Source organism: Nylanderia fulva, unplaced genomic scaffold (assembly GCF_048542155.1).
Source record: "Nylanderia fulva isolate GAGA-0341 unplaced genomic scaffold, ASM4854215v1 Scaffold261, whole genome shotgun sequence".
In the NCBI taxonomy this organism is placed as follows: Eukaryota; Metazoa; Arthropoda; class Insecta; order Hymenoptera; family Formicidae; genus Nylanderia; species Nylanderia fulva.
The window spans coordinates 24,653-96,741 of record NW_028190327.1 but is presented as its reverse complement, the minus strand read 5'-3'; the positions used below and the strand labels follow the sequence as shown (position 1 = coordinate 96,741).

The window sequence follows — 72,089 nt, the reverse complement described above, 5'->3', positions numbered from 1 at the left end:
TGCGTGCCAAATAAAAGATAAAATGGCGATGCGCCTGTGCTTCTCGAAGGTACGCTATTTAGATATCGCTGAGTTCTCATTACATATTTATGCCATTGAGCAGGATTCGGTGCTGACAATTTTGTCAACATTGGAATCAAAATACGGTTAATCCGCTTAACATGCCCTTTTCCTCGTGGGACTCCGGTAACGACAGTGATATGCTCAATATTTTCGTCTTTACAATAAGTTTCGAAGTCATGCGCAGTGAAAGCCGTTCCTCGATCAGAAATGATCCTTCTCGGATTTCCGAAAACAGCGCTCTGTTGCGTCAATCTGTCTAATACTTCGGCTGCGCTTGTGGATTTCGTGGGGTATAACCAGACAAATTTCGTAAAAGCATCGATTACTACGAATAAATGACGATACTTCTTTTGTGTAGACGGCAGGGGACCCAAATGATCCACGTGATACGTATCTAGCGGACTTTCACCTTTTGGGATAGGATGTAAGCAGCCTTCTTGTTTTCCAGACTTTCTCTCAGCCAGAATACAGCTAATACAATTTCGGACAATCTTTTCGATCCTACTACGCATTCCCTTGAACCAATAATTCATCTTTAGCAGCTTCTCCGTTTTGTCTGGACCGAAATGGCCACGCTCGTGAGCTTGTCGTATAATATTGTTTTGCATTAGCTTTAGAACTACAATTAGCGTATCTCCGTTCAACTTCTTGTGTAAAAGTCCATTTTTAATAACGTATCCCTCCGCTTGGTTACTTATTGCTTGGTCTCGAATGCCTACCAACTCCTCATCTTCTGCTTGATTTTTTTGCAGCCTTGCAATGATGCCCTCCTGACATTCCGTTATGAGCATTGCAGTTGGCAATGCATTTCGACTGAGCGCATCGACATGTCGCATACTCTTTCCGGGCCGATGTTCGACAACATATTGAAAATCCTGCAGGAACAAAGCCCATCGTGCAATCCGCGTGCAGACGTCCGTCTTCTTCATTGTTTGCGCGAACGCCTGACAATCTGTTACAATTTTAACCGGTATACCTATCAAATAAATTCTACATGTTCGCAACGCCTTAATAATTGCTAAAACCTCCAACTCGTAGCTATGAAATTTTGCTTCGCTATCGGTGGTCTTGCCACTCGCGTAGTACACCGGATGAAAAAGACGATCTTCGCTATCTATTTGTAGTAAAATAGCCCCGTAACCTTGTGACGAGGCGTCCGTGTGCAGCTCCGTTTCCGCGTTTGGGCAATAGATTCGTAAAATAGGTCTTCTCGCCAAAGCCTCCTTCAACTGATCGAACGCGCGCGTTTCTTTGTCACCAAAAAAAAATTTAACTCCCTTCTTTAACAATTCGGTCAGAGGATGTGCAACAGATGCATATTTCGGGATAAACCTTCGAAAATAGCCAGTCAACCCTAAAAAGCTTTGCACCGCTCTTCTATCGTTCGGTATGGGAAAATATTTTACCGCGTTAGTTTTTTCGTCGGAAGGTGTAACGTCTCCGTCCTCTATAATAAATCCTAGATAATTTACTCTAGTTTTCAAAAACTGGCATTTCTTCCAATTTATCCTCAACCCGTACGAACTTGCTACTTGTAATACTTCTTTTAAGTGTAATAACCCTTCTTGACAATTTTTTGATGGAATAATCAAGTCATCCATATATATTGACACGACATTTTTCGCCACTAAGTCAGCAAATACTGCGTTGACGTATTTTTGAAAATATGCTGGCGACGTACTTAAACCGAAAGGCATGCGCAAGAACTCGTAGTGACCGTTTGGAACTATAAATGCCGTATATTTGCGACTATCATCCGCCACGCGAACATGAAAAAAACCATTCTCGAGGTCTATTGTACTAAAAATTTTAGCTCCTCGCAAACGATCAATCTGGTCCTCTATAATTGGTAAAGGATACCGCGTTTTTATTATTTTCTCATTAAGTTTCCGATAATCAACGCATACTCTCGTAGCACCATTTTTTTTCTTAACCAGCACGACCGGGCTGGCATAATCAGAATACGATTGTTGAACAATGCCCTCGTCTAACCATCTGTGTATTTGTTCGTCAAGCGTCCTTTGTTCGGGTACAGCCAGCCTACGAGCACGCTGGTATACAGGAGTCTCGTCCTTTAGCACAATGTTTAGCTTGATACCTACGTCTCGAATTTTCTCGGGTTTATAACTCGATATTATTCCTCTTATTTCGTCTTTATACTCTCGATCTACAATGTGCTCTATGTTTACATTGTTTACTTCATCGCCAAGGTCAATCCTGTTTACAGCAGGCAATTCGGAAAATGCTTCAGCAGTTTTTGAAATTTTAACGACTCCTTCTTTTACTTGCAACTCGACATTATTTAAAAAATCTGTTCCGATAAGAATCGCGTGCTGCAACAGCGCATCAGGGACCACGTGAAACGTTACGCCGAAAAAACATCCGTCCACACAAACGCTAACATATACTTCACCTAATGTTACATTTTCATCTGAGCCAACACCGCGAAATTTCATTTGCCTCTTAATTAACGCCGGCGCTCCGATTTTAACATAAGAATCCGCGCGCATCAGACTGATGTCACTTCCGGTGTCGATTAAAGCCGATAACTCGACCGAGTTTATCGCAACGGTTTTACAACAATTTTTCGTCTCACCCTGCGTCGCGTTACAGTTTTTTTCTTTATTCGTCTGTTTGTTCTCTACCGTAGGACATTTAGCAGCAACATGTCCGTGTGTGCCGCATCGAAAACATTTAACGCCTTTTCTCTTCACCGGGCATTCCGCGATCAAATGATTTTTATCGCCGCAAATGTAGCACCGTTTATCAATTTGCTTACTATCGTTTTCCGCGCGTATAAATTTCCTTTTCCGATCCTCCGTCTTGGAATGCCTAGATTTAATTTTCATTATTTCGTATATATCTAATTTATGTTTCAAGTCCGAAATACTTCTCGCGCCGTACAAAACAATTTTATTTATCTCATCGTCCGCTATACCATCTATTATATATTGTATTACCGCGCTGATTTCTAATTTCGCCCTGGAGGCGATTTCCAACATCTGATAGCAGTATTCGTGATACGTCTCATCAGTTTTCTTCTTCCTCCTTTGTAATTGAAAATGTACATCGTGGCTATTGGTCTTCTGGGAAAACTCGCGCTTCAAGACAGTTCTGATGTCCTTCCACGTCTTCTCTCGTGCTTCATACTTTACGAATAGCTTCGCTGATCCACGCAAAAGTCTCCTTACATATATCGTTTTTTGCACGTCGTTCCACTGACACAGTCTTGCTGTTTCGTCAAAATCTCTGATCCACTGCTTAACGTTCTTGCCATCATCACCGCTAAATGTATCAATAGCATCTTCAACGTCTTTAAATGTCAACAAACACCTCTTACGTTTCCGTAACGGCTCCTGCGACGGCTCTTGCCTCCGGCCATCCTCCGACGCATCACTGAGCTCCGACTCATCACCAGACTCGCAATCCACCTGATCACGCACACCACCGTCGTCGCTACTCTCGTCTCCGTCCTCCTGACCCTCGAGAAACACCGCCGCCCGAAACCGCTCCACCAGATCAGCTTTGTTGCCTGTCGTCCTTAATTTTCGTCGTCTTAACTCGTCTCTAAGCTGGACAATCGTCATAGCGTCCGCCTGCGCAACGTCTCTCGCTCCATCGCTCCGTGCGGTTCCGCCGTCGCTCATCATTACACCACCTTCAAACCCGCCTCCTTCCATCCGATGCGTAATCCCGGACGAGCCCCCAAAAATTTACTTGTGGGATATGAATTGACTAGGTTCGATGGAAATCCAGAAATGGTTGTTTTTCCACAAATAAAATGTAATATAGATATTTTATTGGGATTTACGCGAATACAGAATTTTGAAGGAATGGGTATAAATATATATGAAAATCTCTCCTCCAATTTTAAAGTCGACCAGACTGGCAATAATTTATTTTAAATAATTAGTTTAATTTACAACGTTTCGGCTGTCATTGCAGCCCTTTTCAAGTAATCTATAAACAATTATATACATATAAATATAATCTTAATGCGCTTAATCATACAAATAATTATAAATTTACAAAAATATATATGTTTACATACCAGATTAATACAATAAATCATATTTACAGCAAACCCCCGACAAAATTAACGATTGTTTTGATGAACAATGTATAACTGACAGAAGTAAGCCCGAAATAAATAGATGTTGACTGTTAGTAGAAAACTTAGTCATTACGCGTTGAGGAAATATAAAACCAAAGTACTGTGTCTTTCGCAATTTTTAAACCGTCAATACAAAGTCAAATAAATAGATAAATAAATAAATAAATAAATAAATATGTAACATATGACAATATAATATATTAAATAGCTTCAAGAACGCGATCATAAATCCCACTGAAATTCTCCGTATCTTTTTGTAAATTAATGCTTTTTCTTTGGTTTTTTATATAGAACATTTCTGCTATTTCTCTTTTTCTCGTTTGTTTTTCTTGATGCAGAATCACAGGAGAATCCCAACGGAACTCATGATCGTTACAAGTCCGATGCAAACTAACAACTGAGTGTGATGTCGTGTCTTTTTTAATGTTATTTTTATGTTCCTTAATACGTGTTTCTAAATGTCGCTTTGTTTGTCCAATATATGTAGAGTCGCAATTCGCGCATTCGATCTTATAGACGACATCGGTTCTTTTTAAGTTATCAATACTATCTTTTCCTCTTTTTATCAAAGTGTCTAATTTTTTTGGAACGGTATATAATACACCGATTCCATTTTTGTTTATGCAACGAGTAATATTTTCGCTCAAATCTCTAATATACGGCAACACTATAACATTTCGTGTATCAAATTTATCTCGATTAGACGCACCAAAATTACCGCCAAATTTAATCGCCCTAAGTCTCCTGTTAACAATTTTGTTTATGACTGTTAACGGGTAACAATTGTTACGAAGAATTCGTTTGACTAAGATGATGTTTTTCTCGTGAAAACATAGGGTCAGCGAGTAAAATAGCCCTGTCCACGAGACTTGTGATCACACTAATTTTATAACGCATCGGATGGTTCGAAAGAAAATTTATATAACGGCCTGAAAACGTAGGCTTACGGAACCAGTCAGTCGTCAATTTGCCATTAACTCGCATAACGCTTGTGTCTAAAAAACTTAAGGAACAATTGTTCTCCAATTCAAACGTAAACTTTAGTCGAGTGTGAAAACTATTAAAAATCGTAAGCATATCCTCCACTTTACATTTCGGAATAATTGAAAAAATGTCATCAACATATCTGAAATAACAAAAGGGCTCAAAATCCAATTGACGCAAACAATATGATTCCAAATCGTCCATCACCATATCAGACAAAATTGGAGACAAAGGAGAAGACCCCATAGGCGAACCGAAAACCTGCTCGTAAAATTTTCCATCGAAAACAAAACTAGTCGAGCGTATGACCGTGTCAATAGCATGTAAAAAATGCATGTGCAATGTTAAATGAAGTAAATTGTGAGATATCATCCCAACGGTTTTCTATTGCTGCCTTTATTAATTCCCACGGTGTGTTGGTAAAAAGCGAAGTCACGTCCAACGAAATCATGACATGATCGTCATCAATGTTTTTATCTTTAATAATTTCAACAAAGGACCAACTATCCTTAATGTGAGATCGAGGTTTCTTGACTGCATTTTGTAAAATCTCACCTAAATAAGATGCAATGTAATAAACCGGACTTCCCAACGTTGAAATTATGATACGAAGAGGGTAACCTACTTTATGGATCTTAGGTAAACCAAAGAAAAAGCATTAATTTACAAAAAGATACGGAGAATTTCAGTGGGATTTATGATCGCGTTCTTGAAGCTATTTAATATATTATATTGTCATATGTTACATATTTATTTATTTATTTATTTATTTATCTATTTATTTGACTTTGTATTGACGATTTAAAAATTGCGAAAGACACAGTACTTTGGTTTTATATTTCCTCAACGCGTAATGACTAAGTTTTCTACTAACAGTCAACATCTATTTATTTCGGGCTTACTTCTGTCAGTTATACATTGTTCATCAAAACAATCGTTAATTTTGTCGGGGGTTTGCTGTAAATATGATTTATTATATTAATCTGGTATGTAAACATATATATTTTTGTAAATTTATAATTATTTGTATGATTAAGCGCATTAAGATTATATTTATATGTATATAATTGTTTATAGATTACTTGAAAAGGGCTGCAATGACAGCCGAAACGTTGTAAATTAAACTAATTATTTAAAATAAATTATTGCCAGTCTGGTCGACTTTAAAATTGGAGGAGAGATTTTCATTATTTATTACTGGCGACTCTTAAGGATTATTATTTATAAATATATATATATATATATATATGTGGCCTCGACGGCAGTCGTCACGATCTTTTACATGTGTTCGCTCGCACGGTCTTTTTCCGACTAACTCGTCGCTCGCGATCGCGTCAACACGCCCGAGTTTTCACGGGCATCGCCAAGGTCCATCGAAAACCCTCGCAAAACAATATAACGGGTGGAGCGGACAGAAAGCCGTGCTCCATCCCACAATATATAAACAGAAGTCGAGTAATACATTAAAAATAATAAAATAATATAATGCAATAATAACATAAATTAATATAATACATTAAAAAGGATAAAAATAAATTAAGAATATTGTCATAAATAGAATTTAAATTTTCCGTGTTTCTTTGCAAATTTATCGAATTCTTTCGTTTTTTGTTAAAAATCATTTCACTTATTTCTCTCTTTTTTACATTAGCTTCATTATGTAAGATGAAAACATGCGATCAATTGAAGTCATGATTAAGTAAGGCTCTGTGTGTACTAATGACCGAGTAATTGAGTTATTAAATTTATGTTTCTTAATGTTAGAATTATGTTCTTTTATGCATGTCTGAAGGTTTGGTTTGCCCGTTATAACATAAAGTGCAATTCTTACAAGAAATTCTGTATACGACATTAGTTCTTTTATATGGAGGCAATTGGTCTTTCCCTTTTTTAATCAATTTATCAAGTCTATTAGGAACCGTATAAACGACTTCGACCCTTATGGATGATTTAGAGTCTTACTGTCTGGATGCTTTATCTTTTTTACTATATGTCTACTGCAGATATATAGACGATATATTTGCTATTGTTCCGAGGAATCAGATTGACAATATTTTGTTGCAATTTAATGACTATCATCCGAGATTACAGTTCACTTGTGAAATTGAATCGAATAGTTGCATTAATTTTTTAGATACCACCGTAATACGGAAAAATCAAAATTTGATAACTAATTGGTACCGGCCTACTTTTTCAGGGAGATACATTAATTTTTATTCGAACCACCCGCACAAAAATATAAAATCAATACTATTCTTAGTCTTATCGATAGAGCTATTTTACTGTCGGACAATAGTTTTCATGCACAGAATATTTTAATGGTTAAACAGATTCTTCTTAATAACTGCTATCCAAGTTCATTAATTGAATCTGTCATTAATAGAAGGATGAAGATTTTACAGTTTAGGTCACAGGATAATTATCCATCAGGTGGAAAAAAAGCTTTTGACACTTCTAATATAATTGTTTTTCCATTTGTCAAAGGATTAAGTGATTATATTCAACAAGTGTTAAAAGACTGTGGCCTTGAAGTCGTTTATACGGTTCCTAATAACTTGATAAATTAAAAAAGGGAAAGACCAACTGCCTCCATATAAGAGAACGTCGTATACAGAATTTCTTGTAAGAATTGCACTTCATGTTATATCGGGCAAACCGAACGTTACCTTCAGACATGCATAAAAGAACATAATTCTAACATTAAGAAACATGAATCTAATAACTCAATTACTTGGTCATTAGTAAACACAGAGCCTTACTTAATCATGACTTCGATTGGTCGCATGTTTTCATCTTACATAATGAAGCTAATGTAAAAAAGAGAAAAATAAGTGAAATGATTTTTAACAAAAAACGAAAGTATTCGATAAATTTGCAAAGAGACACGGAAAATTTAAATTTTATTTATGACGATATTCTTAATTTATTTTAATTCTTTTTAATGTATTATAATATTTATGTTATTATTTTATTATTTTTAATGTATAATTCGACTTCTGTTTATCTATTTATTTTATTATTTTTACTTTACCTTTAACTATTCAGTGTTAACATATTATTATCACTTTCGTTTCATATATGTTTTTGTTTTTTGTGTCGAAGGAGTTTTTTATTTGTATTTATTTTTCTCATTTTATCTAGTTGACTTTTATTTCTCTTTTAATAACGTTTTAACTCCTTGTTAGCTAATTTATTGTGTCAGTCCCTCTTTATATTTGTCAAAATGAACATCACATATCAATTTGATAGAATATTTGATACGATATTCTGTTAAGTTTTTAAATCTTCGACTCATACTCTAATTTGACATCACTCATGCATAGCGTTTATACTTCCACATTAAATTAAAGGTATTATTAATTACTAAATTATTATCATAAATCAAAATTGTTTTTTGGTTGCGTTATTAACTTTATCTGTTACGTACATTGTATTTTAATTAATTTTTGTAGTTTGAAGAGGACCCAATTCAGGATCGAAACGTCGCTTTTTTAATAAAAAAAGTATCATCCAGCCAGTGTTGATCAATAGATTCTTTTCAACCTTGTATAATATAAATATTTAGCATTATTTATTGCACATATATTTATTGAAAACTATTATTAAAAATTAAGTAATGAGAAAATCACGCGCTGCGTGCTAGTTTCTTTTCCGTTTCTAAAAAAGGCATGTTATTGATATTGTTATCGCTTTTACGCAATGCTGATTGACTGTCTGGATTTGCGTTGTGCGTTATATTCGTAACATTGAGAAATTGTTATCGCAAGGGTTAGCAATTTAACAGTTTGTTCAAAATAAAATTTTGTACCATGGTGCGGCTGTTATTACGAGGATTAGCAGCTTAATAGTTTGTTAAAAATAAAATAATAATAAACTATATATTATAATACTTTAAACTTGATTAATAGTTTTAATAGATAAAAACTGATTCAGTCAAAAAATATTAATAAAGGGATAAGATTATCAGATATTCTTTTTTACTCTTACTTATTATATACAGGGTGTTCTAAAAGATACGGCTAAAAGAGATATTCCTCACACCTAAAGATAAAAAAATGTGATATGAACACAGGTGAGGAAACGCTCTTTTCAGTTAAAGCTTTTCTGAGTATGCGACGTTACGGTAAATGAGAGTGATCTTGTTTGCCAGGCTAAAATTAGAAAAATATTGACTTTTAAGAACATGCCGGACTGACGGCCGAACTCCGATAGATTAGCACCATACAATCACACATATGCACGTATATACACATACACATGCATATACACACACACATATGCGTGAAAATTTATTAATATATAACTTTTTTATTAGATTTGTAATCTCACTTCTAATTGTTCATTAATATTTTTTCATGTTACCCCTATAATTACACTATTACGCGAGCTATATCTTATGCACAGACAAACTGCAGAACTTTTTTTATTAAATAATTATTGTAATGAACTGACACAAAAGAAACCGATAACAAAACTGTAATTTTTCATTTTTTATGATTTATGGAATTACAGCTAGCGCGGTCCGTTTTTATAAGTACTTTAATCGTGGAAAAGGATTTATTGATCTGTATAATCAATAAAAAGATATCCCAAAATAATCAATATTTGCATTCGGTCGGTAAAAACATACCTCCGGCATCCCCTTAATGTTATGGTTACTTGTTTACACCTAGTAGTGTGACTGAATAATAACAATATGAAAAACTAACTCCTAAAAAAAGCGTTACTCCACCCATGTTCATATAAAATTGTTGCATTCTTTAAATGTACATCTTCCTAAATTTTGACTGTACCTTTTTAGAACATTTTGTGTATACACACACAAGCACGCACGCGCGCTCACATTACACACACACGAACACGCACGCGCGCGCAGACACACACACACACACACAACGGCAAGATATCTAACAAATATAGATTTATTGTCAAATGTTTCAAACAAAAAATATGGCTTATGTAAGCATTTTTATATATTTTAACTTTATTGTCGTATGTATAAGGGAAAGGAAAGCGAGAGAGATATTAATCTATTTATTTATATTTTCGTTTACTTGTCCTTAGACGGTTTAGTTTTATTATGCGTTATATTTTATTTATTTGTGCGACCGTCAACCTAATCTCTCTCGTTCGTAAGAATTATTGTTTTCGCGAGCACCGAACGATTTTATGTAAAATTACTCCGATTGGTCCGGTACTTTGGGGTGGGAATATTTTAGAAAAGCGAGTATAAAAGTGAGGATATTTGAGCGCGAGACACAGTTACACAGTTTGACAGTTTTTGACACAGTCTGATAATCAGAGAAAGTAATTATTCTGGCGGCGTTACCAGCAGCTCCGGCGTCTGTATCGAATCTACAATATATATATATACACATCGGATCGCAAATAAATACATTTATTGGAACATAATATACATATATATCCTCACACACATCCTGACTAATTATAATAAATTGAACGAGATCCATCCATCTGGCATAGATCTGAGAACCGCGAATCCAGTCAGCGACGAGGTAAAAAAGGTTAGTGCCAATAATTATCGCGCGCTAACACTTAAAAAAATATATTTAGCTTATGATATCTATTTGACTTTGGGATAACCTTAAAAAGCCTGATCAAGGTCAACATAAAAATATTAAATAGGATCACCTATTTTTTATTACGTATTCTTATACTAAAATCGAGATTTTGTCAAAATATTATATATAATAAAGCATTTTTCTATTAAGCACTTTTCGAGATATAAGATTTGAAAATTATGGTACTGCCATTAACATCACCCAATTTTTACATATTGTTATATACATCCACACACATTCACACATACAGCAGAGAGGGTTTGAAGTAAAAAAATGTTATAGAAATGACGACTCGTGGAATTCTTATTTTTATTGTGACACACACACCTTCACGCACTTGCACACATATCCTGCCCCTCCCCCCCCTCCATACAGGTGCAAAATATGTAAATTCTACTGGTCAACCTTTACGTTGTACACCTTGAGTAATGCTAATGTTGGCGTTACAATTATTTTCAAGTTTTATAATTCAAAAAGTACTTAATGGAAAAATATTTTATTATAGTGTTTTGAAAACGTCTTGACTTCAGCTAGAGGGACAAAAGTTTTGGAACAGCAAAATATCTCAAAAAATATCGATTTATTGGGAAAATATTTAAAAAAAAGTAAAGTTTGAAAGAAACTATTAGATAATATGATATCTATATCTATTTGACCTTGCAATGACCTTGAAAAGCCCGGGCAAGGTTAATATAAAAATCTTACATAGAAACCTACCTACACACATTTATACACAGCAGAAAAGGTTTGGAGTTCAAAAGTATTACGGAAGTGACAAACCGTTAAATCCTTATTTCTGCTGTGACATACAACCACACATACCTGCACATACACATATCTACACACACACGCACATACGTCTCGACTTCAACTATAAGAATATATAATAAAATATAGGTGTTTCTATTTAAGATTGTTACGTTGACCTTGACCGGGCTTTTCATAGTCATCTTAAGGTCAAATGGTTGTAGCATCATCTAAAAGTTTTTTAAACCCTACTCTTTTTGTTTGAAACATTTTTCCAATAAATCATTACTTTCTGAGATATTTTGCCGATCCGGAAATTTTGCACGTACGCACGCAAACATAATTTAATCTTTAAAAAAATTCTTTTTGTAAAAATATTTTTACGTAACATTTTTTTTAGTATATAATTAATTTTAGTAAATAAAGATTAAATATTAAAAATAATCAAAAATTTAAATAAAAAAACTAATTTAACTAATATTTAACGTAATTATTATTTTTTAAAATATTAATTATTTTAGATACTGATTTCTAAATTATTAATACTTTTATTTTGCAGATCAACATGTGTCTTACAACTTCATTGCTACGCTTCATACCGGTGAGTTTTATAGCGTCTTCTATTGGGAAAAACTCGCTGGCACTCAGTATTCTTTAATTTTTGAATTTTTGTCGGCGTTACACGAAACGCCACCAGTTCTAGCTAGTTTTGCACATTCAATGAAATATATCATTTGAACACAGTTTTGAGTATTAAACAAAAGAATAATGTTTAACAGAAAAGTGAAGTTACAACTTTCATATAACCTCGTACAATTTTTTCATTTTTCCTCTATATATATTTTTGATAGAACAATGACAAGTGAACAAATTAATCTCAAAACAGTGTTTTTTAAAATAAATTCATTAAAACCAATACGTTATAAAATGAACAAAAATACGTGATATCGATTAAAACATAAATAAATTATCTTTTCTAGATTAATGAAAATATTTGTTGATTAAACCCAATAAAATTTATAGATTTAAAACTTATTAAATAAATTCAAAAATATATGTTTTATAGATATTAATAACTATGCGGTGGATTTTGCTCTTCAATTAGTAGAAAAACAAATATTAAAATTAGAAGAAAGCATATTCACTAGCTCAATCTTTTGATGGCACAACATTGTAAGTATTTCAAGATTAGTCATGATTCTTTAATCTTCTTTTTTTCTTCTGTATTTGATATAATCCTCTTTGTTTGATTATTTTTGTATACTTCTTAAAATTTCTAGTTCGATATTGTCTGATGTTGAAATTTTTTAAATTTATTATTTATTTATTTATTGAAATAAAATGAAATAAAGTGAACGGCTTGAAAGATTATACTACATTAAATTGTTTATTTTTTTATTACAGTATTCCAGTAGTTCTCGAAACAGCTTATCAAATAATTCTGAACTTTGATTAACATGTTCATCAATAACAGAAATAGATTCTCAAGAGGATATTTTGACTCCCTAAATGAAAATAATATGAATTAAAAAAATAGAAGATTGCAATTATGATAGTGATATATACGTGTTTATTATTATGGTTCTAAAATTAAAAAAGTTGAGTGATATATAAGGCGTTACATAATTATAAATCTCATTTTTACAGACCGAAACAAAATTTTTATTAGACAAATATAATTCATATCTTTCATTAGTTGGTCCAATGAAAACATATGAAACAAAAAAAGTTATGTAGAACAGAATTGTTCAAGATTTAAAGGAAATCTTGAACGTTGAACGGACTAGTACTCAATGTGAAAATAGATACAAAACAGTAATAAAGAGGAAGAAAAAATCAATAAACAATAACAATAAATAAGGTGCGAGCAGAACGGAAGTAGAATACAAAGATGAATTTAAAAAAATTTCAGCAACAGACAACAGTATTAAACCAGATAGAGACGTTACAACAATAAAAAATAATCAAGCAATTAAATCGAGCTATACCAAACCCAGAAGTTAAAAAAAGTTTAAAGTTAAAAAAGTTAAAAGTTAAGTTAAAAAAGGTTTATAAATCCTACAAGATATTTTATATGATATTAATGAAAGAAAGGAAGCAGGGAAAGAACGTCGTCATAAAAAAAAAAGAAAAATTATTAAAAGATCTATGTAAGTTATAACAATAACAATAACAGCAGAAAGGACCAGCAGTCTATTCCGACCATTGAAAGGCCTTTTTTTAAGTGTGTGGGAAATCCATTCACGAATGTCCCCATCCTCTTGGGAAAGAGAGACGGGGATTATGTGAGACTCAGGCTCCATCACCCCGACGGCGTGTCGGAATGGCTTCATTGCCCCCTACCCACTAAAATCCACATGGTGGCCTTCTCAGTGTGTGTGTGTGTGTGTGTGTGTGTGTGTGCGCGCGCGTGTGCGTGTGCGTGTGGTCCGTGCTTCATAATGTTTATGACATATTATGTGTATGTGTGTTAATTATTACGTTCTTATTACATCTATTGATTAATAATCTCAACATTTATCTTAAAATTCTCCGTGGATCATCTTAAAATTCTCGATTTGCGGCATCCAATGTGATGACGTTTACAATTAAGCAATGACGTATCAGGATATTTGATGTCATCCCTATTATCTGGAGCTCGCACTTTAAGTACATGTGCACACGTTGCCAGCGCCTTGTGGTACCTAGGTTTTGCGGTGCACAAAGGTGCAGTGCAAACTAACAGTAAAATTGCATCTTTGAATCCTTGAATCATTGGAACTTTATTTCTTTCAATTTGCTTCTATCGAATAACTCTTCACTGTTATTGGAGAATGTAAAGTAGCCGATTTCGTTAATCGGCGTCAATAAATCTTCCAAATAGCGATATTTCGGCTGTTGCAGCGATTTAGAAAACACGTACACGTTCTCGAAACGCACACCGTGCGGACTTTCCAGCAGGCTTATCAACACGTTGGTTTTACCGCAGTTTGAGGGGCCGCAAACGATCGCGCGTATAGTTGTCGGTAGCATCGTACCGTGTTTGCGCACACCTTCGTTCACGCTGCAGCGTACTCTGTCGTCGTAATTCATCACTCGTATCGTCAGAGGTTGTTGCACGAATTTCATTTTCTCACTCCCGATTTGACCTCCAACGTCCGCCTATTTATAGCTGCGCGGACTCGCGCTTTGCTCAGTAATGTCTAGAGATTGCAACGGATGTCAACGAAAATAGGCACAGGTCTATTAAATCGTGCGATAAACGCACTTCCGGTCGAGCTTCATATTCCCGGCTATCAATTTTGCGGCCCGGGAACTCGTTTGGAAAAGCGATTGGCTAGAGGTGATCAAGGTGTCAACCTATTGGACGCGGCGTGCCGTGAACACGATATAGCGTACTCTCGGAGCAGCGAACTCACCGAGAGACACGCGGCGGATAAGGTACTCGCCGAGAAAGCGAAAACTCGCATTGTCGCGAAAGACTCGAGTCTCGGTGAGAGAGCCGCGGCCACAGTTGTCTGGACAGCGATGAAGGCCAAGACGAAGCTCGGCATGGGCTTGAAAACGAAAAAGAGGAAGACGAAGAGGAGGGTACTTTCGGCAGCGAAACGAGGCGGATTTTTGCCGATTTTACCAATGCTGGGCGCGCTCGGATCTCTGGTTGGCGGAGCGGCTGGCGTAGCAAAAGCGGTAAACGACCGAAAAGCCGCGCAACGTCAGTTGCAAGAGATACTACGCCACAATCGCGCCATGGAAGGCCGCGGACTGTATCTCGCCCCTTACAAATATGAACGAGGGGCGAGGAAAAAAAAAAAAACGTCAAAAAAACGTTAAAAATGCCGAAAGGTGTAACTACAAATGTGCAATTGCTACAACTTGCAAAACGTATGCACATTCCATACTTTAGAGGTGTATTTATGCGCAATAATTTACCGATAAATGGCGCGCGAGAAAATGAGAGTGGTATCGTTAATCTAGACAGTACAGACGGTCCTGGCACTCATTGGGTGGCGTATTCAAAAAGAGGAAATCGCGCAATCTATTTCGACAGTTTTGGCAATTTTCGACCACCCGAGGAATTGGTGCGATATTTAAATGTGCCGAAATTGGAATACAATTACACCTCTTATCAAACGTATGATCAGAGTATCTGCGGACAGTTGTGCTTGCAGTTTCTCCGAGAGGTTAAATTCTCGCCGCAAATTTAAAGACTGACATTGCGTTATTTAACTCAGTTTGTCAACATGTCGCTAACACTAACATTGACTGGGAAGAGTAGTGTCCTCGCGGCGACCTACTTTCCCCCCATAGATTTGAGCGATGCGGACTACGAGCTCGGTCTGGCAGACTTTGAAACTTATCACACTATATCGAATGTGAATTCCTCAAATAATAAATTTTACTATAGCAAAGACGACGCGGAAATTACGATTCCCGAGGGATCGTACGAGCTGCAAGCGATACATGAATTTTTGAAACGCGCACTTTCCCGAAAACATAATGCTGTTAGTGATAAAGGTGTCGACAATGAAGATTACCCAATCGTGCTCCGCGCTAATTATAATACGATGAAAAGCGAGATTAAATGTGCATACAGAATAAACTTTAGCATGCCCAACAACATTGGATTGATGCTGGGATTCTCGAATCGTATACTGCAACCGCGAAAATGGTACGAATCGGACATGCCGATTAATATTATCAACGTGAACATTATCCGCATAGAGTGTAACGTGACCGCGGGTGCATACAGCAACGGTAAACTCGTTTACACGGTACATGAATTTTCACCGAGAGTACCACTTGGATATAAGATATCGGAAACGCCGGCGCAGATCATTTACCTGCCGGTCTTTGTACGGAGCATTACTGATTTAGTGTTACGCGTTGTCGACCAGAAGGGACGATTGCTCGATTTTCGAGGCGAAGAGATAACAGTTAGATTGCACGTACGACGGCGGGCGACAGCAACACCTCGTGCGACGGGATGCTCGTGTTGAAAAAAGACACGAAGAACACAATCAGGCTAGCAGCAACATCATTTGCTAATATCAAATCAACCACGAAGAAGAGACTCACCTCGTCAAACGTTGCGTTTTTACAATCTTTGGGATTTGCGGTGCGTGCCATCTGAACAATGACTGAGATTCTCAACATCGAGGAAGAGCCAGTCTTTGACGATCGCATCGTCAAGATTGAGACTCACACATACAACCCGTTTGCCAACACAACATTTGGACACAACGATGAGATAAGAATACCCATACAACAACAGGATTTGTATACATTGCCGTACGAGAGTTTCTTATATATCGAGGGAGAACTAAAGATAAACCATTCAATTGAGGGATCCAATGTGACACTGGGAAATAATTGTGTCGCATTCATGTTTGACGAAATTCGCTATGAGCTCGATGGTGTGGAGATTGATCGCAACAGAAATGTAGGAATAACAAGTTTGCTCAAAAACTATGTAACGATATCATTCGATAAAAGCATGGTTATGAGTAACGCTGGCTGGAGTGATCCGATTTCTGCGAGTGGGCACTTCAATTTCTGCGTACCGCTCTACATGTTGCTGGGATTTTGTGATGACTACAAACGAGTAGTGATTAATGCGCGTCATGAGTTGATCTTAATACGATCGCGCAACGACAATAATTGCCTGTATGGAAATTCTGCACTGGAGCCTGTGATCAACATATTCAAGATACAATGGCGAATGCCACACGTGTTGTTGAGCAAGATTAAGAAGCTGTCGATGCTGCGCGCTCTGGAAAGCGGACGTAATCTCAGCATGGGTTTCTGCTCGTGAGATCTATACGAATTTCCGCTATTGCAGCGTACGACCAAGCATTTGTGGGCCATTAAGACCGCAACTTAACTGGAGAAGCCGCGATATGTAATTTTTATTCTGCAGACAGGGCGTAAAAATGTCATGTCCGAGGATATCGACATTGCTGTGTCCAAATGTTGTGTTGGCAAACGGGTTGTATGTGTGAGTCGATTCGACGACTGTAAATTAACCAACGTAAAACTCTTTCTGAACTCGGAAAGTTATCCATACGACGACATGAATCTGGATTTTGATAAAAACAGATGGTCAATTCTGTACGACACCTACACACGTTTCTGCAAGAACTATTACGGATACGAATACCTCGAGCCCAATCTCACCATCACACGGTTTTTACAAAACGGTCCATTTGTGATTATCGATTGTTCTCGACAAAACGAATCGATCAAGAGCGCAACGGTAGATGTGAGATTGAAATTTGAGTGTAAGGAAAACGTGCCTAATAATACCACTGCGTACTGCCTTATTATACACGATCGTATGATCCAGTACAACCCGTTGACCAACGTTGTGCGCAAAATCACCTAAAAAATGTTCACACAAATACGCGTGTGAAAGAGGGGGAGGAGGATACATAATCAAGATGATGTGAGATGTCTGAAGAGTATCGTAATACCTCTCGACTGACTCACATCGAAGAGATCATGTCTGCACCAACGTTTGTCGATCTGCAAGGATTTATCCTAAATATACGATTTATTGTGAAAGGAAGCGGCAATCCTGAGAAGAGGATATATCCTGTCACACTATTTCTTCGCATGCCCTGTGCCATGGAGCGTGCTCATAAAATCGGAAAGGCGTCAGGCCTCGTGGTTAACTCAACATCATCACAGCTTACAATGGGAGGATGGAAATGTTCCATACAGCATGGCTCAGCGTTTGATTACAGCAGTTATCGTTGGCATAAATGAACAAGAAGACGATAAAGAAGAGTCCTCTCTCGTGTATGTAAAAGGACTCGAAAAGCGAGAATGGCTGGCCGAAATAATGGACGAGGATTGTGTAAGCAGCGGTTTCACCATTGAGACCTCGGATGCCATATATGAAGATGTACCTGCATTTAATAAGTTAGATCCCACATATACTCTACGGTGTAAAAAACATGTAAAAAATTGCGCGTTACAAAATGTATTTAAATTATTTAATTGGTGGTCGGCCGCAAAATCCAGGCTTGGATCCGACGATCATCCGTTTTTTGAATAAACATATTGTTTACATACTATTTTCTTTGTTATTTCTCTCCCTCACCAGATATATATTTCTAAGAATTTATTTTACCCCTTCTCCTAATATTTTAAATATTTCTCTTTGTTCCCCTCCAGATATATATTTCTAAGAATTCCTTTCTCCTAATATTTAATTTTTTATCCCCACTACTTTTAAATATTTCTCTTTATTCCCCCTCCAGATATATATTTCTAAGAATCCCCTAAGATTCTCCTAATATTTTAAAAATGATCGTTACTCGATTATTAGTACTTTTATACGATCAGTCTTCCGTCGACTGTTTTAACTGGTGGTTCACTTTTTAATACCCTCGAGAAAAAATATTCTGCACCAAAAAAAAGCAGCAGCATGAATTACTACATGCCGAGACGTGATGAAACGTGCGAGAAGAAATGCGACGAGTAAGTATAACTTTTTCTATTTTATATATTTTATATTTTATATTTTTCTATTTTCTATTTTTATATTTTTTTTATGAGTTATAATTTCTTCTTTTCCAAATTTAGTTATAATTTCTTTTTCCTAATTTTACAGCGTTTCGCTGGAGTCTCGTGCGGTTCGTATACTTGGAAGACGATACGCATTGACGGCCACGGAATTCAAATTCCTCGAAATCGGCATCAGAGTGGATCCGCCGAGTTAGTGGAGATCGTCATAGGAGATCATCGGGGAAAACAGCTAATACTATCTCTCGAAACGTGGAAAGGACTCTACGAGCAACGTCACGCTATTCACAATTATCTGAACAATGACTCTCCCAACAACGATGTATATAATTTCATAAGTGTCGGGGCGCTAACAGTACGTTTTCACAAGATTAACGACACCAAGCTCATAAGTCTCGAATCGGCGGACGTGCGCATGATGATGGTCGAATCGACGTTACGTCGTATGTTCAAGCTCGATTCATGCATCGAAATAATGTTCGATCGATTGACGAGGCTCATCGCAACGGTCGATATCAAACATACGCAATTCTCCAATATTGCAACCACTGTAACGAATGCGAGAGAATTGCCGAATGCGATACGCGCTAGCAACGCCTTCGACATGCACCAATTTGTCGATTGCGAGCTGGTGGCTTTAGTTTTTAATATGTAATAAAACTTTATATATAATTATGTATTAAATATAAGACAAATAAATACTTATATGTATATCATGGTGTACTTTATTTGCGCGCCACCCGTTACATACTTTGCGAGAGAGCAACCACTAGAAAAGAAAGAGACAGCGCGCGAGAGAGAAATCGGATGTGGCGGCTCGCGGCGAGAGAGAGAGATTCGACGGCTCGCGGCGAGAGAGATTCGGCTCGGGCCTGCGGCGAAAGAGAGACGGTGAATTAAGACGCGAGAGAGAGAAAGAAGACGGGCTGCAGCAAGAGACGTACGCGAGAGAGAGAAAAAGAGACATACGAGTTTTGAGAGAGACGGCGAATTAAGACGCGAGAGAGAGAGAAAGAAGACGGGCTGCAGCGAGAGACGTACGCAGAGAGAGAGAAAAGAGACATACGAGTTTTGAGAGAGACGGCGAAATAAGATGCGAGCGCCAGAGAGAAGATGTGAAGGAGAGAGAGAGAAAAAGAGAGAGCTTTTAAAATAATTTTTAATAATTTCTTTATATTTTCCTAATATTTAAAAGGAAACAAGAGGTAAGGAGGACATTTTAATCTAAAATAAATACACTCATTTGATAATAATATTTTTTTTTAATCTATAAAATATGTGTAAATTTACATTTGTGTGTGTGTGTGTGTGTGTGTGTGTGTGTAAAATTAAAAATTAAAAAATATAAAAATAAAAAATTAAAAAATAGAAAAATAGAAAATAGAAAAATATAAAATATAAAATATATAAAAATAAGGATATAAATGAAAAATAAAAAATAAAATAATTTACATCATGGACGATTGGGGTGGCGACGGTGATTGCGACGGTGATTGCGGCGGTGACGGCGGCGGCGTGGCGGCGGTGTAGGCTGAGGCCTAACATCGTACGGGTCTGGTAGAAGTGAAAAGCTGCACCAGACCCCAATCGAGCAGGTCGGCTTCGTCGTCGCCTCTTAAAAATGCGTCCCAATCGAACATCTCTGGAACCATTATTGGAACGTATGGTTCATCTGTAAACATAACAATTATTAATTTAAAAATATAACAATTATTAATTTAAATATATAATACTGTTACGTCCCGACTCAATAAAACGGAAGAGTCGAAGGAAGAACGTAACTATACTAATGTCGAACGACACTAGACGGTGCGGCTGTTCGACCCGAGCGAACGTACGAAGGGCCCCGCAATAGGTCAGCGACCGCAAGGGTGACTCTTACTCTATTTAAAGGGCAGTTTGCTCGGTGGTCCCTTTTCAGCAAGAGAATTAAATCTCTTTTACGTGGGATGGGACCCTGTGCGACTTCCAGGATAGAAAGGAATGAGAGTTATGTTTTTTTTGTTTAAATAATTAAGTCCAGATTCATCCAAAAAATCTAGTTTAATATAATTATTTTTAATGAAATTAGAAAAGAAGAAAAGGTATTTACATATCTAGGTAATACTTAAACTACACGAAAACCTTATATGCACGATGTGAGTGTGTGTGTATATCTCGCGGGTGTTACATAAGTGCGGAGGTTATCAATCGGGATTATAACGGACAGGGTGTGTAAGAATATATATATATATATATATTAATATTAATACCCCGATTGGACATTACAATTTAGCAATAAGATTAATTTTAAGAGTAGGCGTGTATAGGTATGTGTGAAAGGTCATTGGATTTCTTCGAGTTGGACAGTAGAGGGGGGATAAAGTTTTTTAAATAGGAGTTGGACGGGGACGAGCAGAGGATATTCCGACTCGGAAAGATACCAATATACGAATTCGTCGGGATGTGCAGTTGTTAAGAATTGCGCCAGAGCCTCTAGATCCACGAGGTCGGGACCGATCGTAAATCCATCCTCAGGTACTTCACGTATCCTGGGGATCTGATCAATTAACCAGGCTCGGAGTTGGTCTAAAGTTAACCTGGGCTCCTCCTCGGTGAGATCGATCGTTTCGATCTCTTCGGTAGGTTCCGAGTCTTCGGAGGATGACGGGGAAGAGACAGGGGATTCCTCGAAGATTGATTGTCAAAGGAGCAGGGGATGGAGATCTAGGAAAATCGGGGAGTTTAGGGGAGGAAGGGAAGGAATTTGGGGAAGTTCCGCGGATGTGGGAATGGGAGACGTGTGTGGTGTGTGGGTGTCGAACGAATTAATATTATTGATAATAATAGTAGGGTCTTCTACACCCCGACCCGTTCTTTGTTTCAGCCGCCGATTCCGCCGATTCCTCGACGACCTGAACGCGGTCCGCGATATTCGGTTTTGAGGTCCGTCCACTACGAGATCGGGTGGTTTAAATTGGATTAAAAGAAAGAAAGAGTTCTGTTACAAATCGCGGGAGCTATATATATATATATATATATATATATATATACATATATATATATATATAATGTGTATATTTTTATATTCGTTTTCTTTTTATTTCCTAATTTACTAGCGGGAGAAATCACGAAGTCGTCCGCTGTTGCGGAGAATCCGGAGTGATGTCGGAAGAACAGGATAGAAATCACGAAGTCGTCCGCTGTTGCGGAGAATCCGGAGTGATTTCTGGAATAGAGGGTAGAAATCACGAAGTCGTCCGCTGTTGCGGAGAATCCGGAGTGATTTCTGGAATAGAGGGTAGAAATCACGAAGTCGTCCGTTGTTGCGGAGAGTCCGGAGTGATTTCGGAAGAAGCGGATAGAAATCACGAAGTCGTCCGCTGTTGCGGAGAATCCGGAGTAATTTCGGAACAACAGGATAGAAATCACGAAGTCGTCCGCTGTTGCGGAGAATCCGGAGTGATTTCTGGAATAGAGGGTAGAAATCACGAAGTCGTCCGCTGTTGCGGAGAATTCGGAGTGATTTCTGGGAGAAAGGTAGGAGAAGAACCAAAGGGTGTGAGGTAAATAATTGGGTTACCGAATCCAACAGCGAACCCAAAGACTCTAGTTTTTATGATTTGATTAAACTCCCGGAAATTGTACGAAGTATCGGTGTGAATGTGTTAGGTAGACTTACTACTTATCAAGAAGAACCTTGGTCAGCTGGAGGTGGCTCGGTGGTTGACGACGCCTGGGATTTCGTTTTGCGAAATTAATACTCACAGAATTAATAATTCTTTCGGTTGGACACTCAAATAAAACTAGTTGAAGTTTGCGAACGGGATGAGACTGAGACTGAATGAGAATGAATAAGAATTGAGAGAAAAAGCCTGTGTGTCGCTCGCACAGTGTTACTCGTATATAAACCTCCTTGCTCCTCCTTCTCCATTAGTTGTTAATATCCTCGACGAATAAGGAAATTTTCAATGACGCTTTTTAGGTTTGGAGGCGTCCTTTGATTTTGAAAATTAATATGATTGGTTCGGGCTTTGTTTAGAGTCCTGGGTTTCGACCAATGGAGAATTTGTTCTTATAGAGGGAGGTTGATATTTTATTGCTCCTCTAGTTGTGACTCAAGCAGATATCGCGTACGGTGATCTGTCAGGCGAGGATTGTTTAGGTTCTCGGAAAGTTTTATTGATTCTCAAGTGTTCTGTTGAAAGGAATAGGAACCAAAAATTGTTTTCCCTCGCCTGTCACATCGTGGCTTATCTGCGGGTCTGCGATATTTTGAATATCATTTTACACTCTCCGAAAGGAAAGAGATTCGTAGATTCAACCTGTTTGTCCTTTGAGACGTCGCGAGTTACTAGAATTTATTAGTTGGTCTATTTACTTCTCGCGTATATATATATATATATATATATATGTCTTTTGTTTCACGATTTAACTCTCTCTCGGATTACGTTTACTTTGCTTTTCGGGTCGTTCTCTATCCGCCTTTGATATTCAAGATATCGCTTTGCGTTCTTCGAAAGAAAAGAATCATGAAGACCGCAGGACGTAACACCCCCCGCCTTAGACAAATGTTGGGGGTGTAAAACACAACATTTGCAAGAATGCAATTATATTTGATTCTTTCCTTTCGAAGACTCAGTTTAATTTTTTTTGAAAATTCGAGTATAATTCCTTATGATTATACGCGCCTTTTCTATAATTGTAGCTATTATTTAGATAAACTATCTTTATTTATAACTATAATAAATGTTAATAAAATATATATGTTTTTTTTTTTTTTTTTTTTTTAATACCACTAATGTTGTAAAAGGAGGAAAGATAGAAGGTGACCACTAAAACCCCTTCTTTTGTCTTTCGTCCTCTTTTTCTTTTAATTTTATCTCCCTTTTCAAAGGGCCATTTTCCTTTCTGATTTTATGACTTTAGAATACTCGAGGTCGTTATACCATTGCTTCGAGACCTATAGTTTTCAGATGTCGGAAAGGATCGAATGCTTCTTTTATTGCTCTTCTCTCCATTGCTGGATTGCTTAAGACCCCCATCTTTCATCTAGATAGTCCCTAGGAGTATGCAGGTATTCTTCAATGCAAGCCCTGCATTCATAAGCAGGTTTTACTTGTATTATTCATTTATCGTAATAGACGCGATGAATTTGATGGTCGGCTGATATTGTGCACTAAGTTGTGTGGTACTACGAATATATATATATTCATGTTATTATAACATGTGATGCAGACTTTGCAGTTGTCGTTAACATTTTGGTAGAGCACTTCATCTAGCGCCATTACACCTCTGAGTTCCATTAGGTACTCATGCGTTTCAAGATAGTCGTCTGGTTTTACTCCGTCAATTGGTCCTTGGTATTTTTCTCTTTATAATTTAGGAGTCTATAAGAGGCGATGGTATACTGGTATTTTTACTATAATTCGACGAGCAATCGATGAATAGAACGCGAAAAAGGAAGGAAAATAAGAGTAAATAAAAAGGAAAATGGCTCTTTTCGGAGTCCTTATTGTAATGTGTACATGTGTATTAACGGGTTGGGATTATATTATATATGAGATTAATAACGTAGTTTAACAAAAATAAGAATAAGGCAAATATTATATAAATATACTAAGATTCTAATGTAAAAGTGCTTATGTGCACGTTGTCCTTATACGTTAACTTATTCTAAAAAAGTTTTTTTTTATTTTTTTTTGTTTTTTTTATTTTTTATATATAAAGAGAGAAAAATTATGTCTACCTTATTTTTGATATACGAATAATGTGATTATGTAAGTATGTATAGTTTATACGCTTATTTACTCTAAACTTAATTTTATATTGCAGGTTCAACGTCCGTGGTTAGCTTGGAAGTAAGATCGGCGTGGCCTAATCGAATGAGGACGTCTCTTAAATTGTATGCATGGTTAAAGAATTTGTTGTCGTTCTTCATGTGCAGCTTCACCAAGCCCGCTCCTTCTCTTAAAGGGAATACTATATTTATCCATCCCTCCTGTCCTTCTAAGAGCAATCGGCACAGTTCTCTCGTTTTTCTTGGCCATGTTGTTTCGCCTTTAGGGGACGTTAGTGGGCTAACCCGCATAGCAAGGCTTGCCACGGTAGTTCTTTAAAACGATCCTCAAGAAGGTAGATGTCGGGCATGCGGCGAGATACTGCCCTTCCCCAATCGGCGAGTATTACTTTAACTATTCTTGTACTATCGTTTATGCTTTTAACAAAGCCCCGTCGCCGAGTCTTGTGGTCTTTTACCACCACGTCCATGTTTTCTTTTATATGTTCCGGAAATAAATGTAGGAACATGGCTCTTCTCTCCATCCGGAACTGGAGTTCTTCTTCCATTTCTATAGGAGGTCCTTTTTGCTATTTTTTAATTGTACCCAGAAGAGAAGTGGTGATTCGGCTCTTACCACGGTGACGTCCAGACGGCTACGGGTGAGAAAGTCCATATCGATGTAAGGAACCTCCATCTCTGTAGAGGTCGAAATATAGGGTATTTTTATTATAGCGTCGGTGGATGATCAGTTAGGCGTTGCTATATGCTTATAGGGTGAGAATGAGGGTAGTTGTATTGGCGGTATGCCTTTGTTTGATGGTATTTTGCCCTCTTTCCTTTTATTCTTTGAGCTGTAAAGTGTAATTAGATGTTTCTTTAGTAGGGAGGTAAGGGTAAGTTCGGTGTTCTTGTTTTATTTCAGCGTAGGTAGGTTGTCCTTCGGTGTCAAAACCTGGGGATGAAGATTTATTGACTGGTGGTGGTCCTTTTATCTTTAAGTGTAGTAGTAGTTGTGTAAGGAAATCCCATATCGCTCCCAACAGGTATATAGACCATCCGTATACTGTGTGCAGGGCATAACCGTGCACTATTGTGTCTAGTATTAATTTGAAAATTTTTACTCCCAGATAGATACCCATTATTCCTGCACTAATGTTGCCAAACATTAAGAACTTGTTCCAAAATTTTTGCCACGTTGAGATAGCAATTTCTTCTACGACGTTTTTATCTAGTAAATTTGACAGAGAACCTCCTTGAATAGGCGATGGTCTTTCCATGACGCCTCTTGCTATGCTATTGAGCACAGCTGGTCGCTCGGCCGAAAACATTATATGATCTTTGAGTTCTTCGAGATCATTTTCCGTATATATACCGCTTGTGACGAGTGATCCAGGGCTTGAGTATTTCCAAGTAGGTTTAGTTAATGGTTTCATGATTGTTGGCGGCAACGTGTCTACTGGCCTCGGTGTTAGTTTATACCAGGAATCTCCTAGAAGATACATGGCAGGAGCAAAGGCGTTGCACGCTGTTTGTATCCCTTGGCGTAGTAGAATATGAGTTTGAGAAGTTAGAAAATATGTTTCGTTTCCCCTCAATACTGGTAGTTGGTTGTAGCATTTCTCTGTTCTTGCAATTTTTACCTCGACAGGTACGCATTTTACTATGTGAATAACTTCTCCTGCTAGTAATGCCATGTATCCGGGTCCCTTCATTAGATGATACGCGAAAATATCTGGTGATTGTGTGGCTATCGCTGGCGCATTTTGCAACATTTGTTGTTCTAAACTGCATTGTTGCAACAAAATATTTCTATATAGTTCATTTATTTGTGTGCAAATGTGTTTTTCTACGTATACAAATTTAGAATTCATATACGTGAATATGTCGAGATTTGCTACGCGTGTCTGTTTTTTAAAGATTGCAACGCCAGGTGCTGTTTCAAAAATGATTAGTTTTGGATGTTCCGTACGTGTGAGAGTGTATCCGCAGGTGACATATTTTCCTTTACTAGTTAAGGCAAAGATAGTATTTTGTGTGGTCAATGAATAGACCACGTGGGCTTGTTGATTTATATTATCGATGATTTTATCTGCGTAGCCTTCGTATAATATTCCGTAGCTTGAAAATTTACAAGTATCCGCAGGTACGGGATCCCAGAAGGTGTCCCCTCCTTCTATATCCGTGCAATGGGTGGAACTGAGTTCGCATGTTATTCCGGATCTGAGTTGCACTTTATTAGTGTTTATTCGTACGTCGGCTATATAGTCTTGTAATGTTATTGTGATGCTACCCAATACAATGACTTCCGTCCATGTTCCATACGGATCGGAATACGCATTACCGATGCATGAACCGTCATTATTCACACGCCCAGCTAATGTTATGGGGCGGGTTGTCGACTGATTAGATTTGATTCCGCTTATATAGGTGTCAGCTACTCGAAAGGACCCGTAGGAGTGCATTCGCTGGCATGCTTCACGGGATATTTCTTCGACATATGAGTATTTCCCATTAAATACGTCCATGGTGTGGGAAAACATTCCGCATTTTTTTATTAGTCGGTCGATCTCCACTTTACATTGAATTACCTTTACAGATTGAAATTCGTTGATTTGGAGCAATTGAATGTAGGTTTTGGTCGAATTTACACTTTGTCGAGGAATATCGCATTCTTCTATATTTAGCAGTGATAGGGTAGTAAGATTCGCGGAGGCTGATCCGCAGTCGTAGTCTATTATTCCATACGTTGGTCGTAAGCCAGATATCAAGATTAATATAATCATTCTCCAGATTCCTTGAGCCATCTGAAATTTTTAGATGTAAATTTTACTTAGTGGTTCATTCTCCTCCCCTTTTTATTTTGTTAATATATATATACATATGTTTATTTATTTGTATATATATATGTATATATTATTTTTTGTATTTATTATATATTATTTTTTCCTTTTTACTTGGTTGTTCATCAATGATTTTTATATGAGAAATGCGCAGTCTATTAGGGTGTACAATCCGGCTGTTTTTCCTTATTTTAATTTTCACATTATTTTTATTTAATATTTCCAGCACTTCATGTGGTCCCGTATAATGATCTCCGAATTTTCCTGGTTTCGGGCCTTTCAAGAGAAATACATGATCTCCTGGTTTAAAATTTTGAGGGTTAATTTTTCTGTCGTAATATTTCTTAGATTTATGTTTTGCTTCAATCACGTTTTTACGAGCATTCCCTTGGATAGTGTGAAGTTGCGTTACAAGGTTTATTAAATATTCATCATAATTTGCTAACTGATCGTTCGGAGGTAATAGCTCATTTGAAGGAATTCTGGCTATTTTTCCAAAGACTAATTCATACGGTGTATGTTTGGTTGCCTCATGTACGCTAGTATTATAGTTAAACATTGCAAGGTTTATCCATCTATCCCATTGCTTTTGTTCGTTTGCGTACTGTTTTAAGTATTCTCCTAATGCATGATGTGATCTTTCTAAAGATCCGTTGGATTGAGGATGAAAAGCAGTTGTGCGAAATTTGCGAATTTTAAACAATTTTGCAATTTTTTTCATTAAGTTGCCAATAAAATTTCTTCCTTGGTCTATTAATATGGCCTTAGGTGCTCCGAAAATACAGATAAAACGGTCCACAAAAGCTCCCGCAATAGTTTCGGAAGTTTGGTTTTGTAGTGGTATACCCACACAGAATTTAGTCAATTGGTCTTGTAAGGTTAGAATATATTCGTTGTCTCTTTCTGTCTTGGGTAAAGGTCCGACAATATCCATAGCTACTTTGTCGAAAGAAGATCCTGGTGTATCTGTTATTATCATAGGTTGTTTAGTTTTTACTCGAACTAATTTTTTCAATTGACATTGCAAACATTGTTGTATATATCTCTGAACTTCTAACTTTAAATTTTCCCAATAATAGTTATGCTTTATTCTATTATATGTTTTCGTGACGCCTCGATGTCCTCCTGTCGGTAAGCAGTGCATCTCACTGATTATAACCGGTCCTAAGTCCTTTGGTGGATATTTAATTTGTCCATTGCAAATAATAATTTTGGTGTAGGAATTAATAAATGCTAGTTGTAACTGTGATTTAATATTATTCCAAGGGACGTTATTAATAATTTCGGTTTTTGCAATGCTAATAGTTTCCAATTTTAAATTTTCTGTTAAATTTCGTAAGTCGTGTATGACAGCTGTTATTTGATTGAGAGTCACTGAGGGGCCTTCCCGTTGTGTTTCACTGATGGGTAGTATTACGTGGTAATATGTTTTGTATCTTATTGCTTTCGCTTTCCCTAACTCCAAGGGTCCTATGTTTGGAAGTTCATTCCGTTCGAAAAGTTTTTTAGACCCGGAGTCTAAGGGTTTTCCATCAATGTTGACAAAATATGCAATATTATCTTTTCGCAAAAATAATAATTCGCGAGAATCTATAACGTTGTTTTTAATTATCTCGTTTCTAATGATCTTAGGTTTTGTCTTTCTTGATTTTAAACTTCGGTTTATAAGATCCTGCTCGTCCTCTTCTTCTTCCCTTTTGTCGCTTGCTTCCTTTCTATTTTCATTTTGTTCTTTAATGCCAAAATTTTCTTCTGGTGAATCTGGTTCATTTTCAATTTCCTTAATCTGATTTCCTTTTCTATTCTCTTTTATTATTTGTCTTGCTGTTTGACTTCTTGTTTGTATTGTTTTTTGTTTAGGTGGGTCATGTATTAACCTCTTTTTTATTGTTTGTAATACGGGTGGTTCGTTCAATTCTTCAGTAGTGAATGGTGTAAAATCATCGTTATGTTTAGTTTCAGGACTGTCTTCGGGTATTATTTCTTTGGTTTCTTCATCGTCTGAGAAATGTAAATAAAAATCTTCATTTTCCTCTTCGTCTCTTCTGAAAGTTTTAAATTAAAATCTTCATCTTCATTTTCTTCTTCGTCGTTATCGGATCCTTCTAGCATTCTGGAAATTGTTTCTGCATCTGTGGGATTATTTGGGTTTAAAGTTCTTCGTTCTTTTATTATTTTGCAATCTATTTCTTCAAAACCTACTGGATTTCTTGACAATGCATCTGCATTTACATTGGTTTTACCAGCTTTATAAACAACATCATAATCATATTCTGCTAATTTTAATCTCCAACGGAGTATTCTCATATTTGCGTCTTGCGCATTTTTAAACCACATTAAAGGTTTATGATCTGTGACTAGGGTGAATTTTCTTCCATATAAATATGGCCTGAAGTGTTTGACGCAATATATTATAGCTAGTGCTTCTTTTTCGTAGGTGTCATATTTCAGTTCGTTGTCCGTGAGTGTTCTGGAGGCGTATTTGATAGGTCGGTCTCTGTTTATTTCTCCTTGTGAGAGTATACCGCCTACAGCTATCCCTGATGCATCCGTCGTTAAGATAAACGGTCGAGAAAAATCAGGATATTGCAGTACTGGTTCCTCGCATAGTCTTTGTTTTAAATTTTCAAATAATTCTTCTTGGGCTGATGTCCATTCAAATCGATCGGGTGTCCGATTCATGATTGTCGAGTATCGCCTTTTAGTAAGGTTGTTAACGGTTTGGTTAATTTAGAGAAATTTGGAATGAATCGCCGATAATATCCGACGAGTCCCAGAAATTGTTTAATGTTTTTTGGAGTTTTTGGTCGAGGGTATTTCCGTACGGCGTCTAGTTTCCTGGGATCTGGTCTTACTCCTTTTCTCCCGATTACGTGTCCCAAATATGTTACTTCGGGTTTTAAAAATTCGCATTTATCTATTTGTAATTTCAAGTTAGCCTTACGGAATCGCTCTATTAATGCATTATATTTTCTTTCGTGTTCTTCTAAAGATGTGGCATAAATGACAATATCATCCATGTAAACAAATAGTTCTTCGCCTTGTAATCCAGTTAATACTAGATCCATTAGACGTTGAAATGTTGCAGGTGCATTTTTTAATCCGAATGGCATTCGATCAAATTTGTAATGCCCGAAAGGGGTAGTAAATGCTGTTTTATGACTATCTGCGGGATCCATTTTTATTTAATGAAATCCGGATGCCAGGTCGCATACAGAGAAGTATTGTGCTCCTCCTAATTGGTCTAATATATCTACGATGTTCGGTAACGGATATGCATCTCCAACAGTTTTGTCGTTTAAAGTTCGAAAATCGAGGACCATTATCCATCGCTTGTTTCCTTTAGAGTCCTCCCTTTTTGGCACAATCCATATGGGTGTGTTATATGGGGATTGCGAATGTTTTACGATGCCTCCGTCTAGTAGTTCTTCTACTTGCTTGTTTATTTTTTCTTTATGTAATTGTGGAAATCTGTACTGCCGAGTGTTAATTGGATGGTCGTCGGTAGTTGGTATTTGATGTTTTAGTACGGGAGTTGCAGTTAGTTTTTCTCCAGAAATGTGAAATCGATCTTGGCTATTAGTTATTAGTTTTATTACGTTGTCTTGCTCCCTTTTATTCAAGTGATTTAAACGTAATAATTCCACTATTTTGCTAAGTCGATTCTCTTCCCTTTTCTCAGAGATCGTTAAACAATCTTGTAAATTAACATTTTCGACATTAAGTTGTTGCGTCTTTTTACATTTCAATTTTCGTTTTTGCATAAAATTATTTATAAGTTGTTGGGATTTGTTTAATAGAAACGTTGAGATCCTCAAAGACGGTTTATTCTTATCTTTAATTTTTTTGAATCTTTTAACCTTCAGATCTTTAATATTTAAATTATATTTTTGTTCCCTTTCAAGAAGGTCTTTTATGGTGACGTGAGATGTTTTTAATGTATCATCTCCATTTCCTGTAAATAATCCAACCTTTGGAAAGTTAATGTTTAAGAAAGATAGAGATCTTTGTTTTCCCGAATTTTTAGAACAGGATTGTGTCGAATTGCGTAGTAAGGTTTGGTAACTTCCCTCCTCGCAATCGACGGAGCTAGAATTTTCTGACAGGGTTTGGAAATTTCCCTTCGAATTTCTAGAATTATCCCCTCCAGGAGAGGTTTGGTAATTTCCCTCTCCAAAGGTCTCTGAATTATAAAAATTTTCGGGAGAGGTTTGGTAACTTCTCTCTCTATGAATGTTTAAGTTAATAAAATCTTCATTATAATTTTCATTTATAGTTTCATTAGTATTTTTGTCTTCTTCATCTTCGAGATCTTCTTCTTTATCTTCGAAATTTTCTTCTTTATCTTCGAAATTTTCTTCTTTGTCGCATTTGACGTCGATTTCTGTGTGTTCTTCTTTCATAATTTGAATTTTGTTTTGGTCATTATCCGTTTGGGTGTCCGATTCATGATTGTCAAATAATCGATATAGCTGTTTTATACGTAGAGTCGGTACGGGGACTTCTACTTCTTCGTCCAAAAAACTTAGGACCCTTAAATATCCTTTTCCGGAAACATTTTCCACGATATTATCCATCAAATAAATTCCGTGGTTTATTTCTAATTTCGGTATGAATCCTACTTCAACATCGGTGTTCTCTATTCTTACGTAGAATAGCGATTTGGATCTGGGGGGTATTACTATAGTTTCCGGTGAGAAAAAGGGCACACTAGTTCCTGCGACGTCTAGCTGTCTTTGCGCGTAATCTATTTTTGACGAGGTTTGTTTGAAAAAATCATTTCCTAATATTCCGGATTGCGGGATTGGAAAATCGTTAGCTACTATATGGAATGAGACTGGTAATTCAAAAAGAGTAAGCGTAGTTTCACCGAGGGTATAGACAGGGTAATTATTTATGCCATTTAGTTTTAAGATATTCGAATAACTTATTTTAACTTCTTTGGGTACGAAATCTTCCTTTATTATGTTGGGTCCGGATCCTGTGTCTAATAAGAAGGTTAAGTGTGTGGGTAGGTTGTTAATGTGGACCTGAACAGTAGGCACGCGACTGTGTTTATCGAGGTTTACTGTTACAGGCCGTATCTCTACTTGGCGGTCTATTTTACTTCTCGTGATGCTGTCGGGTGTGAAGTCTGCTCGGCCCCCCGTTGCGCACCCGACCCCGAGGGACCTGCATAGTTTTCCTGGTTGTTCCCCTTTCGCCGGTTATTACTCGCGATTCGCGACTCACAGTTTTCTAGAATATGTCCTTGTTCTTTACAGTATCGACAGTATGTATCGTTTTTCGAAGTTGGTCGTTGAGTTGTTTTAACGCGACAATCTTTAGTGGCGTGTCCAAATTTGTCGCAAAGTTGACATGTAACTTTCGGTCTATTTTCTGAATCCTTTTCTTCGTTTTGTTTTTTCCAACAATTGTTAGCAGGATGACCGGGTCTATCGCACCATTGACAAACTACAGATGGTTTATTAGTCCTTTGTTTTGAATTATTTTGCTGGCATAACTTTGCATTATGACCAACCTTTGAGCATAATTGGCAAGAGACGACCCTTTCTTGTACTACATTTATCGGTTGCCTAGCTCGAGGATCCTGCTGACGACATTTATCTGCACTATGTCCGCGTTTTTTGCATGTTTGGCAAATCATAATTTCTGTTTCTTGGCTTGTTTGGAAATCATGTCCTTGTAAAGAAAATTGAGTGAGTTTCCTACAGTTGTTCGCGATATGTCCTTCTTTGAAACAGATCTGACAAGTGTCTCGCCCTCGATTAGTAGGCGCGTGACCTATGTTAACGATTTGGTCCTGTCGTAAACTTGTCATCTCTCGAAGCTCTCTTTCTATCCTTAGCGCGTCAGCAACGGTTTCCTGTACATCTAAGTCTCTCGCAATTCTCTGCTCTATTTCAGGTTTGAGTCCTCGAATAAAGCATTTGCACATGTCCTTTTCTACTGTTGTTTTTATATTGTGTTCGGGCAAAATGTGTCCTGAGTTTTTATATGCTTCTTGTATTTGTTTTCCAAGGAGTTTAACTCAATTTGTATAAGTAACGACGTCTTCTTCGTTTTTCTGATAAATGCATCCTAACTCTCCTTGCAATTGGTAAATGTTTTTAGTGGGTCCGTAAATTTGTTTTAAATATGAGGTTAAATTAGATACCTTGTCAAAATCTTGGTCTCGTATAGTTCGACGCGCTTCCCCTACAATTCTAGTTCTTAAAATTTTTGTAAATTGGGCCTCTGCTTCTTTAGGAAGCATTGATTTTGCTTCCTCGCAACCCTCAATAAAATAATTTAACGGAATATTACTACCGTCAAAGAAGGGGACGGCTTCAACCGCATATTTCAAAGTTGCAAAAGGGTTAGCATTGGCCATGTTTGCCGATTCTAATTCTTCAGAGTAGCGATTAGACTCAATTTTAATTCCAGAGATTTCTTTATGTACGGTAGAATCGGTGTCGGCGGAATCGTCGGAATCCAACACGAGTGGCTGGGTTATTAAAGCGGTATCCGTTAAGTTGGTCTCGGGGTTTTTGAAAGAGAAGTTGTCTTGTCGGGGTGTGGATCCAGAGGGTCCAGCGGGTGTTGACGTGTATAAAGTGTTTTGTTTATATTTGCGTGTATCTTGTATCTCTAAAGCGGTTTTGTAAAGATCTTCTACGTTACTTTTATCTGTTTTACTTCTAGTTTCTTTACTCATTCCTACCACTGAAAATCGCACATTTCAATCCCGGACGAACCCCCAAATTTTCGTATGTTACGTCCCGACTCAATAAGAAGGAAGAGTCGAAGGAAGAACGTAACTATACTAATGTCGAACGACACTAGACGGTGCGGCTGTTCGACCCGAGCGAACGTACGAAGGGCCCCGCAATAGGTCAGCGACCGCAAGGGTGACTCTTACTCTATTTAAAGGGCAGTTCGCTCGGTGGTCCCTTTTCAGCAAGAGAATTAAATCTCTTTTGCGTGGGATGGGACCCTGTGCGACTTCCAGGATGGAAAGGAATGAGAGTGGTTGTTTTTTTTTGTTTAAATAATTAAGTCCAGATTCATCCAAAAAATCTAGTTTAATATAATTATTTTTAATGAAATTAGAAAAGAAGAAAAGGTATTTACATATCTAGGTAATACTTAAACTACACGAAAACCTTATATGCACGATGTGAGTGTGTGTGTATATCTCGCGGGTGTTACATAAGTGCGGAGGTCATCAATCGGGATTATAACGGACAGGGTGTGTGAGAATATATATATATATATATTAATATTAATACTCCGATTGGACATTACAATTTAGCAATAAGATTAATTTTAAGAGTAGGCGTGTATAGATATGTGTGAAAGGTCATTGGATTTCTTCGAGTTGGACAGTAGAGGGGGGATAAAGTTTTTTAAATAGGAGTTGGACGGGGACGAGCAGAGGATATTCTGACTCGGAAAGATACTAATATACGAATTCGTCGGGATGTGCAGTTGTTAAGAATTGCGCCAGAGCCTCTAGATCCACGAGGTCGGGACCGATCGTAAATCCATCCTCAGGTACTTCACGTATCCTGGGGATCTGATCAATTAACCAGGCTTGGAGTTGGTCTAAAGTTAACCTGGGCTCCTCCTCGGTGAGATCGATCGTTTCGATCTCTTCGGTAGGTTCCGAGTCTTCGGAGGATGACGGGGAAGAGACAGGGGATTCCTCGAAGATGATTGTCGAAGGAGCAGGGGATGGAGATCTAGGAAAATCGGGGAGTTTAGGGGAGGAAGGGAAAGGAATTTGGGGAAGTTCCGCGGATGTGGGAATGGGAGACGTGTGTGATGTGTGGGTGTCGAACGAATTAATATTATTGATAATAATAGTAGGGTCTTCTACACCCCGACCCTCTCTTTGTTTCAGCCGCCGATTCCGCCGATTCCTCGACGACCTGAACGCGGTCCGCGATATTCGGTTTTAAGGTCCGTCCACTACGAGATCGGGTGGTTTAAATTGGATTAAAAGAAAGAAAGAGTTCTGTTACAAATCGCGGGAGCTATATATATATATATATATATATATATATATATATATATATATAACTAGCTTTTCGGACTCTATTCGGACCGCGCTCCGCGCGGTCCTCATATAGCCTATATTAAATCCGTTTTAACACAACAAATTAATTCTTTTTTTGTATTACCGCGAACTACTTCCACATTTGTTGTTTGTCAAAATGTTATGTATAAAATATCTGGGAGAAAGAAATAGATAACATAGTAGTCATCCATAAAAAATTTAAACATTTATTTTGGTTAATATATACTTTAAATATTTTTTTTATTACTTAATTATTATATCCTTTTTTACATTTTACTCAATTATTTTTTATTTCTAATGTACCCACCGCTAACCCGCTATTATTAGCTCTCATACAATTTCATAATTCTTCAATTTACAAAATTTCCCTGTATATTACATTTTTTGTAAAACATTTTTCACTTTCTTCAATTAAATGTCCTTGATTGCTACATTCATCAATTTTAATTTTTACACTTTCTCTTTTTGTTGCTCTAGAAAATGCCACATAAAGTTGACCATGAGCAAATACAGGATGTGGCAAATAAATTCCAATTTTTTCTAAACTTTGTCCTTGTGATTTATTTATTGTCATAGCAAATGACACTCGAATAGGAAACTGTCTTCGTTTAAACTTAAATGGCAGTTCCAAATCATTTGTAATTAAATCTATCCTCGGAATCATGACAATTTGTCCTCGAGCAGGACCTGTTATAACTTCTACATAAATTATATTATTTTTCAAATTAGTTACAATAAATCTTGTACCATTACAAAGTCCTTTTTTAGTATTTAAATTTCTTAATAAAATTACTGTAGCACCAACTTTTATTTTAAGCCGATGAACTGGCATTCCAGAAGGTGTTAGTGAGTTTAGAAACTCAGTTGGAAAATTTAATTGCTCCTGTGGATCATCACTTACAATACAGTCAATAGAGAGATACTCCTTTTCTTCTCCTTCCATTAGACAAAGAATTTCATCATTAATTTTGAAAGTATCCTCATTTTTAGGACAAAGAATCGCTCGATTCTGATTTTCTCTAATCCTTTTCATGGTAATTCTATCACCAAAAATCTCATTAATAAGAGATTCTTTTGATATAAAATCTTGTGGAATTTCAATCGTGTCTAAATTTAGTCCATCTGTATTTGATAATTTACCATCTCCGAGTTGCATTAACCAATTTGCAAATTCTTTTTCTTCCGCAGTTCTCATATTTTGCTGTAATTTAACCTTAATTACATTCCTCCATATAGGGTTGTATTTTACAGTCGATTCAATTATCGCTGTTTTGTGTACATGAGGTACTACTGGAAGATTTTGTCTGAAATCTCCTGCAAATAAAATTACTTTTCCTCCAAATGGTTGATGATTCTTCATTAAATCCTTGAAAAGTTTATCAATTGCTGTTAAGGCATGTCCAACAGTCATGCTTACTTCATCCCATATGATTAATTTGGCATTGATCAATTCTCGTGCAGCTTGAGAATTTTCTCTAATATTTGATTTAGCTGCATCATCAATTGGAATTGTAAGCTTAAACAGAGAATGATAAGTTCTTCCTCCTTTCAGAAGTGTGGCTGCAATTCCAGTTGAAGCACATGGAAGAATTATTTCATTTCTTCCTCGAATAACACTTAGAAATGTATTAAATAGATAGGTTTTACCACTTCCTGCAAACCCGTCAATAAAAAACAAACGCTTAGGTTCATTTTCATTTACAATTGCTCGCATTACTATATCATACACGTATTTTTGCTCATCATTTAGTGTAGATAATAAATAATCACCACGTATTTTTTCTTCATCTACATTATACTCTGTTTCATAAATATTTATTTCAGTTGGATTTGGTAATTGAAATTTCTCACAACTACTTCCATTATTTATCAGAATTTGTTGTATATGGTTTAACGCCATATTTTCGGGATTTACAACATTATTATTTACAAAGTCCTCAATCATAAAATCTTTGTATTTATTCCAAATTGTTGGTACATCTATTGGATTTCCAAAGATGCAAATGTAAGCAAATAATTCTCGAAGTTGTGCAGGCATATTCGATTCTGTTGCTTCCTCCATCGTTTTTCCCCAAAAGTCATCAGTTTCTACTAAATTTTTTGCAATTGCTGCATCCTTAAACGTATTATAAATAATTCCATTTACATTTCTCAAATCTTCAAAACATTTTGCTCCAGTCACATGTAGTAGAAGAAGACGGAGATAAAATCTTTCAATATCTTTTATGCTTACTGTATATAGTCTTGAAATTATTTTTTCACCACCTTTTTTACGTGGCTTCCACTTAGTTTCTTTTTTATTATAAACATAATGATAAGGAATATCTGTATAAAGATAATTTACTGCATTTTCATCATATTGATTTAATTTGAACCATGCAGTCAGCGTAGTATCTCGATTTAGCTCTCTTTGAGCAGCTTGTTCTTCATTTCCTGCTCGAAAATAAACCATTTGGCGATCAGGCAAATGAACTGCCAATCTTATTACTGTATGAGATTTCATGAACAGATCATATCCATTAAGTCTCCACATTGCTTCTGGAGCACTAACATATCTTGCATCCAGGAATGAGTTAACCTCATCTACTCTAATGAATTTTGTACCATCTCGTGCTTGCACTTCAATTGCAGCACAATCAAATCCTTTATGAATATATTTATATAGATATTTTACTCTCTTCACTGATGAACATATTTCTAAATTAATATGTCGATTATATTTCATGATTAAATATGGTGAATACGGCACCACCCATCGATTATCCACTTCTTTATTTCTAACGATGTATTTTATTCCAATATTCCTACGTTGATAGATGGGATATCCATTTACATTAGCATTAGTTTTATCACAAAATTCTTTTGGAAAACCTTTTGAACATTTTCCATCGTCCCCAGTGCAAGGATATCTCCTCGACGGATCTCCACATGGACCGTGAATCATGTGTTTCAAAACTTTTTCATTAAGTTCTGAATATTTTTCTTCATTAGGAATTTCAGCCCATACCATCATATCAATGACTTCTTGAAGTCGGGGCTTATCTTCATCGCTCAACATTGCAAGTAAATGCAAATGTGGAAGTCCTCTTTTTTGAAATTCAATCACACCTGCATAAGCTATAATATTTCCAAAAATTTTATTTTGAATTAAATCTTTTAAAATCTCTTTGACATCCAAATTAAATGTTTTAGCGACTAAATCAGGTCGAAACTCTATTTGACATCCATCAAGATTATCCTTAATTTCAGGACATTGAGGATTGCAAGTCATGGTTAAAAAAATGTCTGGTTTACCATACTTTCTTACCAAAGACATGGCATCTTGGTATCTTTCTTGCATGTTCCTTAGACTGCCCATAAATGAAGATGGTAATATTACAGGTACACCAACTGTAATTCCCTTATTTTGTGCTCGATTATCAAGGTGATCCATTAATCCTGAATAAAGTTCTGCTCTTAATTGAGGTTGATTTAATTTAATATAATTAAGTCTATTGGCTTCAGTTTTCATATAGGCATCAAGTATAAATTGACATCTCAATTTGCCTGCTCTTTTAAATTGGCTAAATTCGGCTCTTGGTGCCAATAGATGAGCATAATAATCCATTTGAGTTACTTTAAATCCTGAATATTTATAATTATAAGATTTCATTTCTGAATGCCATCCATCGTTACCATATGGATATAACAAAGGATAACACATTGGGTCACACCTTTTGTTCAGAATTGATATTTGTTGAACATCGTTTGAATTTTTATTATAAATCCGAATGTCTCTTTCAAATGGAGGCTCACCATCTACATTCTGAAAGACCACAGCTATTTCATTAGCTTGTGGAGCATTATATCTTCTTTGATCATGTTGAGGATCGTTTCGAAAGGACAACATTAAATTTATATTTTTATTCCCTATCGGATTAAGATCTTGTTCAACTTGACGCATCATCTTGAAAGTCTTTGCAAATTCATTGCATTCAACCATAAAACTTGACAAATTTTTCATTATTTCAAAATCACACTCTTGATTAGCTTTCTTATTCATTCTATGATTTATAGCTTCTTCTATATCTAAAAAGTAAAGCTGCGCAAAGCGCGGAGCTTGTTCATCTGCTGGGCGCATTGCTGTCGAAGTCAAATGATGATATTGCCCATGAATCTTTAAGCAATAAGGAGCATTGCTCACAACATCCAATGGATTTCTATTGCCCGGGGCACCCATAGAAGCCATAGCTAAAGCGCTATTATATGAACGAATATTATGAAGGAAATTTTTCGATGCATAATCATTTCCCATGTATAATTTTTTAATAAAATCAGGACAATTTATTGACTTTAATGTAAGCTTACCCTTTTGACAACAATATGTAAATTTCCCATCTTTAGGTTTTTCACATTCAAAATTTAACGATTTGCAAAATTGGCATTCTATATTCATTTGGCCAAGTGTATGAACTGACACATTTATTTCATTGCCCTTAGCAATTAGCGCAATATGATGATTTAATTGTCTAGCTTGTTGCCTTTTCTGAGCATGTCTTTGGGCATCAGCTTCGAGTCGTTGAGACCTTTCGTCATCATTTTCATTGACCCTCTGCTGATAATTTCTTTGAGCATTAGCTTCGAGTCGTTGAGACCTTTTGTCATCATTTTTATTGACTCTCTGCTGATAATTTCTTTGAGCATTAGCTTCAAGTCGTTGAGATCTTTCCTCCGAACTCTCAATTTTTCGCATTTGTCGTAAGCGCTTGCTTTCGTGACTAATTTTATATAAATTTCCGCCTTTTCTCTTTTGAGGCATACTTATCTGTGTCGTACCGTATACGGCGTATACGTAGGTATATTATAAATATTAATTGTAATAATTATATCTATATTATCTATCTATATATATAAGTACCGTCTGTCTGTATGATCAAGAATTATTTATTCATTAATTCATCGATTTTCTTGATGGAATTTTTCTTTTTCGTGCTTATTCTGTTTTATATTAATTCTTTGTATAAACACACAGCAGCCTTTTTTTACAGGCGCACAGCAGCCTTTTTTTTACAGGCGCACCGCAGCCTTTTTTTACAGGCGCACAGCAGCCTTTTTTTACAGGCGCACAGCAGCCTTTTTTACAGGCGCACAGCAGCCTTTTTTTTACAGGCGCACAGCAGCCTTTTTTACAGGCGCACAGCAGCCTTTTTTTACAGGCGCACAGCAGCCTTTTTTCTACAGGCGCACAGCAGCCTTTTTTTACAGGCGCACAGCAGCCTTTTTTCTACAGGCGCACAGCAGCCTTTTTTACAGGCGCACAGCAGCCTTTTTTTACAGGCGCACAATATCCTTTTTTACAGGCGCACAGCAGCCTTTTTTTACAGGCGCACAATATCCTTTTTTACAGGCGCACAGCAGCCTTTTAATATAATTTTATATATTTTTCTATTTATATATATATTTTTTTTATTTTTATATAATTTTATATAATTTTTATATAATTTAATTTAGAATATCTAAAAAATAATTATTTTTTATATAAGTAAATGTAATAAAAGTGTAATTATTATAAAATAATTACAAATATTTAAACACATTTATTACAAATACCTATAGATATAAAGATTTAAAATATCTACCGTCTCTCTCTCTTTCTCTCTCTCTCTCCCTTCACTCTTCCTCTTCAACGTTTTAACTTCGTTTATCACTAACTCCTTTTTCGTAAAGTTTTACGTCTTCGACTCCTTTTTTGTTGTACTAATTTCATTTATTATAATATTTTCTATTTTATTTAATCTATCCGTTATGACATTTAACGTAATTTAATATGAAACCAGCAACTTATATAATCATTTATTAAATGACTCACGTTAAAAAATCGAAACTCACTCCTAAGTAGTGATTTTTACAAAATCACACTAATAAGTAATTTAAAAAAAATTTGTGTACATGTTTGTGATTATGTGTGCAATTCATGTAAATAAACCTTTAATTTGTATGCCTTGACCATAGTAACATTTAAATTCAATATTCTTATGTTATACATACATTTCCTTCAACTTTTTTAAAATCAATGTGACATATAATACTGCTTAACCAAGATGTCTAAAGAGAGCAGCGAAAATGCATGCAGTTCAAATCAGCATAATGTAAGTAGATTTTAATTTTATAGAGAGAGAGAGAGAGAGGGGGAGAGAAAGAGAGAGGAAGAAGGAGAGAAAGAAGGGGGAGGAGAGAGAGAGAGAGAGAGAGAGAGCGTGTGTCTCAAAGAAAGAGGGAGAGAGAAAGAGAGAGAGCGTGTCTTAAAGAAAGAGATAAATAAGAATTATTAATTTATTATAGATATATTCTATATCTTTTTTTAGAATGACATCAGGTACTGCGAAACACTTTTTGTTGAAAATAATATTTTAAAGAGGCAATTGCAAGAATTGCAGCAGCAGCTGGCTATGGCGAAACAACCACAGTCCGCAGTGGTGGCTGCTGAGAATACACAGCCTGCAATGGTGGCTGCTGAGAATACACAGCCTGTAACGGTGGTAGCTATTGACGACCCACAGCCTGCAATGACACCGTCAGAGAATATAGAAAAAAATACATTCCAATGTAAGTATATAATAATAAAAAAAAATTATAATAATAAAGAATTATAAATCAAAATAAATAATATATAATATCAATATTATTAATATTATATATAATAATATAATATTATAAATAAATATTATGTAATATAATCATTTTTTGCAGTAAAACAGAAAGCTCGATGGGCAAGAGCCGGAAGAGGTCGAGAACGCGGACGCGGCCGTGGCCGCGAACGCAAAAACAGAATTATAAATTATATTACCATGTAATATCTAACATTTCTTCTTCTTAAATAAATTATTTTTTGCAAAAAGTGCTTCACTACTCATATTATAAAATAAATATAATAAATTAATAATCTCTCTCTCTCTCTCTCTCTCTCTCTCTCTCTCTCTCTCTCTCTCTCTCTCTCTCTCTCTCTCTCTCCTCTCCTCTCTCTCTTTCCCCTCCCCCCTTTCTCTCTCCCCCTCTCTCCTCTCCCCCTCTCTCTCCCTCTCCCTCCCCTTTTCTCTCTCCCCCCTCTCTCTCTCCTCTCTCTCTCTCTCTCTGTCTCTCTCTCCCTCTCTCTCTCACTCTCTCTCTCTCTGTCTCTGTCTCTCTCTCCCTCTCTCTCTCACTCTCACACTTTACTTTTTAAAATAATAAATATCTATAAATTATTAATATATATATATAGAGATATATTTTTATTAAATAAATATATAGTAAATACATATTACGTATAATTTAAATATAAAAATTACATATTAAATCATACATTAGAAATAGATATTAAAAATTATGAAAAAAAATCAATGAAATGAATCATTATTAATTTATTTTTACATATCAAATTTTATTTTTTTTTATATTTCTTGCTCTTGTTATCATTACTTATATCTTTTCGTTTGTTATTATTTTTCCCTTCTTCTTTCAATTCTTCTTTCTTTATCTCCTGATTTTCAAATTCAATTAGTGCTTGTACTAAAATATCATCCAGCCCATCTTCAAGCACTGAAATTTTTTAAAATTTAATTAGATATCTCTATATATAATGTTACAGATATAATTAAAAGATATTATGCAACCAAAATATTTATTAAAAAATTTAAAAAATTTTAAATTAATTATTATTATTAATTTTTATTTACCGTCTCTAAATTCTTCCATGTCCCTTTGCCTTGTTGACATTTCCGTGCTGCTTTGCTCATCATAATTTATTCCATTGATTATAACGGCTTCACTACTTATGTTATTCTAAAAAAAATACATATAATATATATCTACTATTAAATTAATCCCTCTCTCTCTTTCTCTCTCTCTCTCTCTCTCTCTCTCTCTCTCTCTCTCTCTCTCTCTCTCTCTCTCTCCCTCCCCCTCTCCCTCTCTCTGTCTCTCTTTCTTTAAGACACACACGCTCTCTCTCTTTCTCTTTCTTTCTTTGAGACACACTCTCTCTCTCTCTCTCCCTCTCCCTCTCTCTCTCTCTCTCTAGAACACACGCGCTCTTTCTCTCTCTCTCTTTAAGACACATGCTCTCTCTCTCCTTATTTCTCTCCTTCCCTCTTTCTTTAAGGCACACGCTCTCTCTCTTTCTCTCTCTCTCTCTCTCTCCCTTCCTCTCTCCCTCTCTCTTTCTTTAAGACACTCTCTCTCTCTCTTCCTCTCTCTTTCTCTCCCCCTCTCTCTCTCTCTCTCTCTCTCTCTATAAAATTAAAATCTACTTATATTATGCTGATTTGAACTGCATGCATTTTCGCTGCTCTCTTTAGACATCTTGGTTAAGCAGTATTATATGTCACATTGATTTTAAAAAAGTTGAAGGAAATGTATGTATAACATAAGAATATTGAATTTAAATGTTACTATGGTCAAGGCATACAAATTAAAGGTTTATTTACACGAATTGCACACATAATCACAAACACGTACACAAATTTTTTAAAAATTACTTCTTGGTATGACCAAGTCAATAAATGCGTATGCACATGGGTGCGTGGGTGGATGAATAGGATGATAAAAATTTGTTAAAATTATAGTAGCCATCCCCAACAAAATTTGAATACAAATTTCGAAAAAGTCTGTGAATAAATGTGTGAATGCGTGGGTGGATGCGTGGGCGGGATAAAACTTTAAAAAACCACACAACAGCTTTCTCATAAAAATTTGCAACATTTTTGTACCAATTTCGTAAAAATTTGTCCATAAATGCGCACGCGCGTGGGTGAATGCGTGGGTGGAGGTGTAACACTTGAAAAAACCACATCCTCTTCATCTTCAAAAAATTTGCAACATTTTAGTACCAATTTAAAAAAAATCGGTTCATAAATATACGATTGCGTGGGTGGGTGCGTGGGTGGAGGGGTAAACTTAAAAAAATAAACCAGTAGTTTTCTCAAAAAAATTTGCAACATTTTGGTACTAATTTCGTTAAAATTGGTCCATAAATGCGCATGCGCGTGGGTGGATGCGTGGGTGGGTGCGTGGGTGGAGGTGTAACACTTAAAAAAACCGCATCGTCGCTATCTCCAAAAAAATTTGCAACATTTTGATACCATGTGTTCAGAAATATTGCAAAAAAAGATTAAACATACCCTCCTCTGTAGAAAAAAAAAAAATTAAAAAATTAAAAAAAAAACCCCACAGCAAAATTTGCAACATTTTGGTACCAGTTTCACGAAAATCGGTCCACAAATGCGAAAGTAGTTCGCGTACATACATACAGACAGACGGTGCTTTTGGTCCATAAATGCGCACGCGCGTGGGTGAATGCGTGGGTGGAGGTGTAACACTTGAAAAAACCACATCGTCTTCATCTTCAAAAAATTTGCAACATTTTAGTACCAATTTAAAAAAAATCGGTTCATAAATATACGATTGCGTGGGTGGGTGCGTGGGTGGAGGGGTAAACTTAAAAAAATAAACCAGTAGTTTTCTCAAAAAAATTTGCAACATTTTGGTACTAATTTCGTTAAAATTGGTCCATAAATGCGCATGCGCGTGGGTGGATGCGTGGGTGGGTGCGTGGGTGGGGGTGTAACACTTAAAAAAACCGCATCGTCGCTATCTCCAAAAAAATTTGCAACATTTTGATACCATGTGTTCAGAAATATTGCAAAAAAAGATTAAACATACCCTCCTCTGTAAAAAAAAAAAAAAAATTAAAAAATTTAAAAAAAAACCCCACAGCAGCCACCCCCGAAAAATTTGCGACATTTTGGTACCAGTTTCACGAAAATCGGTCCACAAATGCGGAAGTAGTTCGCGTACATACATACAGACAGACGGTGCTTATATATATAGATGTGTATATTTTTATATTCGTTTTCTTTTTATTTCCTAATTTACTAGCGGGAGAAATCACGAAGTCGTCCGCTGTTGCGGAGAATCCGGAGTGATGTCGGAAGAACAGGATAGAAATCACGAAGTCGTCCGCTGTTGCGGAGAATCCGGAGTGATTTCTGGAATAGAGGGTAGAAATCACGAAGTCGTCCGCTGTTGCGGAGAATCCGGAGTGATTTCTGGAATAGAGGGTAGAAATCACGAAGTCGTCCGCTGTTGCGGAGAATCCGGAGTGATTTCTGGAATAGAGGGTAGAAATCACGAAGTCGTCCGCTGTTGCGGAGAGTCCGGAGTGATTTCGGAAGAAGCGTATAGAAATCACGAAGTCGTCCGCTGTTGCGGAGAATCCGGAGTAATTTCGGAAGAACAGGATAGAAATCACGAAGTCGTCCGCTGTTGCGGAGAATCCGGAGTGATTTCTGGAATAGAGGGTAGAAATCACGAAGTCGTCCGCTGTTGCGGAGAATCCGGAGTGATTTCTGGGAGAAAGGTAGGAGAAGAACCAAAGGGTGTGAGGTAAATAATTGGGTTACCGAATCCAACAGCGAACCCAAAGACTCTAGTTTTTATGATTTGATTAAACTCCCGGAAATTGTACGAAGTATCGGTGTGAATGTGTTAGGTAGACTTACTACTTATCAAGAAGAACCCCAGCTGGAGGTGGCTCGGTGGTTGACGACGCCTGGGATTTCGTTTTGCGAAATTAATACTAACAGAATTAATAATTCTTTCGGTTGGACACTCAAATAAAACTAGTTGAAGTTTGCGAACGGGATGAGACTGAGACTGAATGAGAATGAATAAGAATTGAGAGAAAAAGCCTGTGTGTCGCTCGCACGGTGTTACTCGTATATAAACCTCCTTGCTCCTCCTTCTCCATTAGTTGTTAATATCCCCGACGAATAAGGAAATTTTCAATGACGCTTTTTAGGTTTGGAGGCGTCTTTTGATTTTGAAAATTAATATGATTGGTTCGGGCTTTGTTTAGAGTCCTGGGTTTCGACCAATGGAGAATTTGTTCTTATAGAGGGAGGTTGATATTTTATTGCTCCTCTAGTTGTGACTCAAGCAGATATCGCGTACGGTGATCTGTCAGGCGAGGATTGTTTAGGTTCTCGGAAAGTTTTATTGATTCTCAAGTGTTCTGTTGAAAGAAATAGGAACCAAAAATTGTTTTCCCTCGCCTGTCACATCGTGGCTTATCTGCGGGTCTGCGATATTTTGAATATCATTTTACACTCTCCGAAAGGAAAGAGATTCGTAGACTTCAACCTGTTTGTCCTTTGAGACGTCGCGAGTTACTAGAATTTATTAGTTGGTCTATTTACTTCTCGCGTATATATATATATATATATATATATATATATATGTCTTTTGTTTCACGATTTAACTCTCTCTCGGATTACGTTTACTTTGCTTTTCGGGTCGTTCTCTATCCGCCTTTGATATTCAAGATATCGCTTTGCGTTCTTCGAAAGAAAAGAATCGTGGACGACCGCAGGACGTAACAATACAATATTATAAATTTTATTCTTACCGTCCCAATTTTCATACACAGGTACAGGATCCGGCTCGAACAGCCACACCAGACCCCAATCATATAAATCGCCGTCATCGTCTCTTAAATATGGGTCCCAATCCCAATCACACATATCTGGAACCATTATTGGAATGTAAACATAACAATTATTCATTTAAAAATATAATACAATATTATAAATTTTATTCTTACCGTCCCATTCGTCATCCCCTATCCATTCTTCAAAGTCATCATCCGAATAATTCTCCCATTCTGCATTTCTTAATATATCATACACCAGGTCCTTGATCACCCAACAACAACAAATAATACATAGGGCAAACTACAAAAAAATATTAATATTAATATATTTTTTCCTCCACTATTAATTAATATTTTTGCACTTAAAAAGCACTACCATTTTCGTTGCAATGTCCCGACACTTCGTTGATGACCGTTCGAAACTTTATGATTGCAGAGACAGCCCTGCTCTCCACAGGCTGTACCCCATTTAAAAAATCTTCACAAAGAACTATATCTATTTCAAAAAACATTCCAAGTGTCGAATGTTTACATCTCGCGTTCGAGAGAGCCGGCATCCATGCGAGAGACACGTGGAGAGGCGCGCGCTCTCCCATGCATTTGCGAGAGAGAAAACGAGCCGCAGCGGCGGCAGCGCAAGAGAGACAGTGAAAGAAGATGCAAAAGAGAGAGACAGCGCGTGAGAGGGACGGTGAAATAAGACGCAGCGCGCGAGAGGCTTACGCGACGAGAGAAAAAGAGACATACGAGTTTTGAGAGAGACACAGCGTGAGAGTGAGAGAGACGGCGAAATAAGACGCGAGAGAGAGAAGATGTGAAGGAGAAAGACGCGAAGGAGAGAGAGCTTTTAAAGATAATTTTTAATAATTTCTTTATATTTACTTATATATTAAAAGGGAACAAGAGGTAAGGCAGACATTTTAATCTAAAATAAATACACTTATTTGATAATATTTTTTAATCTATAAAATATGTGTAAATTTACATTTGTATGTGCGTGTTTGCGTGCGTGTGCGTGAACGTGTAATTATTATAATATAAAATTTATAAAATTTTAAAAAGATACAAATATAAAAAAGATATATGAAATAAAAATTATATAAAATAAACATATAAATGATATATAAAATTATGCAAGATATATAAAAATATATAAAAATATATAAAAATATATATAAAAAAGGCCGTCGGAGGCGAGAGAGGTACGGCGGCTTGGGATTCACGCCTGGATTCAGCGGCGAGAGAGAGCCGGCGGCTCGAGGTAGCGGCGAGAGAGAGAGCCAGCGGGCCTGCTGCGACTGCGAGAGAGGGGGTCGCGTTAACCATCGCTGTCAGACTGTGCCTCGGCATTTGCACACAGAAATATAATATATTATTGTACTATTTATATATATTTTGACATATATATATATATATATATATATATATATATATACTTACAGCCTTGACAGATTGGGCACAAGTTGGCCAGGAAGAGTACGAACACTCTTTCCAAACAATCGATGCAATAAAGATGCGGCACATCCCTGTACCGCATCGTCACGTGCCTGTGCATTAGTGTGGTTGCCGCGAATCTTTCCCTGTTTCTCATAAAACAGGGAATGCAGATTCTCACTGACCCTCCTGGTGAGACGTATGCTGTTATAACGCATATCCATGTTTCTTCGTCGAGGGTTGCGATGGTCTGTACATCTAACGTACGCGAGTGGTACGCCTCGCGAACAGCGTTTTCGCTATCGTACCCATCGTCATGCAAATCTTCTTCCTCCTCTTCTTCTTCTTCATCATCATCATCATCCTCTTCTTGATCTTCATCGACGATGGGTACGATATCGACCTCCATCTCCTCAATATCGTCTAGTACGATATTCACATCCCTGTCATAGTCGGAGTCGTACACTGCCACATCGCTGTCGCTGTCGCTGTCGTCGGAGATTGTTATTATCTCAATCTCATCGTCTGAGATCGTGATCATCTCATTGTCGCTCTCACTCTTACGCGCTACGTTCTCCATTTTTATTGAAAAAAACTATTCACTCGCTCACTACTATGCTCGCAAATGTCACCGTACTATGACCCGGCAGTGGCATCGGTCCTCATTATATATCCCGTTCAGCCCTTTGTGCTTCACATGCGATCGAACTTATCTCAGAAAGAAAGATGATCGGTCATAAAAGAGCAGCCGCTGCAGCAGTTGATTATTGTTTTGTTTACACCTCGTGAAAATATGTCTTGACACATTCACTACAATCCTCTCTTTCACGCGTGATAAAACTTATCTCATAAACACTGCTATACTCTTCGCATATATTGTACACCTATTTAATCAAGCAAAATAAATAGGCTGCGAGTAGTAATCTGATGATGACGATGACGACGATGGCGGTGGTGACGGTTCTCTCATATCTGTCTCCTCTATTTCTTGGTCCGAATCATAATCAGATGATTGTGTTTTGCATGACACCGATGGTGAAGGCATATCCATGTCGGCAAAATAAAGGTTGTCCACAGTAAAATATTCAGCACAATTTTTGTAGCGACGCTGATAACATGCGACTCGCTTGTGTCGTTTAGACGATCTGGTGCATTTGGATAACCCACCAGTTACTCTTAAAATGTCTTCGTGCATTTCCAGGAAATAGGCAACATCTCTTGTATGCGGTTTTTGCACACCAAGTTTGCGATTTCTTACGAATTGCACAACTGAAGTCACCGCTTCACGTTTAAAATAAAACGGGTCATCTTTTTTTTCATCATAATAGCATTCATCGAGATGTCTATACCATCTCTCAACATTCTCAAAACACCTCGAATGATCTTTTACCGCGTTCTCCATTTTTAATGTCTGGCACTTTTTCACATTTTTTCAAACTTTTAATCTCAGCCTATTTTCGCTGACATTCGCTGCAATCCCTGATCATCGGTGCTGGACCGTCAATATGCGTTCGCATCCACGGCCGATTGTAATGTTCGAGGCAGCGACGATATGTCTGAACCTCCGAATCCGTCTTGATATGCTCCGGAAGCTTGTCCCACAAATGCTCTACGAAATATCCGCACTTTTGCAGTAAAACAATCTTCGGAATATATTGTAACTGTTCGGCACTTAAACTGAGAATGTCGGAAGCACTTGATAGCAAGAGAAACATCTTGAATGAAGAGAGCATGCGCTCGCCAGTGGTACTATGGCCCAGCAGCGGCATCGGTCCTCATTATATATCCCGATCATCCCTTTGTTCGTCAACGTAGGAACGAGAAAAATTTAGATGACGTAAATTTTCGGCGCTTGTTTTGTTTATAAATTCCTGCAGCCGCTGGTTATCGGCGCTGGTATTTCTTCCTAAGATAAACAATAAAGAACCGCCGCTTATTGGGGAGGTACCGCGAGGGTGATATACAATCCCATGCAAAAACATGTCGCAGGCCGCAAGCGGCGAGGTTGCAGGCAGCGAGGTCGCAAGCGGCGACACGTTCGCCCTGAAACTTTACCCGCTGATATTTCTTAGAAATATACGTATAGATCATGTATCAACCCCCTTGATTGTCTGCACTCGATCCAAGCTTGGATTTGGATTTAGCGGCAGCCCTTCTTAGAATTTGATTATCTTAGATTTTCAGAGAACTTATTGTCGGCGCTCGGATCCAAGCGGCAGCTCTTCTTAGAATTTAATTATATTTCTTAGAAATATACAGATAACGTATGGGGGAAGAAACGCAACCCCCTTGATTGTCGGCACATGCCAAGCGGTGGCCCTTCTTAAAATTTGATTATATTTCTTAAAAATATACAGATAACGTATGAGGAAAAGAAACGCAACCCCCCCCCCCCTGATTGTCGGCAGCGGGAGCCCTTTTGTAATAGATATATGTTTATCTTTTGTTTATAAACAGATAAGGTAACATGAGCTCCTTATCAGGTAACCTGAGCTGATAAGATAAGCTTATCTGCTGATAAGATCTCCCCGCCCGCGTGACGTCATACCCCCTCGCCCCCGAAAACCTCCCCGCCCCGCACCCCCCTCAGAGGACCTGGGTTAGAACCGGCCTTATATTCCTACTCGAGTCCGATTCGGCTGAAATTTTAACAGTAGCCGTCTACGAGAATGTACTACACGATAGTAAAACTCTCTTGCAATACTGGCACCATCGGGCGATGAGGCTAAGTACTTGTCGGACTGCCCTCGTATATATGTATATATTTCTATATATGCGCCTTAGAGGGAGAAGAGGAAGAAGGGGTGAAGAAAACCACGAATCTCTCCGCTAGTGCGGGAAATCCACTATGATTCTTGAAGAAGGAGAGAACCACGAATCTCTCCGCCAGTGCAGGAAATCTACTACATTCTCGAAGAAGGAAAAGAACCGCGAATCTCTCTGCTAGTGCAGAAAATTCATTCTATGATTCTCGAAGAAAAAAAAGAATCACGAATCTCTCCGCTAGTGCGGGAAATCCATTATGATTCTCGAGGAATGAGATAAAGAAAACCATGAATCTCTCCGCTAATACGGGAAATCCATTATGATTTTGAAAGGAAGTAAGGAGAAAGAGACGCTTTCGTTACAAGTTTAAAAAGGAATATCTTCGCTTGGAATCCGAGAATTATTTATTTACAAGAGACGAAATGATAACAATTGCCCCGGAGTAACTTACTACTTATTGTGAGCGTTGACGAATTGAAGCTCGACCTTAGTTGACTATAGGTGGCTCGGTGGTTCTTTGGAGACACTTGTCACTCGCAAGACCACGAATAAAGCACAAATATGAGAACTAATCGACCGTTTACCGGAGTAAAAAGATAGATTGAGAGCTCCGTGGTGCAAAGTTCGCGCTTATATCCCGTTTTTTGTTCACGCCCTCCGTTTCGTCTTTTTAATAAGATCCTGCGAATAGAAATCCGTAGACGCAGTTTTGGATATTTTTAATTTCCCTTTCCATGAGGTAGGTTCCAAAGATCGACGAATTAGAAGTTTATTACAAGGATCTTTGAATCGGAGTTCGTTTCCAAAAGCGGGGATATCTCGAGATTACATATCGCTGGCGGTGTTTGTTCTTAGATTTTCCGGGTGTATATCGGAATGTTTGGCGGTTATTAGTTATGTTCTTTTATTGACGGGGCCGCCGATTTGGCGAGGATATTCGACATGTCTTGTTTACAAGTTTTGTAAATATCAAAGTATATATTTATTTTCTTTCGCTTTTGGCACTTTTCGCCCCGTCTTCATATTTTAACAATTTATAATATTTGCTAGATCTTCCGATACATCCGGCTGTGGCGGCACGTTTGCGATTTCGTCGTTCGTGCGCTCGGATTATTATTTGCGAAATTATATTTGTGAATTTCGCTCGGACACGATGTGCTCTCTCGAACTGTCTGACGTAGTGAGTTGAGCGGATCCTTCTCTTTGTGAGAAGGATGTTGGTCATTCTATTAGGATCGCCCCAGAGTATTTGTTTATTTTAGATAAGAGTTCGATAATTGCTTGATCATGCGGCTAGAATTTTGACGTGCACATGCCGAATGCTGAGCGTGAGATAACGAGTGTCGCGAAAGGGATTATTGTTTTTATGCAGAGAAAGCGATGTGAAAAAAAGAAAAAGAAAAGAGAATGAGATTTAGAGTGAGTTTCATGCAGAGATATAGATATGTATATATATATATATATATATATATATATATATATATATATATATAGGCCATTTTACGTCAAATCGGCCACCCCCCCCCGCCGCCCAAAATTGTATTCAAGTAAATTTTACTTCCAAGGTATCAAAATTTAGCTTGAAGCATCTAGTTTTTAACCCGTGTAGCGATTTTAAAAAATTATTTAATGCGAAAAAGGAAAGTAAGATAAAATTACATTTTTACAGAATGAAACTTATGATCACGAATAAATATAATATATAAAAATATAATATATAAAAATAAATAAATATACAAATATAGGAAATACATAAATAATACTATTATTTATTATATCTGAATATTACAGATAAATACAGTTTTTCAATAATATATTATTGGTATACCAGTAATGTTTTCGTATTTTTGTAATTTTTCTTTTTTGTAATAGAATACATGCAGATTCAATATTATTTTGAAGAGGTAAAAAAAGTGTGTAAAGATTGAGTTCCTTTAACAATTTTAGATTTAGAACATCGAGCATTTAATGAGGACTTTGTTACATTAGATTGTCCTTTAATAATTTTAGATTTAGAACATCGAGCATTTAATGAAGACTTTGTTACATGCTCGATGTTCTAAATCTAAAATTGTTAAAGGAACTCAATCTTCACACACCTTTTTACCTTTTCAAAATAATATTGAATCCACATGTATTCTCTTACGCAAAAAACTACAAGAATACGAAAAATGACTGGTATACCAATAATATATTATTGGAAAACAATTATATCGGTAATTTTTTCGTATTCCTGTAGTTTTTTTTCGTTAAACCTATGTCAACATCTAAAAATTTTGCTAAAATACAAATTTTTAAACGGTAACGGATTTGCATTTTATCTATTCCCGTTTGTATAATATTGTAATATCTTTGTATTTCGGACAGCTAAGAGATAGTGCTGAGGTGCATGAGAGTAATGGCTTATTAGTAATCAAACATAGAGTAAAGCTAAATCATCTGATAATTCTATACAACGTACGAAAGGAAATGTTTTATCTATATGTCTATATGGTTAATGTTTTGTATATTTTCTCCTTTGGTTTTTATCGGAGCTATTGCCTAGTTCTCTCTTGTGGACTGCGTCAATAGGCAAGGATAGATAGCAGGAACTAGTCTCTTTATTCTAAGTAAGAATACGTAATTTTTATTCTTCGGATCACAAATGTTCTTCTCGGGTTTACCGGACGGCTCGTCGTACCAGACTCGCCCTCCGTGCCGCATCGCTCCTTTTTAAAGACGCGGAAACTCTCTCCTAATTCGGCGCTTCGCCCTTGGGGACGCAATAACAAACTGTCGATGTACACAATTACAGAGAGCTCTCAGTAGCGTATATCGAAGGCGCGCGGGGATCACGGAAATTTAATTTTTTCCCAAACATACCCCTTGGGTTGAATCGCCAAGGGATTCAAATGACAGTCAGGGGTAAATCCTTACACATTGAACTGCAATCATTGGAGACAACCTGCAGAATTTAGATTACGCTGAACCGTCCGGACTTACCGGCAATTTACAGAGTTTAACAATAGGTCTTACAAAAGTAGAAGACGCGGTCTTGACCTGAGCAACTCGCACCAGGCCATCCTTGTCAGGCTTACATTCGATGATTCTCGCAAGTTCCCATCTGCAGGGAGGTAAATTAGGATTTTTTATTAGAACAATATCGTTTATGCGAAATTCATCAGATCGATTCTGCCATTTAAAACGCTGCTGCAAGGTGTTCAAGTAGTCAAGACTCCACAATTTCCAAAATTGCTCGTATTTCGCACGCATTAATTGCCATCGATCGAGTCGTGACTCGGAGATATGTAAGACGCTCGGAATCGATTTAATGGCGCTACCAATTAAAAAATGCCCTGGTGTGAGCGCATTGCAAGAATTTACATCGTCATGAAGTGCGGCGATCGGGCGCGAATTCAAACATGCTTCGAAGTTACATAAAAGCGTGGTGAACTCTTCGACCGTAGGTGTGCAGGAACCAAGTATACGTCGCAAGTGGTGCTTAACACTCTTAACACCTGCCTCCCACATGCCCCCAAAATGAGGGGCAGAAGGCGGAATGAAATGCCATTGAACTGGCTTTGACGCGAACTTCGCCTGCAGATCTACGTCGGCTTGAGTCTGTCGGATCGCTGTAACAAGTTCGCGATCCGCGCCTTGATAGGTAGTCGCGTTGTCGGAATAAAGATCGGATGGAATGCCACGACGCGCTACGAACCGTTCGAAAGATGCGAGAAACGCAGCCGTGGAATAATCATGAACGAGCTCTAAGTGTATAGCTCGTGTAGCGAGACAAACAAATAGCGAGATGTATGTTTTGTGCGACTTACGTCCGCGGCCGGAAGCGTCTCGAATTGCGAAGGGGCCGGCGTAATCAAGTCCCGTATGGCAAAATGGACGGGACGGAGTTACTCTAAATGTAGGAAGGTCGGCCATAAATTGTACGCCGATTATGGCGCGATGCCGAGTACATGTCACGCAATTGCGGATACAACCTTTTACCATGCTTCGCGCCCCCAGAATCCAATATTGTTCTCGCAACGTGCGAAGCATTAATTGTACACCGCCGTGAAGTGTATCCTTATGAATTTGATCGATAATGAGCTTAGAAAGGTAATGTTTTGGAAGTAGAATCGGAAATTTACGATCATATGAAAGGTCAGACAGTTGAAGTCAACCACCCACGCGTAGGATACCGGAGGGATCCAGGAACGGATCGAGAGAATGGATGGAGCATCGAACTGGTAACCTCGACTTGGCTTTGAAAGCGACGATTTCTTTTGAAAAGTATTCCGTTTGCATCTGTTTAATCCAGAATCTGTGCGCGGTTTTTATTTCATCGACTTGCAAAATAGAGAGACCTTGAGCAACATCTGGGACTCTCGTTCGAAACTTGAACCGAAGGACGTATGCGGTGACCCGTAGTAAGCGTGGCCACGTGGAGATATGATTGAAGGATTCAAAAAGTTCCGCTCGATTTGAATGATGCGAATGGACTGCATTTGACGCTTTCAATTCGGAATCATCTTCGGTGCAACTTATCGTAGATTGAACTGGCCAATTATCCTCGTTAAATTTCAGCCATGCCGAGCCGTTCCACCAGGAACTGGAAGGCGTTAGCTGAGCTGGATTTATGCCGCGCGATGCGCAATCTGCGGGATTATCTTCTGTTGGCACATGCAGCCATGTTGCCGTAGGAAGTTTCGTTTGAATAGAAGACACTCTGTTAGCTACAAATACTTTTAAATCTGATGGAGCCTTTTGCAACCATGCTAATACGATTGTCGAGTCACTCCAGCAAAACACAGGAATGTTTTGCAATTTCATCGCGTCAATAGTAAACGAAATACAGCGTGCTAGCAGCTGAGCCGCACAGAGCTCGAGTCGTGGAATCGAAATCGTTTTAATCGGAGCAACCTTGGTTTTTGATAGGAGAAGTCGAACATGACTATCGCCAGAATTCGTGACAATTTTTGAATAGACTACCGCTGCATAGGCTTTAGATGAAGCGTCGCAAAAGCCGTGTAAATGCAAGCACTGAATGTTACGCTCGAAGCCTAACCAACGAGGAACTTGCAGAGTCGTCAAGTGTAACATCTTTTCGCAAAAAGCATTCCATTCGGTTATTTCCGCAGGAAGAATATTATCCCATCCGTAGGAAAATTTCCACAGTTTTTGCAGTAGAATTTTGAGAGATATCGTGATCGGAGACACCCATCCGAGGGGATCGAATATTTTCGCTATCGTCGAAAGGATTTGTCGTTTCGAAATGTCGGTAGATGGTGGACGGAATTTTATTTCAAAGGAGAAATTATCATCGCAAGGTGTCCAATGAATACCGAGTATTTTTAATTGTTCACCTTCTTGGAAAGGCTTGGAACTTGCTAGACCGTGATTCGCAGGATTTATATCTTGTAAAATTTCAAAATCGTTGCTGGCCCATTTTCTGAGATGAATGCCTGCGCTTAGTAAACAGCCGATTAGTTGGTCGCGTTTTTTAATCGTGGATGGTTTATCATCGCCTCCGGATAGGACATCGTCAACGTATATTTCATTTTGCAAAATTGCTTGAGCTAGTGGAAAACGCGAACTCTCGTCGATTGAAAGTTGTTTGAGCACGCGTTGGGCGAGATAAGGCGCGCAGGCAGTACCATAAGTAACGGTATTTAATGAATAAGTATGGACTGGCTCGTTCGGAATCGTACGCCACAATATTAATTGATATTGGCGATCGTCTGAATGAATCTGTATTTGTCGAAACATTTGCTGAATATCAGCGGGAAAAACGTATTTGTACAAACGCCATTGAAGAATAATCGCCGGAAGATCGGCTTGCAACTTTGGACCAATCATAAGATGGTCATTCAAAGAAGTGTTATTCGAGGTATTTGCCGAGGCATTAAACACTACACGAAGTTTGGTTGTAGTATTGTCCTCGCGAATAACTGGATGATGAGGTAGAAACGTCAGTTGAAAGAAGCGTTGCACGTTTTCGATTTTTTGCATATGCCCGAGCTCTTCGTACTCGTTAAGAAAGTCGACGTATTGCCCTGAAATTTCCCGAGAATTAGCTAAACGTCGCTCTAGTTGCGCGAGTGAACGCGTAGCTACTGACCTTGACTCGCCGATCTTTATCGGAGGACCAGACTTGAAGGGTAAGCGGACAACATAGCGCCCTGAAGAATCGCGCATATGTGTCTCTTGAAAATGTAAGTTGCAACGAAGATTTTCCTCTGAGAGAGCGTGTGTCGTTGGAATTTCTTCCAGCTCCCAAAAACGTCGGAGTTCGAAATCGAGATTGCCAGAAGTTGCTTGGTGAACGTGAATTCTTTGGCTATCTTTTTGGTTTGAAATAGGACCCGAAATGATCCACCCAAATATCGTTTCTTTCGCAAGTGTAGCATCGTTAGAAGCTTTCATTAAGCCACCCATCATAATTGAACCGTATAATTCGGCCCCGAGAAGTACTTCGATTGCATCATTTGAGCTTGGATTTGGATCGGCTAGATTCAATTTGGAAAGAAACGGAATCTCTTGTAATTGGAAATGAGGTGGAATGTACGCTGTAATTTTTGGAACGACCAATGCTTTGGTATGAAGAATCGTATCATTTTTATTAGTCGCGCTGATAGAAATAGAGACGGCATGTTGAACGCAATTAGACGTAGTGTCACCGATGCCAGATACCTTTACGCGTGTTGAAATTAAGCGAGCTCTTAACATTTGAGCGACTCGTGACGAAACGAATGTGGCATCGGAACCTTGATCGATCAGTGCTCGCGTGTAAACATATCGACCGTTTTCTGATCCTATACAAACACGTGCGGTAGCCAGGAGCACGGGTTTAACTCCCGCGTTCACGTGTGAATGTACGTTGGACGCGTTATCGCATTGTCCAGAGTCTGTTGTTGTCGTTAAACTTGACCTTGAATTCTCGTGTAACAAAGTATGATGTTGTCTTTTACATTTCAAGCAAGTAAAGGAACTACGACAATTCGAAACTTAATGACCTTTGGTCAAACAATTTTTGCATATATTATTTTTTTGAACAAACTCTAGTCGATGCGAAATGCTTAACGCTTGAAATTTCTCGCAATGCATTAAACGATGTGTTTCGGAACAAAGAGCGCACGTACTCGCGGTGTTTGTATGGTGAGAACGCACTATATTATTTTTTCGTGCCGCATTTGGAATCGAGCGAGCACCGGAACTCTTTTCGGATGAGTTTCCGTTGGCGGACTTCGAGTTATCTCCGTCCTTGGATACAGCCTCAAACGAACAAATTTGTGTATCTAGAAACGCGTATAGTTTTTCCATCGTAGGATATCTCCTCTCTGAACCTAAGCTGACTTCCCAATCTTTTCTCGTCAATTTGTCTAGTTTTTGTACAAGAATGTAGACTAAAATCATATCCCATTCATCTACAGAACATTTCAAGGCACGCAGAGCATTTATCGATTCCGATGAATTGGAGCGTAATTGTTTTAACCCGAACAGATCGTTAGACGAAACATTAGGAATGGTAAATAAACGTTTGAAATATGCGTCAATAATAACGCGTTGATTTTCGTAACGATTCGTGAGTTCCTTCCATGCAACATCGAAATTACTATCGGTTAGAGAAAGATGGGAAATCAACTTAGCAGCGTCGCCAGTAACCGCGGATAATAATTATTGCAATTTCTCGACTTGCAATATGGAACGGCGATTTTTAACGAGCGCAAGAAACAAATCGCGAAAAGTTAGCCACTCGGTTACATTACCGGAGAAAGAAGGCAAGTTGATCTTCGGCAATCGGATCTCGTTGATGGACGTCGTTGCGGCCGCCGTTGGTACAGGAATGGAAATTGAAGCGACGTTGAATGCCTCGAGTTTTTCTTGAAAGAAGTCGTAGGCTTGCATGTACGAGACCTCCGCCTTGTCTAGCAGCTTGCTCTTGAAGAAGGGAAGCTGTGCCGCGTCTGCGTCGGTTGCTACTGCCTCAATGATAGCGGCATTCTCCTGGCATTTATTCCAGTAATTTTGCAAGAGTTGAAATCGTCCTTTAGTGATGGCATGAGTTTGATTATCAACTCCAAGCTTTTGGAAATTCGTTATTGAGTTCGTTAAATAACGTAAATTCGTATCGAACGCCTTGTCCATTTTGATCTATTGTCTTGCAGAGCTCGACCTTGTAAGGTAAACACGGTGTTGAAATGGAGAACGTATGTACGTGAGTCGAAATACTTCCTTGTCGTACGGAAATTTTTACTCGGAATGTAGCGCAATTGTTGAATGGCTCACTTGAAGTAGTTGCACTGCTTGCACGTGTATCTTGTTTGAATCCATCCGTTAATTTCTCGACACAGATCCGGCTCGAAGGACCATGTTTTGTATATTTTCTCCTTTGGTTTTTATTGGAGCTATCGCCTAATTTTTCTCTTGTGGACTGCGTCGATAGGCAAGGATGGATAGCAGGAACTAGTCTCTTTATTCTAAGTAAGAATACGTAATTTTTATTCTTCGGATCACAAATGTTCTTCTCGGGTTTACCGGACGGCTCGTCGTACCAGACTCGCCCTCCGTGCCGCATCGCTCCTTTTTAAAGACGCGGAAACTCTCTCCTAATTCGGCGCTTCGCCCTTGTGGACGCAATAACAAACTGTCGATGTACACAATTATAGAGAGCTCTCAGTAGCGTATATCGAAGGCGCGCGGGGATCACGGAAATTTAATTTTTTCCCAAACAGTTAATAATACTTTAAACGCTAAAGAAGGCACTGACAACCTAAAGTGATTTGTGATAAGGTTGTTTAGATAGTTTTAAATTTCATCGCGCATTGTTACGGACGGGACATTTGAGATCCAGGGTCTTCTTCTTGAAGATGACCTAAAACAAATGTCGAAACATTATAAGGTATTAATAAGGGTGCGTGCTCCTGAATAGGGATATATATATATATATATATATATATTTATTTATTTATATATATATTTAAAGAAACAAGGCGTCCGTATGGTTGAAAAAGACATAACTTCCATTGCACACAAAAGGAAAAGGTTCTTAGGTATTTATAACTGACACGTTTTATTACCTCTTTGTAAATTCCTCTGTTATGTTTAAAATTCGTTGTCAAGTAGAATAATTGTACAGTATATGTATACGTATAGTAATAGTCTCTATAATTACTAGTCAAAGTTCATATTAAACGTAACGTCAACTAGTGAAATAAAGAAAAATAAGATTAATTAAAGTTATAGGAAAATCATAAAATACTAATTCTTTACTGTGAATGGGTTTCAATTTAGTAAGGGAGTAAGAACAAATATATTTATTCCCACAGAGATGATTATCTCATTCTCGAGGTTTTTGGAGAATGGGAATAAAACTGTTTAATTAAAGGGTAACTGAAAAGAGTTGATTTAGGCTTTGGGGAAGTAAAATGTTTATTGAAGGGGCATAATATCAAACAGGAATTTAATTTGTGAAGGTGACGGAGGTTGTTTTTAATTAATTTCGTGAAGAGGTAAAGAGTAAAAAAAAGAAGATCGCAGTCGGAAGGAGGTAAAAGGTTTAGGCAATGGGGAGATAGTTCTTTTTGTACAAAAGGGGATCTTGCGCATATGTGACTCAAGCCATTGTCTGAGTCTATGCAGAGTTTTACGTTAGAATTCCGATGTCACTTGACTCTTTCTCCTTTCACTTTTCGAACCTTACGTCGCATATGTGTGTACGCTACTATATCCCTTTGGTTAGTAGTATTTCGTAGTATTAGTAATGGTGAAAAGATATATTTTAGCTTTACGATGGCAGTGTTTTAAAGTAAAGCGTGCCGAAAAAATCTTATCTACAGAGATTTAACAATAATAATATATATTTATATATATATTTAATATTTTTGAAGACGTTGTTTAGAGAATAGTTAATTTGTTGGTTATGTTATAATTAACAGTAGAATTTTAAGGGGAAGTCTGCAACTAAATCATATATTGAGATAGGACATGAACAATCTCTGTAGATAAGATTTTTTCGGCACGCTTTACTTTAAAACACTGCCATCGTAAAGCTAAAATATATCTTTTCACCATTACCAATACTACGAAATACTACTAACCAAAGAGATATAGTAGCGTACACACATATGCGACGTAAGGTTCGAAAAGTGAAAGGAGAAAGAGGCTTCTTGCGGTTTAGGAGTTCGTAGTATTTAATCGTAAACGAAACGTTACTGGGTGTCGAGAGAGGTCTATGACTTATACGTAGGAAGAGTTTCCTTTCCCTTTCTTTTATTACTTCCTTTTTCTATGCACACTATGGTTTCGTTCGTTTTATTTATTGCCAGTAACTTATCCGAATTTTACTTGTATGAGTAGTATGTTGATAATTGCAAAAGTAGTGTGATATATGAAAGAGAAGACGAGGGGAATATGGCAGATGAGAAGATAAGGAGGGAGAAGAAAGGCATATTTAGATGGAATGAATAAGGTTAAAAGCGACACTAAGTGGAAATCACTTTTCATCATAATAAAGTTCGGTCCTTTTCTCGTAAATTTTTAAAGCATATGTATGTATAGGTATGTGCGTGGGGATCCACGGTTGGTTATATCTATAAATATGTACACTACGATCTAGGTTGTCAAGTTTGACTTGTTTTATTAGTATATTAAAAATTAATTATATTAATCATAATAATTATCGATTACAAGAGCATTATTATAAAGAATAATGTTAAGGGAAAGGTTGTACTTATATTTTACGGTTATTGTTAATTCGGCGGAAGAGGATAGCGACACTTGAGAGTCCATGAGCGGGTCAGTGGTTTGTGTCGTGAGGGGTGAATGGAGAGGTTCCCTCGGTTTGCAATCCGGGGCTGGTTTCTCCAGCTAGCGAAGCGAGATATGTGCACTAGAAAAAGGCGTCTTTCCCTCGAATATAAATTTTACTTATGCGTTTACAAGGATCCTGACTAATAATAATAATAAAAAAAAATATATAAATAATAAAAAAAGTATCCTTAGTTGCGAAATGATTCGTTTATCTTAAGTAACTACATAAAATGTATATAATAGATTCATCGGAATTTGTAAACATATGCGTTGTATAAATGTTAAATTTCTAAATCAGAGCGTATGCCTTATAACTTGATTATCCAAATTCAAAGGTGAATTGACACGTAAAATTCTTAATATTTTACAGAGTAGTTAGATCAATTTTTACAAAAATTAATGAGAATAGTGCGTTAGTGGAGGTACATGCTGGGATACGGGTTTTGGTTTGTGAGGGAAAGAGAGAGAGAAGGGAAGAAAAAGGGGAAGAGGAAGGAAAGATGGTGATGCATAACGAAGACGTAAGTGTCACGCTGGAGAGTCAAGAAGATGGTGGATGTGAGGGTGAGAGGCGTGGTAAGGCGTGTTTATGCGGAGTGGGAGAAGATAAGCGGGTATTGAGTGGGGTTTTAGAGGTGTATATTCAGATAATGAAACAAAAGGGTTAGTTCATGCATTTTCAGGTTTTCATAAGGGTTATTATTTTGTTCTTACATGATATTTTCAAAAATGTAGAGATGTTATGATTAGTTTGCGACATTTTGCTTAAGAATTACGTTTAAATGATAGGATATAATCGTGTGCATATTACAATTACGAGAGAAAAGGTATACATGTATATATATATATATTTTTTTTTTTTAATTTTTTTATTCCTTATCACTAGATTTGTGTATATATTCTTTGGTCGCCCTTTGGTCTTATGTAGAAGAGATTTAAATGACTGGTCAACTCGTAGGTTATTTGCCGTCGGGAACGGACTGGCGCTTTTATAATTAATGTAATACATAGTGTGGAGAATAGAACGATTAAATGAAATATTAACAATTAGAATGAGTACAATGAAGGATTAATGAAATTTATAGCTACCTATCAAAGGGAGGATCGATCTTAATTTCCGCTCCGGTCGTAGGGTCGTATATTGAAAGTAATACTATGCCGGGAACATCGACATCTAATATTAAATGGGCGATTTGATTAGGGCAGTGCTGCCTAAAAATCCTCATAAATTGAACATAGGCGCAAAAACAGGCGTCGCAATTCAAAATTGAACTGACTAGTGTAGTCACTTGAGTTCTGCATATTATGCACCTAGCTGGCCGTGCGGCGCCGTATATAAGTCCGTGGCCTATTAATAGTTTAAAATTAGGTGGCCTTTCGCGTTCAAAGCAATTAATGCAAATTTTGTCAGTTATCGTTATTTCGGACATAAAGCTCATAATTATTACTCATTTAGCGCCATATAAATTTGGGAAAGTAACCAATAGAGGATGGGGTTTATATTCAAAATTCGTCGGGATGCACATTTTAATATACATATATATATATATATATATATGTGTGTGTGTGTAAGTGTGAATTTGTCAATTTAAAGCATCTCCGTCAATGTATAAAATTATTGGGTTCCCAAGATTTTCGATGTTTTGTCCGATTTTTTCCATAGTTCTCAGGAAATGTAAATGTGTTCGATGGCAAATATTATATTCGTATAGGGTTCTAAATGTTAACATAGATTCAAAACAGGTGGTGCACGAAATTTTTGGTCGAATTGTTCCGTCAGAAATTAAATGGAACCGGATAGGATAAAAGCGTCTTTTATAACAGTTGTCGGGGAGTTTATTGTAACATTCTCGGCAAACGACAGGGTCGTCTTCAGCAATCTTGCGATATCTCAGAATCTTACAGCAATAGGCAAACCGCAGGTGGTAGTAAGATGTTAAGGAAGGTAATCATGCCCTTTGTTTTGGAATAATAAGGCGTTGGTGATGCCAACACATCTGTAACCAAAGATAGTAAATATTAATATCATCCTGGCTCAACGTAGGCGATTTTCAATTTATTTACATGCACGATTCTGGGTTTATTTTTTACAAAAATTTTAACATTATTTTGTGGTAAAATTTCTAAGACTTCATGAGGACCGGTGTATTGATCGGCGAATTTTTTTTTCGCCGGTTCCTTCAATAAAAATACTTGGGATCCTACTTGAAATTCTCGTTCGTTAACTCTTCGATCGTAATATCGTTTGCTTCGTTCTTTTGAGTTTATGAGGTTTTGTCGCGCGTCTTCTTGAGTATCGCGAATTCTATTAAACAGGTCAGTTAAGTAATCTTGATAAATGATTTCCAAGCCTCCTTTTAAGGGGGAATGAGCGGAGGGTAATCAGGCTATTCGACCGAATATCAATTGGAAAGGTGATAGAGAGGTTGCTTCTCTCAGTAGAGCAGCTACGGAGTATTTAGTCAGCAAATCCTGCATGGTTAATATAAATTGATTTCCGGAAGGCGTGATAGGAAGAGGACCTACAATATCGAGAGCGACTTTATCGAAAACGGCTTCGGGAGTATCTGTGATTATCATGGGTTGTTTAGTTGTTATTCTTGTCAGCTTTTTTAATTGGCATTGACGACACCTTTGGATAAAACGCTGTATGTCCTTTTTCATGGTATTCCAATAATAATGCGATCTTATGCAATTATACGTTTTAGTAACTCCTTTGTGACCGCCGTGGGCAGAGAAATGATTTTCAATAATTAATGCTTCGCGTTCTTCAATGGAAGATGTTCGGATTAAATTTTTGCATACTGTAATATGAATCGGTAATTCTCTAAAAAATTCTCGAATTTGACCAATTATATAACGCCAAAGTATCTCGTCAAAACGTTTGATTTTGCTAATACTAAAAGAATTTAATTGCAATTCCGTGGCAGCATCTAAAAGAGAGCGTATGCAATTTTTTAAAGTTACCGTTTTCAGGCGTAAGCAATCATCTAATTTAATAGAGATTGATATCAAAGTTTTGTTTCTAACAGTTTGAATATTGACTCTTTCAAGTTCAAAATTTTTGTATACTGGCAATAAATTGGCGTCTCGGTACTCTTTGGAACCGTTATCGTAGGGAGTTCCGTTTTGTCGAATAAAAATTACGTATCATTTTGTTTTAATAAGCTGTCGCGATTTTCGGTAACGATAATTAAATCTGTCTTCCGGGGCTCCTCGAGTTGGAGTATTTTCTCGAATAAAAAATCGCCTTCATTCTAATTTATAATTTCCTGATTGTTATCGACTTTGTCCTCACCGCTAGGATACTCGTTTTCTATTAATGGGTCATTTTCTGTAGTTTAAATTATGACGTGGGATTTCGCGAGAACAACCAGGTACGGGTTCAGGAAAGACATCGTTATTAGTAAAGATAGGGACAGCGAGGCAGGCGAGAGAATTTCTGGATAGAGCGTCTGCATTGTTATTCAGACTTCCTTTTTTATATTGAATTCATATTCATATTCTGCTATTTTGGTTCTCCATTTCCACAATCTGGACGATGGATCCTTAATTGAATATAACCATATTAAAGGTTTGTGGTTAGTGACAATAGTAAATTTCTTTCCGTATAAATAAGATCGGAAATGATTAACACAATAGACAATAGCTAGGCATTCTTTTTCGATGATAGAATACTTTTGTTTGGCTTTATTTAATATACGCGAAATGTAGGCGATAGGTAAATCCTTTCCGATTTGCCCTTGGCTAAGTACTCCTTCAATAGCATCTCCAGATGCATCGGTTGTTAAGATAAAAGGTTTAGCGAATTCAGGATATTGAAGTATGGGCTCTGAACATAAAGATTGTTTCAAAGCATTGAAAGATTCGGTTTGTCGCTGTTGCCATGTAAATGTATTAGTTTTCTTTAATAGATCGGTTAAGGGTTTAGCGACTTTAGAAAATTGTGGGATGAACCGCCTATAATATCCTGCTAAACCCAAAAATTGCTTTATATTTTTTTCGGATTTCGGAAGAGGAAAGTTCGCTATTGACTCTATTTTCCTCGGATCGGGTTGTACTCCGTTATCTCCAATTATGCGACCGAGATATACTTCGCGCCGTAAGAATTCGCATTTGTCGGGCTGTAATTTTAGATTCGCGTTTCTTAGTCTTTGCATCAATTTATTGAATTTAATTTCATGTTCTTTCAGGGATCTTGCATAAATGACTATGTCGTCCATATAGACAAATAGTTCGTTGTCGAACGACATTAACTTCTAGCACCGCTGGTACATAAAATAACGCTTTTCCTTTTTGCTTCCGGTATACTAACCCATTTCTCATTTCGAAAAGTTTGTCTTCAGAACGCTCTAATTCGGATCGAATGCTTGATATTAACGGATCATCGTTTTGACACAGGGAAAGGTTTTTATCAAATGAATTATCCTCGACGACTAATATTTGACGACTTAATGCGTCGACGTGTAGCATACGCGAACCGGTTCTATGCTCTAAGGTATAATCGAAATTCTGCATTTCTAGTATCCAGCGTGCGATACGCGGATTCGTCTCCTTTTTATTTAGCGTTAAAGTCAGAGCTTGACAGTCGGTGATAATTTTAAACTTGATTCCCAGCAAATAAGTACGGAATTGTCTGAGCGCATAGATTATCGTTAGTGTTTCCAATTCATAACTATGATATCTCGACTCGACGTCCGTCGTCCTCTTCGAAAAATAAAAGACCGGGTGTAATTTTCGATCCGATTTCCTTTGTAATAAAATTGCGCCGAAACCGACAGCGCTCGCGTCGCAATGTAATTCGGTCTCACTCTATGGAGAATAAATACTCAAAATAGGCGCGTTTATTAAACGATCTTTCAACGACTGAAACGCTCGGTTCTCCGTCTCTCCAAATTGAAAATCAGTATTCTTTCTAGTAGCGCCGTACAATGGTTTAGCTATAATAGAGAAGTTTTCTACAAATTTTTGAAAGTAGGAGTATAAGCCTAGAAAGCTCTGCACGTCTCGCTCGTTTCGCGGCATAGGGAAATCTTTTACAACATCTAGACCTTGATTCATTGGCCAGATACCTGTATTGGTAATGATGTAGCCTAGATAATCTAGTTTTGTCTACAAGAACCTGCATTTATCTAATCACAGCTCTAATTGATTCGCTACAAGTAACTCGAAAACTTTTCGTAATATCTTGAGATGATGCTCAATGGTCTCCGTCGCAATGAGAAAGTCATCTAGGTAAACCGAAATATCACCAGCGTCAATCTGTTCTTTGAAAACCTGTGAAATATACCGCTGGAAATTAAGGGGGGCTCATTCTCAAGTATTCGTATTGCCCGAACGGCGTAACGAACGAGGTATATTTAATTGATTCTTCGTGCATTTTTATATGGAAAAATTCGTCCTTAAGATCGAGCGTAAAAAAATATTTCTTATTCTCCAGCAAGTCTAAGTGATCCTCGATTAACGGAAGTGGAAAATGATCACGCGTTGTGACTTTATTGAGCTTCCTAAAGTCTACGCACATTCTTAACTCCCCGGTTTTCTTTTTTGTTAATACGATAGGTGACGCGTATTCGGATGTACTCTCTCTGATAACGTTCTTCGCGATCAGTTCATCCAAAATTTCCCGCAGCTTATTCTTTTCATAATACAAAAGTTTACACGGCTTGCAATAAAACGGTTCATTATTCGTAAGAGTAAATGACATAATATTTTCCACCGCCGGTTTCGATGGCTTCGGGGCGTTTATATAACTCGTTTCGAATAAATCGCGTGCTCGTTGCTTTACCTCAAACGAAAGATCATCATTAATTTGCATATCATGTGTCGACACGCTGACATCTCTTTTAAGATCGATATTCATAATATCAATTACCTCGCGATCGCTACTTATCGACAATCTTGCTTTCTTCATAAAATCGCGACCCATTATAATTGAATTTTGCATCGTATCGTCGGGGACAACTCGTAACACTATCGCGTATTTCTCATGCTCGAAAATGATTGTCGCATTTACACAACCTACCGTTCTTAGACCGCTGCCATTTATTCCGACAAATCGGTCACAATCTAAATCGGCGATAATATATTTCCGCAGAACGTAACGCTCTTTAACGAAAGAGATAGGACTGCCAGAATCGATCAGTGCGTTAAGGTTAATACTAACGACTTCGTCTCCATCACTTATCTGAAATTCGATACTTCGCCAAAAGTCGCTGCTCTCCGTCTGCTCTCTCGCCAGACAGTAAACGCCTTGTTTAGTTGATCCGTTGTTATCGTCACACTGGGCTGCTCGATGCCCCAGTTTACCGCACTTGTAACACGATCCTCGTTCTTGCCTAGGCCTCGTGCACTTAGCCGCGATGTGGCCATCCTCGTTACAGTTGTAACATCTCCTAGGGCTCGTATCCTTGAACTTTTACTCCTTACTCTGCAGCTTACTCTTGCCCGCCATGGTAGCCGATGGACGAGGGGGAGCCCCCTTTGGAGCAGGAACGTTTACAAATGCCTTCAGTATCTCGTCCGTTGACTGGTAACATTGTACTCGGGCCTGCGTGCGTAATTCCTGGCTTGGTATGCCTTCGATGATATAACTAATCATTTCTCCGCCTGTCACCGGCACTTGATTTGCGAGAGTCACCTTATCGTGGAGGTAATCCGCGAAGGTCTCACCTACACTCCACATTCTCGCCTCCAACTGGCGTCGCAACATCAGTGGATCCACTCGTTGCCCGTACATCCTTCGTAGCTCCAGGAAAAGATCGCTACAACTTAGTTCGACGCAATTGGTTCTCGAGTGATACCACTTGAGCGCCTTGCCGGACAGTTTGCTACATATCAGGGCCTTGGCCTGATGATCGTCTAGACTGTAGAAAGCGAGCAGTGTCTTCGCCTGCTTCTCCCAATGGTCATAATCTAGTTCGCTACCACTGAATTCACTAATGAAGTCCTTGAAGTCCTGCCACTTTCTCACTTACTCGTTCGGATACGTCTCTTTCTGGTGATGGCGTCATCCTTGCTAACTCGAGTTCCCTTCTTAAAAGCTCGATTTCGCGCTCCGCTAGATCTCGTTCCTTCCTCAGCAACTCGATCTCTCTCGCCGATGGGACGGTGCCTTCGTCACTTGCACCTGCCCGAGGCTCGTCGTCCTGTAGCTCATGCGTTTTGTTTGACACTTGTCCCGCCAGTGCCAGTTTCTCGGGTGGCACTCCAGCGTCCAGTAGCCGCTTCACCAGATCAGCCTTCTGGCCCGCCGTCGACAAGTTTTTACTTTTTAACTTGTCCTTAAGTTGCACAATCGTTAAGGTGCTCATCGTGACTCGTCGTCCGGGACAGTATCACACTCGTAATCACCAAGTCGTCTTCGTTATCTAATTACAATTCCGTGATCACAATCACCCTTGAACAGGTTAACGTAGACGTGTAATAATGTTCATAAATGGCACATAAAACTTTCTTCTGACATAATTCGTTGCACTAAGATGCGCCGGTGGATCTTCCCTTGGACAGATCAACGTAGACGGGTAATAATGTTCATAAATGGCACATAAACTTTTCTTCAGACATAATTCGTTGCACTCAAACGCGCCGGTGGAATCCTCCCTTGGACAGATCAACATAGACGCGTAATAATGTTCATAAATAGCACATAAAACTTTCTTCTGACATAATTCGTGGTACTCAGACGCGCCGGTGGAATCCTCCCTTAGACAGATCAACGTAGACGCGTAATAATGTTCATAAATAGCACATAAAACTTTCTTCTGACATAATTCGTGGTACTCAGACGCGCCGGTGGTATCCTCCCTTGGACAGATCAACGTAGACGCGTAATAATGTTCATAAATAGCACATAAAACTTTCTTCTGACATAATTCGTGGTACTCAGACGCGCCGGTGGAATCCCACTTCTGATTTTGTAAGGGATAATTACGGGAGAAAGGGAAAGGGAAACTTAGGTACGAGGTAAACGTAAAACATAAGTATAATATTTTCTTTATTTGGGCCGAGGGTTACATCGGGACGCGATCTTTACTCGACTAGGCTGGACTGAGTACTGCTTGACGAGCGTCGAGCTCGTCATTTGTATACTGAAAAATCAAAAGGTCGTCGACCTCCGTCGGTCGCTGGTCGGTCCTTTCTTTCGATAAACGAATAAATCGACCACCCGCTTCATAGGTTTTCGCAGGAGATAAACGGATATGTATACTCCGCCGCGATCGCGCGTGAAAGAAACCGAGACAAAGATCGTCCGCCGATAAGCCTGCGGTATCTATCCTTGTATATATATAGATCTCACTTACTTAAGCGGTCACAATTCCGCTACAAAGTATAAAAATTTAAATATATAAAGTTAAAAAAATATATAAAAATAAAATAAAAAAATAAAACCTTAATGATAAAAAGGGTGATTGCGAAGACGAGGGTTGCGACGGCGACGGCGGTAGTGGGGCAATGGCGTCGGCTGAGACTGAGGCTGAGGCCTTACTGGAACATCGGACGGGTCTGTAAGCAGAACAATTATTAATTTATAAATATAATACAGTATTATTAGATTTAAAAAATTTTATTCTTACCGTTCCAGTCCTCGCCTTCGAGTTTCCAGAGAATCGGGCCCCAATCGAACGGCTCTAGTGGATCGAACAGTTCCACCAAGTCGAACGCGTTCTCCATGATTTCCGGGCCCCAATCGAACGGCTCTTGAGGCCTTACTGAAACGTTGGACGGGTCTGTAAGCAGAACAATTATTAATTTATAAATATAATACAGTATTATATTTAAAAAATTTTATTCTTACCGTTCCAGTCCTCGCCTTCGAATTCCCGGAAAATCGGGCTCCAATCGAACGGCTCTGGTGGATCAAACAGTTCCACCAGGTCGAACGCGCTCTCCATAATTTCCGGGCAGTGGTCCTCTAGATCGCGGAGCCACTGGACGTCGCCCCACAGGTAGTCCAATTGCTCCCGCCTCCTCGTCCTCTGCGACCTGATCCACTGTTCCTCAGTGGGCTCCCACCACTCGCTACGTCCCTGCCTCTCCTCCTCCTCTTCCTCCTCAATAACCGGTACCCTCGGCACCACCGGTTCCCTATTCAGAATGAGGGTTTGGATCATCTGAAATAAATTATTATTAAATATATAAAAATATAAAAATATATAAAAAAAATATTACATGTATTTAAATTACTATACTTACTATTTCGGGGCCGTGCAAATATCCTCCCGTCATTTTTTTATTTTGGTCTTGCTGATGCTTCTGCTGTTGCTGCTTCTTCGATGAACGTTTGAACCTTTATGATGACCTTTGCAGACACAGACCCGCTCTCCACAGGCTGTACCCCACTTAAAAAATCTTCACAAAGGACTATATCATCAGATGCTATCTATTTCGAAAAACAAACCAAGTGCCGAATGTTTACATGTCACGTTCGAGAGAGCCGGCGGGTCGCATCCATGCTTGGATCCGGCGGCTGCGAGAGACACATGGAGAGGCGCGCGCTCTCCCATGCATTTGCGAGAGAAAAAAGAGATGCTAATGCAGAGAATGATTTTTTTATTTTAATTTATCTTTTAATTACTTTCTTATATGCTAGCAGGGTGTTGCAAAGGATGGGAAAACAAAAAAGTTTAATTGTACAATTTTTTATATATAATATATAATTTATTATAAATTTTATGTGTATATTTACAAAAATTTGTATGTGTGTGTGTGTGTGTGTGTGTGTGTGTGTGTGTGTGTGTGTGCGTGTGCGCGCGCGCGTAAATGTGTAATTATTATAATATAAAATTTATAAAATTGTATAAATTAAAAATTTATATAAAATTATAAAAAGATACAAATATAAATAGATATATGAAATAAAAATTATATAAAATAAACATATAAACGATATATAAAATTATGTGAGATATATAAAAATATATAAAAATAAATATAAAAAAAGGTTGTCGGAGGCGAGAGAGGTACAGCGGCTCGGGATCCACGGCTGGATTCAGC

General features: G+C 37.7%; 4 protein-coding genes across 4 annotated transcripts; all 4 read right to left on the bottom strand.

The window, feature by feature from the left end:
* Window positions 1-25,599: 25,599 nt before the first annotated feature.
* Window positions 25,600-27,543, bottom strand: LOC146722867 (uncharacterized). Its single transcript, XM_085483715.1, has one exon. It carries the CDS (start codon window positions 27,541-27,543, stop codon window positions 25,600-25,602), a length of 1,944 nt encoding a protein of 647 aa, XP_085339841.1.
* Window positions 27,544-35,041: 7,498 nt separating this feature from the next.
* Window positions 35,042-40,394, bottom strand: LOC146722866 (uncharacterized). The gene is made up of 9 exons (XM_085483714.1): window positions 40,120-40,394; window positions 39,458-39,900; window positions 38,957-39,286; window positions 38,471-38,779; window positions 38,007-38,305; window positions 37,514-37,778; window positions 36,993-37,153; window positions 36,586-36,863; window positions 35,042-35,324 (listed from the first exon to the last, which is right to left on the bottom strand). The coding sequence occupies exons 1-9, from the start codon at window positions 40,392-40,394 to the stop codon at window positions 35,042-35,044; spliced, it is 2,643 nt and encodes an 880-aa protein (XP_085339840.1).
* A 13,872-nt stretch (window positions 40,395-54,266) lies between these two features.
* On the bottom strand, window positions 54,267-54,818 carry LOC146722865 (uncharacterized). Its single transcript, XM_085483713.1, has one exon. The coding sequence runs from the start codon at window positions 54,816-54,818 to the stop codon at window positions 54,267-54,269; it is 552 nt and encodes a 183-aa protein (XP_085339839.1).
* Window positions 54,819-55,460: 642 nt separating this feature from the next.
* On the bottom strand, window positions 55,461-59,429 carry LOC146722864 (uncharacterized). The gene is made up of 2 exons (XM_085483712.1): window positions 59,051-59,429; window positions 55,461-57,337 (listed from the first exon to the last, which is right to left on the bottom strand). Exons 1-2 carry the CDS (start codon window positions 59,427-59,429, stop codon window positions 55,461-55,463), a joined length of 2,256 nt encoding a protein of 751 aa, XP_085339838.1.
* Window positions 59,430-72,089: the final 12,660 nt, after the last annotated feature.

Bases quoted from the DNA above. Each gene is read 5' to 3' on its own strand.
- LOC146722867 (XM_085483715.1), bottom strand. From the start codon at position 27,543: ATGATTATATTAATCTTGATATCTGGCTTACGACCAACGTATGGAATA.
- LOC146722866 (XM_085483714.1), bottom strand. From the start codon at position 40,394: ATGCGAAAAATTGAGAGTTCGGAGGAAAGATCTCAACGACTTGAAGCT. The intron at 38,306-38,470 runs GTAGGAATATTG...ATATTCATAAAG, and splicing joins TGGATATCCCATCTATCAAC to GATTTGATTGTGCTGCAATT. The intron at 36,864-36,992 runs GTAATTTTATTT...GTTAAATTACAG, and splicing joins ATCAACCATTTGGAGGAAAA to CAAAATATGAGAACTGCGGA.
- LOC146722865 (XM_085483713.1), bottom strand. From the start codon at position 54,818: ATGTGGGAGGCAGGTGTTAAGAGTGTTAAGCACCACTTGCGACGTATA.
- LOC146722864 (XM_085483712.1), bottom strand. From the start codon at position 59,429: ATGGACAAGGCGTTCGATACGAATTTACGTTATTTAACGAACTCAATA. The intron at 57,338-59,050 runs GTAATGTAACCG...GGGAAATTTCAG, and splicing joins CAACTTGCCTTCTTTCTCCG to GGCAATACGTCGACTTTCTT.